Source organism: Salmo salar, chromosome 04, assembly GCF_965601325.2.
Source record: "Salmo salar chromosome 04, fSalSal1, whole genome shotgun sequence".
Taxonomy (NCBI): domain Eukaryota; kingdom Metazoa; phylum Chordata; class Actinopteri; order Salmoniformes; family Salmonidae; genus Salmo; species Salmo salar.
The window spans coordinates 42,241,228-42,313,316 of NC_138294.1; the positions used below are offsets into that span (position 1 = coordinate 42,241,228).

General features: G+C 44.0%; 1 protein-coding gene across 1 annotated transcript; it reads right to left on the reverse strand.

Moving 5' to 3' along the window:
• Positions 1 to 19,004: 19,004 nt before the first annotated feature.
• LOC106602910 (calcium-binding protein 8) lies at positions 19,005 to 58,337 on the reverse strand. The gene is made up of 7 exons (XM_082973800.1): positions 58,294 to 58,337; positions 57,909 to 58,066; positions 47,623 to 47,766; positions 39,161 to 39,273; positions 23,946 to 25,303; positions 21,208 to 21,270; positions 19,005 to 21,098 (listed from the first exon to the last, which is right to left on the reverse strand). Exons 1-5 carry the CDS (start codon positions 58,335 to 58,337, stop codon positions 25,088 to 25,090), a joined length of 675 nt encoding a protein of 224 aa, XP_082829926.1. The 3' UTR covers positions 19,005 to 21,098; positions 21,208 to 21,270; positions 23,946 to 25,087.
• Between the last annotated feature and the right edge of the window lie 13,752 nt (positions 58,338 to 72,089).

Here is a 72,089-nt window from a genome sequence, read left to right on the forward strand (position 1 = left end):
ATTGTATCTATTGATCAGAAATGTATTGATCATTTACAATGGGTAGCATAGCTGAAATAATAATCAACATGAGAAAAGGTGAGAAATCATTTGACTTAAACAAAAAATATTAAAGCCATAAGCCTAATAGGCACCCGGCCGCACAACTTGGGGCAGGGGACTCATTGATTCGCACAATTAATAACTCATCTCACGTCCGTATGCTTGAAAAAAACTATGCCATCTATCATGCACACCTGCCTTCCCTCGTCACTCGCATCAGCGTGATTGGACTCACCTGGACTCACTTATCTCCTTTTTATTTCCTCCCCTATATTTGTCAGTTCCCCAGCTCTGTTCCCCGTTGCTGCGTTGATTGTTTTTTTACTTAGTTTCTGTTTGCTGACGTTGTGCTTGTCTCGTCTCTGTCCGTTATAATTAAATGTTTTACTCCCCGTACCTGCTTCGTCTCTCCAGCGTCATTCCGCGTGACAGAATGCAGCAGCCAACATACAAAGCATCGGGGAGTACTGGCCTTCCGGTTGGAATGGTGGCAGCGGCTCTGGGTCACCACCGATGGAACCGAGGATGCCTAGCCAGCTCGTCGGGCTTCCATGCCCTAGCTGGTTCGAGGGGTTTCCTTGCGCCGGTTGGCTTGGATGGTGCCCATCCCATGTCGGGCCTCAGCCGGATCGTCAGTTTTTGTGCGCCAAACTGGTCCAGGAAAGTTTTGTTGGTTGTTTTGTTCGTGACGTTGGGGTGGATTCCGCCGCCGATGGAATCGGGGGTACCTCAGCCAGCCCGTCGTGCTTTCACGCCCTGGCTGGCTCGAGAGGTTTCGTTGCCTCGGTTGGCTCGGCAGGTTTCCATTCCACGTCACGCTCCGCTGGATCTTCGGGCTTCCTCAGCGGGACCGACAGGCGTCTTGAAACAGCCGGATCGTCAGGCTCCCATGCTTCGGCCGGCTCGCCAGGCTCGCACGCTCCTGCCGGTTCGCCGGGCTTTCACGCCCCAACTGGCTTGCCTAGTGCCCATGTCTCGGCCGGTTCGCTGGGTGGCGTCCCAAGAGGGAGGGGTACTCTCACGTCTGCTCCTGCTCTTCCCTTCCCCTGGCGCCTGAGTGCGCCAGATTACCCTGCATCACACACTCCTGCCATCTATCATGCACACCTGCCTTCCCTCATCACTCGCATCAGCGTTATTGGACTCACCTGATCTCCTGTTTATTTCCTCCCCTATATTTGTCAGTTCCCCAGCTCTGTTCCCCGCTGCTGCGTTGATTGTTTTTTGTCTTAGTTTCTGTTTGCTGACGCTGTGCTTGTCTCGTCTCTGTCCATTATAATTAAATGTTTTACTCCCCGTACCTTCTTTGTCTCTCCAGCGTCATTCCGCGTGACACCTTCACTCAAAATCAAAACTACAAACCTACAACCTGATTTTGGATGGAATTACCTGGAATGTGTGGTAAACCGTGGGGTGTTGGGTTGAGCGTGCAGAGATTAATACAGAGACCGGGAGGTTTTAGTCAGCAAACACGACTTTACTAGGCCATAAAATAAACATAAAAGAAAATCACGTAGGTTTGGCTTGGTCCTTCTTCTCAGCTTTGGCTCTGTGTCGGTCTCTCCCGATCCTCTCCCGCGGTGTGCCACAGTGCTCCTTTTATGTGGCCTCCACGGCTGGTTGGCACTTTCCCCTAATTACCATCCATGTCGGGGTGCCCTGCTCGTGTACTCCCAGCAGAGGGAGCCAATGTTGCAGCATGTACCTCCCCTCTATTACCGCCCCCCGGGGTAGACATCCCGGGATACCCCCCCCCTTAGCCCTGACCGGGAGGGAGGTATGCTCAGGGCTAGGTTTGCATCCCTCTGGAGACGGCATCCACATTGCCGTGCTGGGACCCTGACCTGTGGATGACAGAAAGAGAATCGTTGTAAGGACAGGAACCAGCGGGTGACACGGTCATTTGTGTCCTTACCTCTTGCCATCTACACAAGGGGGGCATGGTCAGGTGAACTTCCTCCCGAGGAGGTAATACTTGAGGGTGTCCAGTGCCCACTTTACGGCGAGGCACTCCTTCTCGACAATCGAGTACTTCTCCCTCGGGAGGAGCTTCCTGCGGACATACTTGATTGGGTGCTCCTCGCCTTCCTGCTCTTGGGACAAGACGGCCCCTACCCGTGTCAGACGTGTCTGTCTGGACCAGGAGGTTTTTTGAGAAGTCCGGGGTGACGAGTACCGGGTGCGAACATTTTGCATCCTTCAGGGCCTGGAATGCCGCCTCTGTGTCCTCTGTCCATCGCACCGTCTGGGGTAGTCATGCCTTCATTAGGTCTGTGAGGGGAGAAGCTATTGCGGCAAAGTTAGATACAAATCAACTGTAGTAGCCTGCTAACCCCAGGAATGACTTCACCTGCCTCCTGGTTCGGGGGACCAGCCATTCCCTAATGGCAAAGATTTTTTTCTCTTGGGGCTTCACATTTCCCCGCCTGATCTGATACTCCACCTGGTGGAGTATCCGATCAGGTACTCCACCTCGGCGTAGCCCAGCTTACACTTGTGGGGGTTCGCGGTCAGACCAGCATCCATTAGCGCATCCACCACTGCCTGTAACCTACAGAGATGGGACTCCCAACTGTCACTGTGCACAATTATGTCATTCAAGTAAGCAGCCGCGTACTCACTGTGTGGCCGCTGGACGCGGTCCATGATTCGTTGAAAGCTCGCTGGTGCCCCATGGAGCCCGAAAGGAAGAACCCGGTAGTGGTATAGTCCCCCTGGGGTGGAGAAGGCCGTCTTCTCCCGGGAGGCCGCTGCCAGAGGCACCTGCCAGTACCCCTTCGTCAGGTCCAAAGGTGCTGACATATCTCGCCATCCCCAAGCAGTCGATCAGTTCGTCCACCCAGGGAATGGGGTAGGCGTCAGACTTACTGACCTCGCTCAGGCCCCGGAAGTCATTGCAGAAGCGGACGGTTCCGTCAGGTTTCTGCACCAGCACTATAGGGCAAGACCACTCACTGTGGGACTCCTCTAGTACCCCCATCTCTAGCATTGTCATTACCTCCTGCTGGACCGCCACACTCCGGGCTTCTGATATCCGGTATGGCCATTTACACACTTTCTCCCGGACGTGTGGATATGATGTTCCACGAGATCCATGTGCCCCGGCACGGCCATATTCTGCTGGTCCAACTCTGAGCTCTTGTCATTGGGTTGGGCTGTGGTCTTTCCCCATTGCAACTTCGACATGGCCAGGTCCACGTTGCGCACAGCGCCTCTCGTGTGTGCCATTTCTTCAGCAAGTTCACATGGTAAAGCTGGAGGGGTTTTCTCCGCCCCGGTTGGAGGACCTTGTAATTGACGTTGCTTACCCTCTACGATGTCGTAGGGCCCATGCCACGTAGTCGGGAATTTACTCTCCGTTGTCGGGATCAACACCAAGACCTTCTCACCTGGGTGGAACTATCGTGATTGGGTCCCCCGGTTGTAGACACGCTCCTGGGCGTGTTGCGCCTGGGCCATGTACTCTCTCACCACCGGCAAAATCGCCGTCATCCTCTCCCTCATCTCCTACTCATGTTCTACTATGCTGTGATGGGGGGGTGGTCGGCTGCTCCTCCCAGACCTCCTTGGCTAGATCCAGCAGTCCGTGGGGCCGACGGCCATACAGGACCTCAAAGGGGGAGAACCCAGTGGACGCTTGGGGTACCTCGCGCACTGAGAACATCAGGTGGGCTAGCAGCTGGTCCCAGTTCCTCCCGTCTCTCTCGATGGCCTTCTTCAGCATCTGCTTTAGGGTCTTATTGAAGCGTTTGACTAGCCCGTCCGTTTGTGGATGGTACACACTGGTTTGATTTGTAGTAGATTGCAGACATCTTTCATCACACGAGACATGAATGCGGTGCCCTGGTCCATCAGGATTTCCCGTGGAATACCCACCCGGCAGAATAAATGGAAGAGCTCCCGTGCGATACCTTTCACTGCCGCCATGCGTAACGGGATTGCGTCAGGATACCGGGTGGCGTAATCCATGATTACCAGGTTGTATTTGGGGTGTCCCCTCGTGGTCTTCACCAATAGCCCCACCAGATCCATCACCACCTGCTCAAAGGGCACACCTATAACTGGCAAGGGAATCAAAGGGTTTCTATAATGTACCCTCGGAGCTGTGATCTGGCACTCCGGGAAACTACGGCGGTAGTCCACCACGGTGCACTTGACTCCGGGCCAGTGGAACCGGTTCCTGATCCGCTCCCTGGTTTTCTTCATCCCCAGGTGTGTCCCAAGCAGGTGGGTGTGGGCAAGCTGCAAGACAGTCCTAACATACTGGCTGGGTATGAGTAACAAGTCCTTCGTCTCCCCATTGTGCTTTACTACCTGATACAATAAATTATTGTTGATGGCGAAGTGAGGGTAGCGCCACTCACTTACCCCAGGTAACAGCACGCCATCAACCGTAATCACCTGGCCCCTCGCATTCTGGAGATTGGGGTCTTCTAACTGGGCCATCCCGAACTGACCCATGAGGATTCCCGTGTTGGGAAGTCCGTCTGGTGCCTCCACCTCCATAAAGGGGAGCCTGAGGTCTTCCTCGCATGGTGGCTCGCTTTCCGGAGTGGGGTCGTCTCCCTCCTCCGGGTCCAACTCGGGCCCAGTGGACACCTCTCGCAGTGGGGGGTGGGTTGCACAGACCCCCGTCCTTTTCCTCTCCTTCCTACCTTGCGTGCATGCCTCCCCAGGTCCCTCCTCCACAGTGCCTGGAAGAGAGGGCAATCTCGACCGAGGAGAACGGACACGGGCAGGTTAAGAACAGCCCCCACTCGCATCTGGGGTGGTTATCCTCACCGACACAGTTGGGTACCTCTTTGTGTCCCCGTGAACACAGGACACTGTCACCTCCTTGTCCCCCGGTTCATCTTTGCCCTCTTGTGTGAGCCACTGTGGGTGGACCAGGGTCACCATGCTGCCAGAGTCCAGCAGAGCGCTGGTGCCTATGCCATCGATTCATACAGGAAACGTCAGAGGGGCTGTCTCGGTGTGCGCCCAACAGGAGGTGACATAATTCGCCATCTGGGTAATCCCAGAGCTGGGGTTGTGGATGGCATGGCCTCCTCCCGGCCGGGACAGCTCCACGCGAGGTGTCCGGGCTCACCGTACTCATAGCAGCACCTCTGATCTAGGGCCAGCAGTGGCCGATGTCATCGGTTTGGATCACCCTCCTGCTTCACGGCCTTGGCTGGTTCCGTCCGGGCCCCCTTCAGCCCCTCGCTTCTCTCTGTGCAGTTCTTCCCCTCGCCGGGTCCCCTTTCTCCGCCCGGGCCCCTCTCAGCAGGTCCTGGGTGTTCTGGTGAGTTTGCACAGTGGTCAGCAATTCCTCCAGGCTCTAGGGGTTCTGCATGCTCACCGTCTTCTTCATCTTGTATGGCAGGGCCCGAAGGTAGCGATCCAGGATGACCTTGTCAAACATCGGGAGGACGGTACATCAGTCAGTAGCCAGCCCCTGGTCAGGTGCACCAGGTCACTCATCTGACAGGGTGGAGTCAAAGGCCCAGTTGTGGACCAGTTGTGCATGGCGTGTGAGGCTGAACCCATAACGGCTCAGGATTTCATGTTTGAGTCCCTCATAATTCACGGCCTGGTCGGCATTCAAGTCAAAGTAGGCCTTCCCAGAGAGGTAGGGTGCCAACAGGCTGGCCCACTTTGGCTTGGGCCATCCTTCCCTCTGCACCGTCCTCTTGAAGGTGCACAAATATGTCTCCACGTCACCTTCCTCCTTTAACTTAACCAGGAACTGATTCGTGCCAGACTCCTGAGCCATCCCAGCCATCAACTGGGCTACCTCCGCTACCAGTCTGAGGTTTTGTTGGCGCTGATCTTTCAGTGCTTGCTCCTGGAGAGCCTGTTGCTTCTGCTGGCTGTGGATAAACTGAGCCACAAGCTCCTCCATGGTAATCTCCATACGCTCGACCCCACGGCACCCAAAGCTACTGAGTTGTCTGCATTCTCCACCATATGTGGTAAACCGTGGGGTGTTGGGTTGAGCGTGCAGAGATTAACACAGAGACTGGGAGGTTTTAGTCAGCAAACACGACTTTACTAGGCCATAAAATAAACATAACAAAGAAAATCACGTAGGTTTGGCTTGGTCCTTTTTTTCAGCTTTGGCTCTGTGTCGGTCTCTCCCTGTCCATGCCACAGCGCTCCTTTTATGTGATCTCCATGGCTGGTTGGCACATTCCCCTAATTACCTCCACTTGGAGCCATCTGTGTTGGGGTGCCCAGCTCGTGTATTCCCAGCAGAGGGAGCCAACATCGCAACACGTACCTCCCCTCTATTATCGCCCCCTGGAGGTGAAGAGAGACATATCTGCACTCTGGACTGTAGTGAGACAACATCAACAGGAGAAAGAGCAGGAGCAGGAGAAGAACAGAGCACTAGAGGAGAGGATCAGAGTGCTGGAGGAGAGGGTGAGGGGGATGGTGTGTAACAGAGAACAACCTACTAGAGAGGTGGCCACTCCCACAGAAAAGCCAGCAGATCAGCCCACCTCAGCTCCCGAAAAAAGTCTCAGACCCTGACCATAGCGTCGAAATCACAGCGGGAGAGACAAATTAAGAATCCCAAGCCCAGGGGATCTCACCCCCTCTGAACACCCCCCCTGTCAGCTACCCTGATAGCCCTCCTGACAACCCCCCCCCCCCCCACACCCACTGAGGATATACACAGACACAGATATATAAAAGGGAAATATATAAAAGGAAAAAACACTTTTTCCCAAACACGGACTCTGGTGTCCAAACGCCCAGCGCTCCCTAGACCTTCTGTCTGAGGACCAACTAGGGTCACCCAGCCATATAATAATACACACAGGAACAAACGACCTGAGAGCACAGCAGGAAAGGGTGGCCACAGCACTCAAGGGATTGATTGAAAAAGCTTCTTCTACTTTCCCCAACGCATAAGTGGTTATCTCCACCCAGCTATCACAAAAAGACTTCCACCAAGCAGTGGGTAAATGCAAGTATTTCCCATGACTGTGCCTTAAAACCAAATATGTTCCTGGCCCACCACTCCACCCTGGACTTGAACAGCCTCTACGACCGGGTCCACCTATTTTTTTATTTCACCTTTATTTCACCAGGTAGGCCAGTTGAGAACAAGTTCTCATTTACAAGTGCGACCTGGCCAAGATAAAGCAAGCAGTTTGACACATACAACAACACAGAGTTACACATGGAGTAAAACAAACATACAGTCAATAGTATAGTAGAAAATACAGTCTATGTACAAAGTGAGCAAATGAGGTGAGATAAGGGAGGTAAAGGCAAAAAAGGCCATGGTGGCGAAGTAAATGCAATATAGCAAGTAAAACACTGGAATGGTAGATTTTCAGTGGAAGAAAGTGCAAAGTAGAAATAGAAATAATGGGGTGCAAAGGAGCAAAATAAATAAATAAATACAGTAGGGGAAGAGGTAGTTGTTTGGGCTAAATTATAGATGGGCTATGTACAGGTGCAGTAATCTGTGAGCTGCTCTGACAGCTGGTGCTTAAAGCTAGTGAGAGAGATAAGTGTTTCCAGTTTTAAAGATTTTTGTAGTTCGTTCCAGTCATTGGCAGCAGAGAACTGGAAGGAGAGGCAGCCGAAGGAGGAATTGGCTTTGGGGGTGACCAGAGAGATATACCTGCTGGAGCGCGTGCTACAGGTGGGTGCTGCTATGGTGACCAGTGAGCTGAGATAAGGGGGAACTTTACCTAGCAGGGTCTTGTAGATGACCTGGAGCCAGTGGGTTTGGCGACGAGTATGAAGTGAGGGCCAGCCAACGAGAGGGTACAGGTCGCAGTGGTGGGTAGTATATGGGGATTTGGTGACAAAACGGATGACACTGTGATAGACTGCATCCAATTTATTGAGTAGGGTATTGGAGGCTATTATGTAAATTACATCGCCAAAGTCGAGGATCGGTAGGATGGTCAGTTTTACGAGGGTATGTTTGGCAGCATGAGTGAAAGATCCCTTGTTGCGAAATAGGAAGCCAATTCTAGATTTAACTTTGGATTGGAGATGTTTGATGTGAGTCTGGAAGGAGAGTTTACAGTCTAACCAGACACCTAGGTATTTGTAGTTATCCACATTTTCTAAGTCAGAACCGTCCAGAGTAGTGATGCTGGATGGGCGGGCAGGTGCAGGCAGCGATCGGTTGAAGAGCATGCATTTAGTTTTACTTGTATTTAAGAGCAGTTGGAGGCCACGGAAGGAGAGTTGTATGGCATTGAAGCTCCTCTGGAGGGTAGTCAACCTGTTAGGGATAGGGGGCAGTATTTTCACAGCCAGATAAAAAACGTACCCGATTTAATCTGGTTATTACTACTGCCCAGAAACTAGAATATGCATATAATTAGTAGATTTGGATAGAAAACACCCTAAGGTTTCTAAAACTGTTTGAATGGTGTCTGTGAGTATAACAGAACTCATATGGCAGGCCAAAACCTGAGAAGATTCTATATGGGAAGTGCCCTGTCTGACCATTTCTTGTGCTTCTATAGCCTCTTTATCGAAAATACAGGATCTCTGCTGTAACGTGACATTTTCTAAGGCTTTCATTGGCTCTAGGAAGGCGCCAGAACGTTGAATGATAGCGCTGCAGTCTCTGGGCGAAAAACAGCAGAGGTTTTGGAGAGTGGTCCTTCTGAGAACAATGGCACTGGCGTGCGCGTGCATGTGATGACTCCATGTTTTACTTTCAGTGTTTGAACGGATACAACGTCTCCCGGTTGGAATATTATCGCTATTCTACGAAAAAATCGCATAAAAATGGATTTTAAACAGCGTTTGACATGCTTTGAAGTACGGTAATGGAATATTTTGAATATTTTTGTCACGAAATGCGCCGGCGCGTCACCCTTCGGATAGTGTCTTGAACGCACGAACAAAACGGAGCTATTTGGATATAACTATGGATTATTTGGAACCAAAACAACAACATTGGTTGTTGAAGTAGAAGTCCTGGGAGTGCATTCTGACGATGAACAGCAAAGGTAATCCAATTTTTCTTATAGTAAATCTGAGTTTGGTGAGTGCCAAACTTGGTGGGTGTCAAAACAGCTAGCCATGATGGCCGGGCTATCTACTCAGAATATTGCAAAATGTGCTTTCACCGAAAAGCTATTTTAAAATCGGACACCGCGATTGCATAAAGGAGTTCTGTATCTATAATTATGTTTTTTGTCAACGTTTATCGTGAGTAATTTAGTAAATTCACCGGAGGTTTTCGGTGGGTATGCTAGTTCTGAACGTCACATGCTAATGTAAAAAGCTGGTTTTTGATAGAAATATGAACTTGATTGAACAAAACATGCATGTATTGTATAACATAATGTCCTAGGAGTGTCATCTGATGAAGATCATCAAAGATTAGTGCTGCATTTAGCTGTGGTTTTGGTTTTTGTGACATATATGCTTGCTTTGAAAATGGCGGTGTGATTATTTTTGGGAGGGTACTCTCCTGACATAATCTAATGTTTTGCTTTCGTTGTAAAGCCTTTTTGAAATCGGACAATGTGGTTAGATAAAGGAGAGCCTTGTCTTTAAAATGGTGTAAAATAGTCATATGTTTGAAAAATTGAAGTTTTTGCATTTTTGAGGTATTTGTAATTTGCGCCACTATATACCATTGGATATTGGTGAGGCGTTCCGCTAGCGGAACGTCCAAAGAAGGGCCAGAAGTATACAGAATGGTGTCGCCTGCATAGAGGTGGATCAGAGACTCACAAGCAGCAAGAGCGACATCATTGATGTATACAGAGAAAAGAGACGGCCCAAGAATTGAACCCTGGGGCACCCCCATAGAGACTGCCAGAGGCCCGGACTACAGGCCCTCCGATTTGACACACTGAACTCTATCAGAGAAGTAGTTGGTGATCCAGGTGAGGCAATCATTTGAGAAACCAAGGCTGTTGAGTCCGCCGATGAGGATGTGGTGATTGACAGAGTCGAAAGCCTTGGCCATGTCAATGAATACGGCTGCACAGTATTCTTTCTTATCAATGGCGGTTAAGATATCGTTTAGGACCTTGAGCGTGGCTGAGGTGCACCCATGACCAGCTCTGAAACCAGATTGCATAGTGGAGAAGTTGCAGTGGGATTCGAAATGGTCGGTAATCTGTTTGTTGACTTGGCTTTGAAGACTTTAGAGAGGCAGGGTAGGATAGATATAGGTCTGTAGCAGTTTGGGTCAAGAGTGTCCCCCCCTTTGAAGAGGGGGTGGACCGCAGCTGCTTTCCAATCATTGGGAATCTCAGACGACACGAAAGAGAGGTTGAACAGGCTAGCAATACGGGTTGCAACAATTTCGGCAGATCATTTTAGAAAGAAAGGGTCCAGATTGTCTAGCCCGGCTGATTTGTAGGGGTCCAGATTCTATACAAGGCAGCAGTGCCCACCTTCGCCCCGGACCCTAAACGACATCGCTCTCAAACGCAGCCCCAACACTTCAAACAGGAAGCAACAGATCAATAGACACCCTGCCCAGACTAGTGAGACACTCTCCCAGACCTGCCTGACCCCCCCACCCCAGACCTACACATATAGGAGGGCCTAGAGGGCCTACATCCAGACCACAACACCAGCCACATCCACACCCCCACCCCAACCAATCAACACCCCCCCAGGTCAACCATGCCCACACCCTATTTAGGCCCCCTCAGATCAGACCTATGCCACTCCTGCCCACCCCATGCCCCACACCCCCACAAAGAGAGCCTCAACATGGAAGTCACACATACGCCCAGGCCGTGAGCGGGCAAACAGGCCCAACCCCCACTCTTACACTAGCCCAAGCCAATGGAATGTACAAGATGCTCAGCAGGCACTGCTCACACTTACTGGCCTGAGGCCAAACCACACGACCAACAACATTGGACACTTTATGGAACACAAAGCCTTCACTATCGAAGGAAGATGGCGGACTGAACGAAGTTATGTAGAGCACCTCAAGATAAAAACATAATATTCAATATCGGTAAGTTAGACTAAAATATTAGCACTTCACAATCTGGTGGGTGATAACCTTCAATCTGGATAATAACACAAAACAAATCTTAAGACTAGAGACATTTATCGACAAATATTACAAAAACAAGCAACACCCAAACATGACGGAGTGTAAGACAGGAGAGCCGATTTCAAAACGAAAACGTGACTCTTCTACACACACAGACAATTTAATATTTTCACCGCCGGGAATGGTAAAGGTCGAAACCGATCTGTTAAAATCAATAAATGACAAACTGGGTATACCTGAATTAGTTAGTAAGGATATAAAAGAGTTGAAGGCAAGCCTTGAGATGAGTGATGAAAAAGCTGTGACATTGGAGAAGGAAACACACAAGCTAAGAGGGACAGTCAACAAGATTGAAACCGAAGTGAATGAAATTAAAAAGGAGAACACCGTTCTGAGAGAAGCCTTACTGGACATACAAACTAGAACCATGAGAGAGAATCTGGTACTTACAGGTATCCAGCAGAAAGAAGGGGAAGTTCCTGAATCTGTAGTTAGAGAGTTCCTCCTTACAGCGCTTCAAATCCCACGCGAAGCTATCGACAAAATCCAACTTGACCGTGTACACCGCTTCAGACAGAGAGGCCAAAGGTATGAACGCCCAATCATTGCCAAATTTGCTTTATTTAAAGATAAAATAATGGTTAAAAGCCTGGGTAAAAGACTTGCTGGGAGCAAAATTGTCATGAATGATCAGTTTCCAAAGGAAATTGCAGAACGGCGTAAAGTTCTGTATCCAATTTTCAAAGAAAATAGATTAAAGGGGAAACGAGTAGCTCTCGTCGTTGATAAACTATATATTGATAACCAGTTGTTCAGAAACACAAAGTCTACTCCGTGGTTATTTAAAAAAATTACAACGTTCTCATAGATGAGGAAAATAATGAAACACAATTCTAGCCTGGTTATGGATTGTAACAATACAATAAAAAAATAGCTTTAGTATATATTTTCACATATAACTAATTGGAACACACAAGCACTAATTCAACATGGTGAAGATAAAAACTAAGTAAACAGAAGGCACAGTATGTGTGGATGGTCGGTGTGTGTTTATCTTTTTATTTTATTTGTTATGATTGGGAAAGTTGAGTGAGTGAGTAATGAAATGGTTGCATATCCCAGAACCAATGTATTGCTGTGAGCCAGGGTATGAGAGGGCTTTCAATGTTGCTCAGATGATGGATAAACTTTTATAATGAATTATGTCCTATTTATTTACTTATTGTCCTATCATGGTGGAACAGTTTTAAAATAAATTAGACATTTTAATTTATTTATTGTCCTATCATGGGGATCTAAATTTTTTAAATAAATTATATCTATTTATTTATGATCCTAATTTAATGGTACGGTCAACAACCCTATACCCTGGACACCCACCTGAATGACCCAGATACTAAGGAGAAGTCCCTAACTGTTTTATGTGCCTGCTGTAAGCGGTCTCTATGCAGCCAAAATGCGGTCAGAGACCAAGAGCAGCACTGCCCCCTCAAGATTCTGAGCCCGCTTGGCAGGGTTGGTCCTGCAAAGCCAAAGCCCCCTAAAGGGAGAGCATACTACACAAGGAATTCTCAAAGCTGCTAATGAGAACCTTGACGACCTTGTACCTAGCCGGTGGGGATTCCGGTGGGGTGCCCCCACCCAGGCAGTGGCAGTGCTGGCAACACTAGCAGCAGTAACCCATGGGGAGGGGGTCACACTCAGACATTCAGAGAGGGGGTATATTATTGTGACCCTGGTGGCAAGTCTGACTGCATGGAGATGCTTGGGAATATGGTCAATACGGGGGACCGTATTGTGGGGTTTCAGGGAAGAGGTGTACATTTGACCTCCATCATCTAGGATGTGACAATGGTTAATAAAATCTCTCAATTTCTGCCCATTTTTTGCACGGTCTTGCAGGCCTTCTAATGCAGCTGCAACTGTAAATGCATTTGTAAATCAAGATCTTTCTTGAGTTGGGCTCTGGGTGGTGCAACTGTTGAGAATGTGAGCTTATGGTTGTGTGGGGGAAAGGGTTGAGTGTGTGTGTGTGGGTGTATGTGTGTATCCCACAACTGTTGCGAAGGAGTAAAATATGTTATATACAATAGAGGATGATCCACAACCAAATATAATACAAATCGAGGTGAGGGCGATGGAAATGCATTTGGCAATTGATTTACTTAAATTCGGTAAATGGCACAGTGTGCTCTTTTTGAAGGATGGATCCCAGTCTGTTCAGGGCTATGGGATACGGGGGATCAGGGGTGGTCTGCCGGGCATTGGGATGACAACCCAACTAGGGATGAGGAAGGCTTTTTGAATAGTAGGGACCAATTGGAGGTTTACTTAGTAGCAATGCAAATATCATGGAACAGCTATATAGACACTCGGTCGGATCATCACATAATTGGCATATATATTACTCTTACAGAATTTCCACGTGGGCGAGGATATTGGAAATTTAATCAAAGCCTACTAGATGATAAATTGTTTAGAACTAGAACAGAAGAATTTATAACTGACTTTTTCAGACATAACATAAGGTACAGCAGATCCCCTTATTGTATAGGACACTTTTAAGTGTGCCTTTAGAGGCCATGCAATTCAGTACTCATCTATAAAACAAAAGCAATTTAGATCAAAAGAGTCCATATTAACAAAGGAAATTGAAGGACTAACAGTACAGTTAGATAGCAATAAAAATGGTAACATAGAGGCACAGAATAAGTTAGAGGAAAAACAACAAGAAATGGAGGAACTTATTCAAGAAAGATCCAGTGTAATATATTATAAAAATAAAGCGAACTGGATGGAATATGGGGAAAAATGCACCAAATTCTTTTTCAATCTTCAATATAGAAATGCTACCAAAACAAAATATTAAAACTTGTTACAAATAATGGAGTCACGCATGATTCACAAAATGATATTTTGAAAGAGGAAGTAAAGTACTTTAAGAATATGTTTTCGTTTCAGGTTCCTCCATCTCCACTATCTGAAACTAATTGAATGGATTGTCAGATATTATTCATCCTAATCAGACAGGTTTTTTACATGGACGATACATTGGAGATAATATAAGACAAGTACTGGAAACAATAAAATACTATGAAATATCGGGGACATCAGGCCTGGTTTTCATAGCTGATTTTGAAAAGGCTTTTGATAAAGTACGACTGGAGTTTATATATAAATGCCTAGAATATTTCAATTTTGGGGAATCTCTTATAAAATGGGTTAAAGTTATGTATAGTAACCCTAGGTGTAAAATAGTAAATAATGGCTACATCTCAGAAAGTTTTAAACTATCTAGAGGAGTAAAACAAGGTTGTCCACTATCGGCATATTTATTTATTATTGCCATTGAAATGTTAGCTGTTAAGATTAGATCAAACAATATTAAGGGATTAGAAATCCGTGGCTTAAAAACCAAGGTGTCATTATACGCCGATGATTCATGTTTTCCTTTAAAACCACAATTAGAGTCTCTCCACGGTCTCATAGAGGATCTAGATACTTTTGCTATCCTCGCTGGATTAAAACCAAATTATGATAAGTGTACTATATTACGTATTGGATCACAAAAAAATGCAAATTTTACATTACCATGTAGTTTACCAATTAAAGTATCTGACGGAGATGTGGACATACTCGGTATACAAATCCCAAAACAAAGAAATGATCTCAATACAATACATTTTTATAGAAAGTTAGCAAAAATAGATAAGATCTTGCTACCATGGAAAGGAAAATACCTGTCTATTTGTGGAAAAATCACCCTCATTAACTCTTTAATCATATAACAGTTCACCTATTTGCTTATGGCTTTGCCTACACCTAGTGACCTGCTTTTTAAATATGAACAAAAAATATTGAATTTTATTTGGAACGGCAAGCCAGATAAAATTAAAAGGGCCTATTTATATAACAAATATGAATTCGGAGGGCAGAAATGATTAAATATTAAAGCATTAGACCTCTCACTAAAGGCATCAGTCATACCAAAGTTATATTTAAATCCAAACTGGTTTTCTAGTAAATTGGTACAAATGTCTCATCCTATGTTCAAGAAGGGCTGTTTTCCCTTTAGTCAGATTACACCTGCCCACTTCCAGTTGTTTGAAAAGGAAATAATCTCCAAAATACCTTTATTTTTTAAACAAGCCTTAGAAAGTTGGTTGCAATTTCAGAAAAGACAGAACAAATATTGTGGTTAAATTCAAATATACTAATTGATAAAAATAACATTTTTTCGAAGAAATGTTTAAAAAAGGTATAATTTTAGTGAATTATATTATAAATAGGACTGGTGGAGTGATGTCACACATGCAGCTAACACAGACATATGGAAATGTCTGCTCTACCCAAAATTACAACCAATTAATTGCAGCATTACCACAAAAATGGAAGAGGCAAGTAGAAGGGGAAAAAAGTAAGGAACTTGTATCTCGGCCCTGTATTAAAGAACATAAATGGTTAAAGAAAAGTGTGATAAATAAAAACATATACCAATTTCATTTAAGGACCAAAAAACTGATAGCTGTGATATATAAATAGCAAAATAGTTGGGAAGAGATTTGCGATGTGCCCATTCCATGGCACATGGTTTATGAATTGATACGCAAAACAACGCCGGATTCAAAACTTAGAATTTTTCAATTTAAATTACTATACAAAATTCTTGCAACTAATAGAATGTTATATATATGGGGGATACAATCTTCCCAGCTCTGCAGATTCTGCTGTGAGGAGGCAGTCATTAGATCATTTATTTTGGGTACTGTCCATATGTAGCTCGTTTTTGGTCACAGGTCCAGGAATGGCTGAAGAATTGCAACATTTGCCTAGAAATAACGCTGCAGATAGCAATACTGGGTGATTTGAAAAGCCATAGTCAATCAATCAATAATATAATAATTATTTTAGCAAAAATGTTTATTTTTAATTTACAATCTGTAGAAGCTATGAGAATAGAAAGGTTCAATTGTTTTGTACGCAAAATTTTTGACCCAAGTTAAACAATTTAAACAACTTCTGACCCACTGGGAATGTGATGAAAGAAATAAAAGCTGAAATAAATCATTCTCTCTACTATTATTCTGACATTTCACAGCCTTAAAATAAATTGGTGATCCTAACTGACCTAAGATAGGGAATTGTTATTAGGATTAAATGTCAGGAATTGCCAAAAACTGAGTTAAAATGTATTTGGCTAAGGTGTATGTAAATTTCCTACTTCAACTCTATTTCACCTCTCAGCTTCACTATCAAATCTAAAAATGTCAAACAGAAAACCAAAGACAATGAACAACAATGACAAATGGTTTGATGAAGAATGCAAAACCTAAGAAAGAAACTGAGAAACCTGTCCAACCAAAAACATAGAGACACAGAAAACCTACGCCTTCACTATGGTGAGTCACTAAAACAATACGGAAATACACCACGGAAAAAGAAGGACCAGCACGTCAGAAATCAGCTCAATGTAATTGAAAAATCCATAGACTCTAACCACCTCTGGGAAAATTGAAAAACACTAAACAAACAACAACACGAAGAATTATCTATCCAAAATGGAGATGTGTGGGTAAACCCCTTCTCCAATCTTTTTGGCTCTATAACGAAGAACAAACAGCAAAAACATATACATGATGAAATACAAATCTTAGAAAAAACGATTAAAGACAACCAGAACCCACTGGATTATCTAATTACCTTGAATGAACTACAGGACAAAATAAACCCTCCAACCCAAAAAAGGTCTGTGGTGTTGACGGTATCCTCAATGAAATGATAAAATATACAGACAACAAATTCCAATTGGCAATACTTAAACTCTTTAACATCATCCTTAGCTCTGGCATCTTCCTCAATATTTGGAACCAAGGACTGATCACCCCAATCCACAAAAGTGGAGACAAATTTGACCCCAATAACTACTGTGGGATATGCATCAACAGTAACCATGGGAAAATCCTCTGCATTATCATTAACAGCAGACTCGTACATTTCCTCAGTGAAAAAAATGTACTAAGCAAATGTCAAATTGGCTTTTTACCAAATTATTGTACGACAGACCAGATTTGCTATACATATTAATGGAAAGTGGTGTTGAGGGAAAAGCATATGACATTATAAAATCCATGTACACAAATAAGTCTGTGGTTACAATTGGCAAAAAAACACACATTTCTTTCCACAGGGCCGTGGGGTGAGACAGCGATGCAGCTTAAGCCCCACCCTCTTCAACATATATATCAACGAATTGGCAAGGGCACTAGAACAGTCTGCAACACCCGGCCTCACCCTACAAGAATCTGAAGTCAAATGTCTACTCTTTGCTGAAGATCTGGTGCTTCTGCCACCAAACAAGGAGGGACTACTGCAGCACCTAGATCTTCTGCACAGATTCTGCCAGACCTGTGACCTGACAGTAAATCTCAGTAAGACCGAAATAATGTTGTTCCAAAAAAGGTCCAGTCACCAGGACCACAAATACAAGTTTCATCTAGACACCGCCATAGAGTACACAAAAAATTATACATGCCTTGGCCTAAACATCAGCGCCACAGGTAACTTCCACAAAGCTGTGAACGATCTGAGAGACAAGGCAAGAAAGGCCTTCTATGCCATCAAAAGGAACATAAAATTCAACATACCAATTAGGATCTGGCTAAAAATATTTTAATCAGTTGTAGAACCCATTGCCCTTTTATGGTTGTGAGGTCTGGGGTCCGCTCACCAACCAAGAATTCACAAAATGGGACCAACACCAAATTGAGACTCTGCATGCAGAATTCTGCAAAAATATCCTCCGTATACAATGTAAAACACCAAATAATGCATGCAGAGCAGAATTTGGCCGATACCCGCTAATTATCAAAATCCAGAAAAGAGCTGTTAAATTCTACAACCACCTAAAAGGAAGCGATTCCCAAACCTTCCATAAAAAAGTAGTCACCTACAGAGAGATGAACTTGGAGAAGAGTCTCCTAAGGAAGCTGGTCCTGGGGCTCTGTTCACAAACACAAACAGACCCCACAGAGCCCCAGGACAGCAACACAATTAGACCTAACCAAAAAATAGTTACTTGACAAATTGGAAAGAATTAACAAAAAAACACAGCAAACTAGAATGCTATTTGACCCTAAACAGAGAGTACACAGTGGCAGAATACCTCACCACTGTGACTGACCCAAACTTAAGGAAAGCTTTGACTATGTACAGACTCAGTGAGCATAGCCTTGCTATTGAGAAAGGCCGCTGTAGACAGACATGGCTCTCAAGAGAAGACAGGCTATGTGCACACTGCCCACAAAATTAAGTGGAAACCGAGCTACACTTCCTAACCTCCTGCCAAATGTATGTCCATATTAGAGGCACGTATTTCCCTCAGATTACACAGATTCACAAAGAATTCGAAAACAAACCCGATTTTAATAAACTCCCATATCTACTGGGTGAAATACCACAATGTGCCATCACAGCAGCAAGATTTGTGACCTGTTGCCACAAGAAAAGGGCAACAAGTGAAGAACAAACACCATTGTAAATACAACCCATATTTATGTTTATTTATTTTCCCTTTTGTACTTTAACCATTTGCACATCGTTACAACACTATATTTAATGTATACATAATATGACACTTGAAATGTCTCTATTCTTTTAGAACTTCTGTGAGCGTAATGTTTACTGTTCATCTTTTACAGTTTAAAAAAAAAAAAACATTTTTAGCAGACGCTCTTATCCAGAGCGACTTACAGTAGTGAATGCATACATTTTTTTTTTGTACTGGCCCCCCTGTGGGAATCGAACCCACAACCCTGGCGTTGCACACACCATGCTGGCGTTGCAAACACCATGCTCTACCAACTGAGCCACAAGGAAGATGTTGTTTATTTCTCTTTTGTTTATTATCTATTTCACATGCTTTGGCAATGTTAACATATGTTTCTCATGCCAGTAAAGCCCCTTGAATTGAATTGTATTGAGAAGGGGGAACCATGTAGCCCGCTTCAATCAAGCAGGCTTCAGTCCCCCACTTGGCTTCAGTCATCCCCAAGATTGAAGCAGGAGACAAATCCAGCTATGGCCTCCTTGTCAGGCATCTTACAATGGGCAGACAGGGGTCCTGGGATGGACAGGTTGCACAGCTTCCCCACATAAGGCTCTGGATCAAGTTGAAAAGGAGATCCAGGAGCCTGTCTACGTAGCCTGTAATGTTTTTGAAAAGGGAAATGTTTATTAAATGGGTAATGAATTTAATTTCCTTTTATTTACTTATGATGCTATCAATTTGTTGATGTAGCCATCTACTCATTCTACAATGTGTTTTCAGGTGTTTTTGAAGTACTCAATTTGAAATATGCTATATTTGGTTGTGCACTTTTTTGAGAAACTTTTAAATGTTTTTATTTGGAAATGTTTGTGTGCCTGAAATGCCATACCCCCTCCCCCTCGGTCTGTCTTCACAGCATATCCACCCTACATTGTCTTTGGGGAAGCTGATTTTGTAACATTGCATTCATGATGTGGGGGTTGCCTGAGAAGATGAGCAGAGAGTAGATGTTGAATCTTCTAAAATGTCTATCATTACTGCTAGATGATAGTGGAAAGACAAAAGGAGATGGAAAGTGAAATAACAATAATACCAGCCCCAATGACACAAGCTACATCAACTGTAAGACAACAACCCACACACTGTAATGGCAAGCAGATGAGTACTCCTCATCTGGTTAAGACAAGCCGGATATGTTCAGTAAATCCAGAATTTATTAAACTATCTTTCTGGAATACCCCTCTAGTCTGTAGAGTTTCTGTGTTTTTGATTTGACAGTTACCTCAGGTTTTTCCTGGCGGTGTTACATTCCCTGTTAACCCATTTGTGACCCACCATCTCATTTCAGTCTTTTGTTCCAAAATGTACAATTTTGTTTTTTACATTGGATAAAAGTACAGACAGAGCTTCAAAATGGCATATCATACACTGTAGTTGCAGGAAACATGGGGAAGTAATACTGCTTTAAAAGGTGATACATCTATAATCCCATTTAGGAGAAAAGGCCTTCAAACATTTTGCAGCGATTTTCACACTTGCTCTACATTAATACTTGTGTTGGGTTCTGAGAATATGAAAATATACTTAGTCCTGTCACTGATGGAGTGCTAAGGTTGAGGGTCTAAAACAGAAGTTAGGGGTTATAGGAGGAAGGCATATAGTGTGTGTAACTAAGCTTGGAATGTGTTGAGTGCAGGGAAGCGATTAGATGTGGCAGGCATTGATAAGGGGAGACGGGTGGAGATCTTGGAAACTAACAATGTCACAGAGGGAGAAAGGGTAATGTAGAGAAGAATTAAACTTGGTTAAGCTTCTCTAGTGTCCGTGAGTTATTTACTCAAAATTAGAACCTAACACTTGGGAAACATATATTTAGAAGAGGAATACTTTTACCAAATGACCTAAATGGATTCTCTGAACGTTATCTCACTAAGTTCCCCCATTAGGCAAATCACTAACAGTATTAAATTGCCTATTGCTGTATAATAAAGATAACCTTTAACATTGAACAGCTACGATGCTGCTCTTCGTTTCCGGCCATTTAGCATCGTTTAAACCCTCTAAAGCATTAGACCCACCCATCTCTTAAAGTATTCATATTGAAATGTGAATGTGGCCATGTGCTGAAGCAGTGAAGTCGTTCTTAAATAAATATTTCAACATTAAAATACTTTATTAACTTCAAGAGCTAAAGGTAGTAGCCTACAGTACAATTAGGAAAAAGACTATCTAGACATAGGCCTATATCATAAGATCCTTTCAGTGATATGATATGAACAAAGGAATCTAGCCTGAGAGCATATTTCTGTCCTGCCCTTTGGAGCAGGACATGTAATATCCATGGCCTTCTCATTGCAAAAGTCCTGATCTTCTCAAAAATATATGTTTGCCGGGTTGTGTCCAGTCCTGGGAATGCTTTCACATCTCTGGCAGGAAGAATGTCAACACTGCAGGTTCCATCTGAGTGAAAGCTCCTTGGCCACAACAACACCAGGCTCCAGACAATTGAAGCTGTAAAGGAGGAAAGCAGACAAAAATAGACAAGACATTAAACTTTTGCATACCAGCAATAACATTTATTGACCCCCAAGTTCAAGAAATAAGTACAAAGACAAAATACCTGAAGCATTGCTTGTTCCCCCTCGATCATCTCCTTGTACTAGTGGCAGAGAGCAGGTTTATGCTGAAAGACAAGTTCCAGAAAAATATGTTAAAACATGAATTCAATAATATCCTATTCATAGATTGCATGTTTTGTCACAATATTGTTTTGAATGTTTGTTTTGAACTGATCTCCAACTGAGCATTCTACTCAATACGTCATCAATGAGCACTGTTGAAGATTTAATCAAAAGTGCATTACAGTGGCTTGGAAATACAATGACATTCAAAAGGAGGTAAATCATTAGTAAGAACCTTTTGTCATCATTTTGATGGGAGGCCACCAGATTTTAGCTAGCTAATGTTAGCATTGCTAACTATTTTTGACGAATGACAACATTGCCATCTTTCTAAAGTCAATTTGATGATAATGCTGGCAAAGTTGTTTCCTACTAAATATTTGACTACTTTAGCAATGTCATCGTATCTCCAGGCACTATAGTGTAATTCAGACAAAACAGTAGTTAGCCTCCGTCCAGAATGACTTATCACCACTTCAGGGCACCACTATGGTGCCGCCGATAGAGGGGGGCGTGAGAACATTCATAACAATGGCATGACTCGACCAAGTGACAGAGGTGCAAGCTATGAATAGGTTGTTATTGCCCGTTGACTGTACTAAAATACCCTGTACACATTCAACCTGCTTCCAGCCCAACAATGGTAATGCAAAAACTACAAGATTGAAGATAACTAGCTAGATTTAGAAAACATTTAGCATCATAATTACCAGCTGGCTACATGTAAATGATATGCAAAAACATGCAAAAAAACTACCTCAAAATCTATAACCCAATATCTAGCTATCACTTCATTGTCCCAATCATATTTTTCAAATTTTATTTAACTAGGCAAGTCAGTTAAGAACAAATTCTTATTTACAATGAAGGCCTACACCAGCCGAACCCAGACAACATTGTGCCAGTTGTGCGCCACCCTATGGGACTCGCCTGGATTCGAACCAGAGTGTCTGTAGTGACGCCTCAAGCACTGAGATGCAGTGCCTTAGACCGCTGCGCCACTTGGGAGCTCCACTTAACATGGAGTTTGATTAGCTTGCTAATGGATACAGTAGCTATTTCCATGGCATGGATTAGCACATCAGCAATCAACATTAAGAGCAGTATGCAACTGTCTAGCTAGCTAGCTAGCTAGCTACAGTGCATTCAGAAAGTATTCAGACCAAGACTTTTCCCAAATTTTGTTATGTTACAGCCTTATTCTAATATTGATAAAATTGTTTTTTCCCTCATCAATCTACACACAATACCCCATAATGACCAATCAAAAACAGGTTTCTAGAAATTGCTGAAAATGTATAAATAAAGATAATACGTAAATACCACATTTACATAACTATTCAGAGACTTTACTCAGTACTTTGTTGAAGCACCTTTGTCTTCTTGGGTATGACACTACAAGCTTGGCACACCTGTATTTAGGGAGTTTCTCCCATTCTTCTCTGCAGGTCCTCTCAAGCTCTGTCAGGTGGGATGGGGAGTGTCGTTGCCATGAAGGACATTCAGAGAGTTCTCCCAAAGCCACTCCTGCGTTTTCCCTGGCTGTGTGCTTAGAGTCGTTGTCCTGTTGGAAGTTTAACCTTTGCCCCAGTCTGAGGTCCTGAGCGCTCTGGAGCAGGTTTTCATCAAGGTTCTCTCTGTACTTTGCTCTGTTCATCTTTCCTTCGAACATCCCCCACAGCATGATGCTGACACCAAAATGCTTCACCGTAGGGATGGTGCCAGGTTTCCTCCAGACGTTACGTTTGGCATTCAGGCTAAAGAGATCAATCTTGGTTTCATCAGACCAGAGAATCTTGTTTCTCATGGTCTGAGAGTCCTTTAGGTGCTTTCTGGCAAACTCCAAGCGGGCTGCCATGTGCTTTTTACTAAGTAGTGGCCTCCGTTTGGCCACTCTACCATAAAGGCCTGATTGGTGGAGTGCTGCAGATTGTTGTCCTCTTCAAGGTTCTCCCATCTCCACAGAGGAACTCTGGAGCTCTGTCAGAGTGACCATCGGGTTCTTGGTCACCACCCTGACCAAGGCCCTTCTCCCCAGATTGTTCAGTTTGGCTGGGCGGCCAGCTCTAGGAAGAGTCTTGGTGGTTCCAAACTTCTTCCATTTAAGAATGATGGAGGCCACTGTGTTCTTGGGGACCTTCAATGCTGCAGAAGTGTTTTTGTACCCTTCCCCAGATCTGTGTCTCGGAGCTCTACAGACAGTTTCTTCGACCTCATGGCTTGGTTTTTGCTCTGACATTCACTGTCAACTGTGGGACATTATATAGACGTGTGTATCTTACCAAATCATGTCCAATCAAATACATTTACTACAGGTGAACTCCAATCAAATTGTAGAAACATCTCAGGGATGATCAATGGAAACAGTGTCATACTTATGTAAATTATATATTTTATTTTTTATTTTTAAATGAGCAAAGAAAATCCCAAAACCTGTTTTCACTTTGTCATTATGGGGTATTATGTGTAGATTGACGAGGAAAAAAATGAATGTAATCCATTTTAAAACAAGGCTGTAACATAACAAAATGTAGAAAAAGGGAAGGGGTTTGAATACTTTCCGAATGCACTGTATATAGCTAACAATAGCCAGCAATGAAAACCACTTTTTGATATAGTTGTGACAAAACGTATATACACATGTAGCTATCTCGGCGTTTTAACTATAGACTCTTACCTGTGTATGGATTACGATGATTCACAGCTGAATGAAACACTCCCAAAATAATCCTTCCCACTCGGCTTCAACCAGTCCAGACTGCTTTTGCCACAGATGACAGAGCTGTGTCGATACCAGCCGCTGTATTCAGGACGACACTGCTATTGAAAGCTGTAGCTACACTTATTTATATTTACAGATTAAATACAAGTTTGTAATTACGGCACATAAAAGTTCACATGTTCAAAAAGGCATTTCTTCAAACAAATGCATTTTAGATGATTTAAAAAATGTTTTTACATTCAAATGCCTTTCCTGTGAAGTAGTGACGCTGTGTGCATGTTTTCCCCACATTAGTCTTTTTAAGACATAATTGTGTTGCAAGTTTGTCAAATATTTCGTTTTATTCATATGTTGCCAAATGAATGTCTTCTTTACTATAACTCAATTTGATGTACTGAAAGCGGTTCAGCAAGTTATCAATTACATCATCGTTGTTTAATGTGGTCTCAAATGCTCTGTCACTGGTCTTTTTCCATTTGTAAATGGGAGGGAGACTGAATAGATATGGTTTCTGATTTGGGATTTTGGTTGACTCCATAGATCTTTAAGGTTAAATGTGATCTGGAAGTGATCCGACAGGGCAAGTTGTGGCATGACTGTAAATGCATTATTATGTTGAGGTGGAATATATGTTATGGAGTAGTCCACCACACTGTCTTCCTAGCACAGAGCTGTATGTGAATCGGCCCAATGAGTCACCCCTTGTCCTACCATTAACAATATACAGTACATACTGAGACCTTTGCAGAGCTGAAATATCTCTCGCCTACTTTTGTTAACCACACTATCATAACTTTTTCTGTGAATGGGGATTTGTTTAATTGTAGAAAGATGCCTTTCCAAATAGATAGGTGTTTCCTTCTGATTCTATGTAGTCCACCTCACCTCAGTCCTGGCGTTGAGATCACCACATAGAAGCACCGAGCCCAGAGACTGAAAATGTAGTATCTCTAACTGGATATCTTGAAATCCTTCTATGTGGTAGGGGAAATCTCTCTCTCTCTCTATTTTATTCCCCTCCACTCTCTCCTACTTCAGACTGTCTGGCTGTTCCCTGAGGTTTCATTTTAGATTTCTGCCCCTCTTTCACTCTATCTCTACCATCTATCTCTCTCCCCTCCCTCTCTCAGCTCTCGCCCTCTCTGTCCCCCCTCCCCCTCACCTCCCTCGTACTCGGGGCAGTTCCCTGTCTCATTGAGGCTCTCCTCTTCGTTGATGATAATGTTCTCGATATCCTTCATTGTCAGGTGGTCTTGGAACGCATGGAACAGAATCTGCTTCAGCTCGTCAAGAGACATCTGCTGCATGTCAAACTGCAGGGGACACACACACGCACGCACGCACACACACACACACACACACACACACAAACACACACTTACTGTAAGACTTGAAGATATATGAACACAAAATGACAGTACTATGCAGATACATTCCAAGGTCATATTATAGAACATTTAACTCTTGTGTGTGTGTGTGTGTGTGTGTGCGTGAGTGAAGTCTCATTCCAATCAATAGAGAGTCTGAGTCTCAGACGTTTTCATTTTTTCATTCATTTCACTTTTGGGCGCTTTAAACTCCCCTCCTGTCCTTGCCTCCCTGTCCCCAATTCACAATCGCATGCCTATTTACCTTGTGAAACACAATCTATTCACTCAGTTTGACACAGCAAATACAGCGAGAGAGAGAGAAAAAGGTGATAGTGAGAGAGAAAAAGAAAGAGAGGGAGTGAGAGAGAGAGAGAGGAAGAGAGACTAAGGACAGAGAGAGAGAGATAACTCTTTTGTTCCCCTGCCAGTGTGGTCAGAATGACCTGAAGTAGAAGAGAGAAGAAAATATGCCTGTGGAGTGACGGATGGCCTAGAGGTATACCTGTACTGCAGTGGCAGACGCTGCCGTTTAAGATGAGGGAGGACGATTATTTTTTTGATGACCATGGCCTTATTTCTATTACAGTATATTGGATGACTGTCATTCATATTCCATTCACCCAGCTCAATGTAACATCGATAAGTTTAGGCTACTACATGATACTCCCTGCTACAACCTAGCCTATGAATGAAAGTTTACAACTTAGGTGCACAGGTTGAAAGCATTTTTTGTAATCAAGTTGAGAGACAGTTACACATTCAATACCGCATTGCACACTCTTGCCTGCATCTAGCTGATATAGGGTTTAATCATTAGTTCAACAGTTGCAAACAAGAGTTCCTATTGGACAAATTCAGGTATGTTTATCAACATAGCATAGCATCTATCATAGCATCAACTAACATAGCATCCCTCTCTGTTTGAGCTGGGTGTTTGAGTAGGCCAAACTAGTGAGCTGATCCCAATCCAAGATGGCGTAGCAGTCAGACGTCTTTGTCTTTGTCCTGTCGTGTCCCTTGTATATATCTTTTTATATTTTTTCTTCACATATCTTTTAAAAATATTTCCCTAAACCTCAACCTCTAAATACTCTCCTGCAACCCGCCTCACCCAATGTGGCGTGGATCTGTTTTTTTTTTTCTAAAGTATTTCTATTTACTTCGGATCTGGAATCCCTCAACTGAAGCTGGCCAGCTAACTACCTACCAGCTATCAGTCAGCAAACCACTGCTAGCGGTCATCAGCTAACCTTTAGCTCAGAAAGCTCTCGCCAGTTCGTACAACATGACTCCAACCAGAGCATAACGGACCTATTTTTTTCTCTCCATATCCCCGGATTCTTACCGCAAACTCTGAACGTTTTCATCTGGATCTTCGCAACTAGCTAACCGCAATCCCGGGTGACTACTCCTGGCTAGCGTTTCCATCCCGGAGCAAGCACCAATTAGCCTGAAGCTAGCCCGGCTAGGGCTCCTGGACAACCACCGAAGCCCACTCCTGGGCTACAATATCCGGACCCCTTCTACTGCCGGTACGGGGCACGGAACCCCGCCGATCCTCTACGACTGGAATACTGACATAATCTGCCATTCCAACAGGCCCCTCAGGCGCGATGTCCGCTGAAGGTCCATTCTGCTAACCGCGGCCTGCTAGCTACCTAGAGCTACCTGGAACCCTACTAATCCACGACTGGTCTATCGACGTCACCGCAAGAAGAGGCAAAAACAGACTTACCTCCATCGCGACGTCCCCCAAAGGCCCATCTGCTAACTTGCTAGCCCCGGTCTGCTAACTGCTAGCTTGCGAGCCCCGGTCTGCTAACTGCTAGCTTGCTAGCCCCGGTCTGCTAACTGCTAGCTTGCTTGCCCCGGTCTGCTAACTGCTAGCTTGCTTGCCCCGGTCTGCTAACTGCTAGCTTGCTTGCCCCGGTCTGCTAACTGCTTGATTGCTAACCCGGTCTGCTAACTGCTAGCTTGCTAGCCCTGGTCTGCTAACTGCTAGCTTGTTAGCCCCGGCCTACTAACTGCTAGCTTGTTAGCACCGGCCTGCTAACTGTCTGAATCGCCATGACCCCAGCCAGCCCAACCACTCACTGGACCCATATGTTCACTTGGCTACGCATGCCTTTCTCTAATATCAATATGCCTCGTCCATTACTGTCCTGGTTAGTGATTACTGTCTTATTTCACTGTAGAGCCTCTAGCCCTGCTCAATATTCCTTAACTAACCATGTTGTTCCACCTCCTACACATGCGATGATATCACCTGGTTTAAACGTCTCTAGAGACTATATTTCTCTCATCATTACTCAATGCCTAGGTTTACCTCCAATGTACTCACATCCTACCTTACCTTTGTCTGTACACTATGCCTTGAATCTATGATATCATACCCAGAAACCTGCTCCTTTTACTCTCTGTTCCGAACGTGCTAGACGGTCAGTTCGTATAGCCTTTAGCTGTATCCTTATCCCACTTCTCCTCTGTTCCTCTGGTGATGTAGAGGTTAATCCAGGTCCTGCAGTGCCTAGCTCCACTCCCACTCCCCAGGTGCTCTCATTTGTTGACTTCTGTAACCGTAAAAGCCTTGGTTTCATGAATGTTAACATTAGAAGCCTATTCCCTAAGTTTGTTTTACTCACTGCTTTAGCACACTCTGCCAACCCGTATGTCTTAGCCGTGTCTGAATCCTGGCTTAGGAAAACCACCAAAAACCCTGAAATCTCCATCCCTAACTATAACATTTTCCACCAAAATAAAACTGCCAAAGGGGGCGGAGTTGCAATCTACTGCAAAGATAGCCTGCAGAGTTCTGTAGTACTATCCAAGTCTGTACCCAAACAATTCGAGCTTCTACTTCTAAAAATTCACCTTTCCAGAAACAAGTCTCTCACTTTTGCCGCTTGCTATAGACCACCCTCTGCCCCCAGCTGTGCCCTCGACACCATATGTGAATTGATTGCCCCCTGAGCTCGTACGACTAGGTGACCTAAACTGGGACATGCTTAACACCCCGGCCCTCCTACAATCTAAGCTTGATGCCCTTAATCTCACACAATTATCAATGAACCTACCAGGTACAACCCCAAATCCGTAAACACAGGCAAACCCATAGATATCATCCTAACTAACTCACCCTCCAAATACACCTCTGCTGTTTTCAATCAAGATCTCAGCGATCACTGCCTCATTGCCAGCATCCATAATGGGTCTGCGACCAAACGACCACCCCTCATCACTGTCAAACGCTCCCTAAAACACTTCTGCGAGCAGGCCTTTCTAATCGGCCTGGCCGGGGTATCCTGGAATGACATTGACCTCATCCCGTCAGTAGACGATGCCTGTTATTCTTTAAAAGTGCCTTCCTCACCATCTTAAATAAGCATGCCCCATTCAAAAAATGTAGAACTAGGAATAGGTATAGTCCTTGGTTCACTCAAGACCTGTCTGCCCTTGACCAGCACAAAAACATCCTGTGGCGTTCTGCATTAGCATCGAAAAGTCCCCGTGATATGCAACTTTTCAGGGAAGTTAGGAAGAAATATACACAGGCAGTTAGGAAAGCCAAGGCTAGCTTTTTCAAACAAAAATTTGCATCCTGTAGTACAAACTCAAAAAATTTCTGGGACACTGTAAAGTCCATGGAGAATAAAAGCACCTCCTACCAGCTGCCCACTGCACTGAGGCTAGGAAACACTGTTACCACCGATAAATCCACTATAATTGAGAATTTCAATAAGAATTTCTCTACGGCTGGCCATGCTTTCCACCTGGCTACCCCTATCCGGGTCAACTGCCCTGCACCCTCCACAGCAACCCGCCAAAGCCCCCACCATTTCTCCTTCACCCAAATCCAGATAGCTGATGTTCTGAAAGAGCTGCAAAATCTGGACCCCTACAAATCAGCTGGGCTAGACAATCTGGACCCTCTCTTTCTAAAATGATCTGCCGAAATTGTTGCAACCCCTATTACTAGCCTGTTCAACCTCTCTTTCGTATCGTCTGAGATTCCCAAAGATTGGAAAGCTGCTGCGGTCATCCCCCTCTTCAAAGGGGGTGACATTCTAGACCCAAACTGCTACAAACCTACATCTATCTTACCCTGTCTTTCTAAGGTCTACGAAAGCCAAGTTAACAAACAGATTACCGACCATTTCGAATCCCACCGTACCTTTTCCGCTATGCAATCTGGTTTCAGAGCTGTTCATGGGTGCACCTCAGCCACGCTCAAGGTCCTAAACAACATCATAACTGCCATCGATAAGAGACATTACTGTGCAGCCGTATTCATTGACCTGGCCAAGGCTTTCGACTCTGTCAATCACCACATTCTTATTGGCAGACTCGACAGCCTTGGTTTCTCAAATGATTGCCCGGTTTACCAACTACTTCTCTGATAGATATCTACTTCTAAAAATAGAGTTCAGTGTGGGAAATCGGAGGGCCTGTTGTCCGGACCTCTGGCAGTCTCTATGAGGGTGCCACAGGGTTCAATTCCCGGGCCGACTCTCTTCTCTGTATACATCAATGATGTCACTCTTGCTGCTGGTGAGTCTCTGATCCACCTCTACGTAGACGACACAATTCTGTATACTTCTGGTCCCTCTTTGGACACTGTGTTAACTAACCTCCAGACGAGCTTCAATACCATACAACTCTCCTTCCGTGGCCTCCAACTGCTCTTAAATGCAAGTAACACTAAATGCATGCTATTCAATCGATCACTGCCCGCACCTGCCCGCCCGTCCAGCATCACTACTCTGGACGGCTCTGACTTAGAATACGTGGACAACTACAAATACCTAGGTGTCTGGCTAGACTGTAAACTCTCTTTCCAGACTCACATTAAGCATCTCCTATCCAAAATTAAATCTAGAATCGGCTTCCTATATCGCAACAAAGGATCCTTCACTCATGCTGCCAAACATACCCTCGTAAAACTGACCATCCTACCGATCCTCGACTTCGGCAATGTCATCAATAAAATAGCCTCCAACACTCTACTAAACAAATTGGATGCAGTCTATCACAGTGCCATCCGTTTTGTCACCAAAGCCCCATACACTACCCACCACTGCGACCTGTACACTCTCGTTGGTTGGCCCTCGCTTTATACTCGTCGCCAAACCCACTGGCTCCAGGTTATCTACAAGTCTCTGCTAGGTAAAGCCCCGCCTTATCTCAGCTAACTGGTCACCATAGCAGCACCCACTCGTAGCACGCGCTCCAGCAGGTATATCTCACTGGTCACCCCCAAAGCCAATTCCTCGTTTGGTCGCCTTTCCTTCCAGTTCTCTGCTGCCAATGACTGGAACAAACTGCAAAAATCACTGAACCTGGAGACTCATATCTCCCTCACTAGCTTTAAGCACCAGCTGTCAGAGCAGCTCACAGATCACTGCACCTGTACATAGCCCATCTGTAAACAGCCCATCTATCTACCTCATCCCCATACTGTATTTATTTATTTATCTTGCTTCTTTGCACCCCAGTATCTCTACTTGCACATTCATCTTCTGCACATCTACCATTCCAGTGTTTAATTGCTACATTGTAATTACTTCGCCACCATGGCCTATTTATTGCCTTAACTCTCTTATCTTACCTAATTTGTACTCACTGTATATAGACTCTTTTTCCCTTTTTTTTCTACTGTATTATTGACTGTATGTTTTGTTTATTCCATTTGTAACTCTGTGTTGTTGTACGTGTCGAATTGCTATGCTTTATCTTGGCTAGGTCGCAGTAGCAAATGAGAACTTGTTCTCAACTAGCCTACCTGTTTAAATAAAGGTGAAATAAAATAAATAAATAGAATTCGATACTAAGTGAAAGTGAAAGAGAAAAAAATATATACTACGAAATATAGCTAGGGAAATATAGCCCTCTCTCACACGCTCTCTTGCTTCTCCTTAATTGTCTTTCTTTCTCTTTGAATCAACTACTCACCACATTTTATGCACTGCAGTGCTAGCTAGCTGTAGCTTATGCTTTCGGTACTAGATTCATTCTCTGATCCTTTGATTTGGTGGGCAACACGTCAGTTCATGCTGCAAGAGCTCTGATAGGTTGGAGGACATCTTCTGGAAGTTGTCATAATTCTATGGAGTCTATGGAAGGGGGTGAGAACCATGATCCTCCTAGGTTTTGTATTGAAGTCAATGTACCTAGAAGAGGGCAGAAGCTAGCTGTCCTCCGGCTACACCATGGTGCTACCCTACAGAGCGCTGCTGAGGCTACTGTAGACTTTCATTGCAAAATAGTGTGTTTAAATCAATTATTTGGTGACAAGTATTTAGTATAGTTTTATCTAAAAATGATACCTTTAATGTTCATTAACTTTAATGCTCCCATTCTGAAGTCGGCCTCTCTCTCCTTCTAGGTGTCTCTCTATCTAGGTGGGTTTTCCTTGTCACTGTTGCCCTAGGTTTGCTTTTTGGAGCGGCTTAAGTCCAGGTCAGTTTTCAGTTGTTGCAATGTAAAATGTGACTGATTGATTGATCAATTAATTAATGGGTTGTGTCTATTCTATTCTGCTGACCGATTAAAAATAAACTATGTGATAAAGAAAAATAAATAGATAAATAGTTACTAATGGAATTGTGTGACATTGTTGTGGGCCATTAGACAGTACAATAGGAAAATAAGGGCCAGTAATACTGTAATAACACTCTAATCACACTATTCAATATCCTGTCCGTCTCTCTGCTATCATCACTGTAATCACAACACACACAGGCTTGCAGCCCAAATGGCATACTATTCCTTATATAATGCAGAGCTCTGGTCAAAAGTAGTGCAGTAGTGAATAGGGTGCCATTTGGGACGCAGACACAATCCATTAGATATCTCCTCCACTTACAATATCACAGCCCTGCCAGTGGTATAATAGCAGAATGGAGACGCCATTGCAGAGCGTTCTGCAATAATGCAGCAAGACTGTTTGATGTTATCACGCTCACTCACTCACACACACACACACACACACACACACACACACACACACACACACACACACACACACACACACACACACACACACACACACACACACACACACACACACACACACACACACACACACACACACACACACGTTTGTGATTCTAAAAGCTTGTCTCATTAGGTCTGATTTACAATTTTAGTGTGTTGTTTCAAATCATATTTTAGTTGTCACAAGCGCCAAATACAACTGGTGTAGACCTTAACGTGAAATGCTTTCTTACAAGCCCTTAACCAACAATGCAGAGATTTTAAAAAGTAAGTAAGAAAAATGTGTTTAATAAAATAAAGAACAAATAGTAAAACAATAAAATAACAATAATGATGGTATATACAATTGGTACCGGTACCGAGTCAATGTGCAGGGGTATGGGTTAGTCAAGGTAACTGAGGTAATATGTAGGTAGGGGTAAAGTGACTATGCATAGATGATAAACAGAGAGTAGCAGCAGCGTATGTGAAGAGTGTGAAGGAATGTGAATGTATGTGTGTGTGTGTGTGTTTTTGTGTGTGCATGCGTGCGTGCGTGCTTGTCAACAGAGCTAGATGACAGACTGAGGGTGTATAGACACATCAATCATAGTCAGATAGGCGTTTGACTGGCTGTCGTTCTCAACTACTCCTGCCTGCATTCTCACAAGTGATAACTCGGGCTGCTGATGTCATGCAAAGGCTGTCGTTTTGTGTTTATACTTTTTCATAACGACAACACTAAGTTTGACGTTGGACGACAAAGAAAGTTAATGATGTCGCTACAACAATTGTCTACAGACATGTCGATAGATGGACTGTAACCAGCTTTAGTCTGTCAGCTGGCTTCTAAAAGACAGAACAAAGAGAGGGAGATGGAGCATTTAGACACAGACAGTGTTGTGAAGAAGGCGCAACAGCACCTCTTCAACCTCAGGAGCCTGAAGAAATTTGGCTTGGCACCTAAAAACCTCACGCACTTTTACAGATGCACAATTGAGAGTATCCTGTCGGGCAGTATCACCGCCTGGTACGGCAACTGCACCGCCCGCAACCGCAGTGCTCTCCAGAGGGTGGCGCTGTCTACCTGCCCTCCAGAACACCTACAGCACCCGATGTCACAGGAAGGTCAAAAAGATAATCAAGGACAACAACCACCCGAGCCACTACCTGTTCACCCCGCTAACATCCAGAAGGCAAGGTCAGTACAGGTGCATCAAAGCTGGGACCGAGAGACTGAGAATCAGCTTCTATCTCAAGGCCATCAAACTGTTAAATAGCCATCACTAGACGGCTTCCACCTGATTATGTAACCCTGCACCTTAGAGGCTGCTGCCCCATATACATAGACTTGAAACCACTGGTCACTTTAATAATGGAACACTAGGCACTTTAATAATGTTAACATATTTTTGCTTTACTCATCTCAAATGTATATACACTGCTCAAAAAAATAAAGGGAACACTTAAACAACACAATGTAACTCCAAGTCAATCACACTTCTGTGAAATCAAACTGTCCACTTAGGAAGCAACACTGATTCACAATAAATGTCACATGCTGTTGTGCAAATGGAATAGACAACAGGTGGAAATTATAGGCAATTAGCAAGACACCCCCAATAAAGGAGTGGTTCTGCAGGTGGTGACCACAGACAACTTCTCAGTTCCTATGCTTCCTGGCTGATGTTTTGGTAACTTTTGAATGGCGGTGCTTTCACTCTAGTGGTAGCATGAGACGGAGTCTACAACCCACACAAGTGGCTCAGGTAGTGCAGCTCATCCAGGATGGCACATCAATGCGAGCTGTGGCAAGAAGGTTTGCTGTGTCTGTCAGCGTAGTGTCCAGAGCATGGAGGCGCTACCAGGAGACAGGCCAGTACATCAGGAGACGTGGAGGAGGCCGTAGGAGGGCAACAACCCAGCAGCAGGACCGCTACTTCCGCCTTTGTGCAAGGAGGAGCAGGAGGAGCACTGCCAGAGCCCTGCAAAATGACCTCCAGCAGGCCACAAATGTGCATGTGTCTGCTCAAACGGTCAGAAACAGACTCCATGAGGGTGGTATGAGGGCCCGACGTCCACAGGTGGGGGTTGTGCTTACAGCCCAACACCATGCAGGACGTTTGGCATTTGCCAGAGAACACCAAGATTGGCAGACGCTGTGGAGACTGGAGACGCTGTGGAGAACGTTCTGCTGCCTGCAACATCCTCCAGCATGACCGGTTTGGCGGTGGGTCAGTCATGGTGTGGGGTGGCATTTCTTTGGGGGGCCGCACAGCCCTCCATGTGCTCGCCAGAGGTAGCCTGACTGCCATTAGGTACCGAGATGAGATCCTCAGACCCCTTGTGAGACCATATGCTGGTGCGGTTGGCCCTGGGTTCCTCCTAATGCAAGACAATGCTAGACCTCATGTGGCTGGAGTGTGTCAGCAGTTCCTGCAAGAGGATGGTATTGATGCTATGGACTGGCCCACCCGTTCCCCAGACCTGAATCCAATTGAGCACATCTGGGACATCATGTCTCGCTCCATCCACCAACGCCACGTTGCACCACAGACTGTCCAGGAGTTGGCGGATGCTTTAGTCCAGGTCTGGGAGGAGATCCCTCAGGAGACCATCCGCCACCTCATCAGGAGCATGCCCAGGCGTTGTAGGGAGGTCATACAGGCACGTGGAGGCCACACATACTGAGCCTCATTTTGACTTGTTTTAAGGACATTACATCAAAGTTGGATCAGCCTGTAGTGTGGTTTTCCACTTTAATTTTGAGTGTGACTCCAAATCCAGACCTCCATGGGTTGATAAATTGGATTTCCATTGATTATTTTTGTGTGATTTTGTTGTCAGCACATTCAACTATGTAAAGAAAAAAGTATTTAATAAGATTATTTCATTCATTCAGATCTAGGATGTGTTATTTCAGTGTTCCCTTTATTTTTTTGAGCAGTGTATATATTGCTTGATTATTAGATTTGATTATCCAACGTCAAGTCCTAAGTGATGGAGCTCAGATACACCTCCCTACCCTGAACCACACACACACACTGGTCCCCCGTTGTGACCATTTCTCAAAGCATCTCAGTGCAGTCAGACCATTTGATTATTTTGTGTCACCAGGGCCACAATAATTTGCCCCCTCTCTGATTGTCCGAGTGTGACCCCCTCCCCATCGGTTACTGCAGCTAGTGTTGCCAGAACTGTCACTACCTGGGTGGGGGCACCCACCGGAATTCCCACCAGCTAGGTCCAAGGTCATCAAGGTTTTCATTAGCAGATTTGATAAATTCCTTGTACATTATGCTCACCCAATCCGGGGGCTTTGGCTTTGTTGGACCAACCCTGCCAGGCAGGCTCAAACTCTTGAGGGGGCAGTGCTGTATTAGTGGGTCTCTGAATGCGTTTATCTTTCTTGGCTGCTTATTATATAGGCTACTTGCAGTAAGCCTATTAAACAGATAAGGACTTCTAAGTGTGTGGGTCGCTCAGGTGGGTGTCTAGGGTATAGGGTTGGGGACTGTTCCATCATGATAGGACAATAAATAAATAAACGTATTTTAAAATATATCATATATCTGCACAGAATTGAAAGCTCTCTCTGTCACAACTACTGCTCGCAGGCACACACAGGCTCTGTCATTTGCAACTATTTTCCTTTTTCACTCACTTAACTGCACACTTTTCCAAACACAAAATCACACACCCCACCTTCCATCACAATACAGCTGCACATACCCACATTCTGTGCCTTCTATGTACTCTGTTTGCTGTGTTTTTATCCCTACCATGTTGATGCTGATTCCTACCTAATTTCAGACTTTGAGTACTTTCGTGTTCCAGTTCCTTATATTTAAAGATGTATTATTTCAATAATTATCCTTTCTTCTAACGCTGTCTTATCTATTTATTAATACTATAAATAGAAAGTTGAATACAAAATATTTTACAACATTCCCTATTTTGAGTGGTATAGTGTATTTGTAGTTTATTTCTTTATCAATTGTTGTATTTTATTGTTTTACAATTTTTTTCTATTACAATACAGTCTTTGTGTCTCGGAACAGTTGGTTATCAATGTACAGTTTATCGACTACGAGAGCTACACGAAGAGTGGGTACAGAACTTTAAGCCGGTCTACAATTTTCTTCAGGAACTGATCATTCATTCCTATTTTCCTGCCAGCGAGTCTCTTGTCAAACATTATTTTATTATTTTACATGTTAGAGTTTGATTTTGTAGACAGTATCGCCTGGGATCTGTAGCGCTTAAAGAAGGAATTATTTCACCCCACTTTCAGGATCTTCTCCCTCATTTTCTTTAACACTAGTAAGTACCAGATTTTCTCGCATAGATCTAGTCTGTATTCCAAGTAAGGCTTATCTCAGAAACATATTCTCCTTTTTAAGTTCTTTAGCGTCCGTTTCAATAGTATTGACTGTACCTTTTAGCTTGTTTGTTTCTTTCTCCATTGTCGCAGCTTTTCATCACACATTTAGAGGCTCGCCTTCATCGTCTTAATTTCTTTACTAACAAGTTCTAGTATGCCCAATTGATCATTTATTGATTTTAGAAGGTCGGTCTACACTATTATTGTACCTGATTGCGAAAAGCATAAATAATCGGTGTAACGCTCATTCCTTCGACGTAAACGCGAATCCGACCATCACCCTCGAGAGAGAAAACCACGACTCGTCAGTGAAGAGCACTTTTTGCCAGTCATGTCTGGTCCAGCGACGGTGGATTTGTTCCCATAGGCGACGTTGTTGCCGGTGATGTCTGATGAGGACCTGCTTTACAACAGGTCTACAAGACCTCAGTCCAGCCTCTCTCAGCCTATTGCGGACAGTCTGAACAGTGATGGAGGGATTGTGCTTTCCTGGTGTAACTCTGGCAGTTGTTGTTGGCATCCTGTACCTGTCCAGCAAGTGTGATGTTCGGATGTACTGATCCTGTGCAGGTGTTATTAGATGTGGTCTGCCACTGCGAGGACGATCAGCTGTCCGTCCTGTCTAATAATGCACTAACTCAGCAGCTAACACAGGCAGCTGTTTCATGGAAACTAGCCAATCCATTGTGCTTTAATTATGTCAATACTAGCTAGCTACAGTGGTTAGCTAGCTTGGAGGAAGTATTTAGGGTTACATGCATTGCGTCTGAGCATTTAGCTAGCTACCGTCCCCTAGCCTACATTGCATAAAAGTGTGATGAGCTCATCCGTGGATGCACAGAGAAAATGCCTTATTTTTCCCCAATTTCTGGTTGTTGTCTCCTCACGTGGGGGTTCGTGCTCTCTGATTGGCTCAAAGTCAAGTTGTTGGCCACTGACGAGCATTGCGATTTTACAAGTACAAATCGCTAGGTTCGTCACTACCGGGTCGGCAATCGTCAGGTACCGCTTTTGTTCTAGGCAGAGAAGGAACGATCTCCCACTGTGATAAGTACCTACCGGCAGTCTATCGGCAGTAAGATTGTCAGTGTGTTTCATGCTTCATTTCCTTTCTCTCTTATTCCCTTGCTGTTTCTTATTCCCTTTCTGTCTTTTGTAAAACATTTCTCTCCATGCCCCCTTCTCTCCGTGTGTCTACTCTCTGCCTGTCACTCAGTTGTTGTTCTGTCTTCCCTTTTCCCTTGTTTTCTCTCTCTATCTCAACCCTTTTTATAATGCAGCAAAAACCACTGAACTAAAAGTAGTTTAGTTTCACTTTCCTCCGAAAACACTTATTTTCTCTGAACAGAAGAGTCTTAGACCCCTGTGTCACTCGGGAGCCCGAAAGCTCTCCTTTCTCTCTCCTTTCTCTGAAGCAGAGACCCCCCTTGAATTACTTTGAAGCCTGTACACATGCACGCATGGATGTACGCACACACACATGCACACACACACCCTGGCATGTCTTTTTCCTTTGAAGACATGGGCCCAAATATCCCTTTCCCCATCATCATGGGACAAAAAGCAAAGGTATGGGGTCTCTATCTGTGTGTGTGTGTTAATATCTACCAAAAACAGGTTTTTGAGCAAGCATCTCCATGTGCCTTGACTGCAGAAGCCATCACAGAGGGAGGGAGAAGAGGAGAATAGGGGCAGAAGGAGGAGAGGGGAACAGAAGAGAAGGATATGGGGATTTGGGGAAATGAGATAAAGGAGAGATCAAAAAAGAGAAGAAACAGAAATACAAAAAGCGAGAAAAGGGGTAGAGATGATGGAGAAAAAAGAAGAGAGGAGAAGAGAGGAGAGGACCGGAAAATAAGAAAGGAAGAGAAGAGGATGAAAGGAAAGGGGGTAGAGCAAATGAGGACAGGAAAAGAGAAGAGAAAGGAATTGAAAGGAACAGAAGAGTAGAAAGGAGATAGACTGTTCTCTCTGCAACCGCACGGCAAGCGGTACCGGACCGCCAAGTCTAGGTCCAAGAGGCTTCTAAACAGCTTCTACCCCCAAGCCATAAGACTCCTGAACAGCTAATCAAATGGCAACCCAGACTATCCCCCCACCCCCCACCCCGCTGCTACTCTCTGTTATCATCTATGCACAGCCACTTTAATAACCCTACCTAGGAGAAAAGAGAACAGAAGAGAAAAGAGCAGAAAAATAGAAGAGAAGAGAGGAGAGAACCCACTGGGCAAAGACATCTTTACATTGATGACTTTTAAAAAATCCAATCAGTTTTCAACATTGATTCAACATCATCACATTGAATTGTTTGGTTGAAATTGCGTGGAAACAATGTTGATTCAACCAGTTTTTTCCCAAGAGACCAGAACTGAAAAGAAGAGGATTTGACAGAAGAAAATAGAAGATAAGTGAAGTCAAGAGAAGAGAGGACTATGTGGTCCTACCTGCCAGAAGATGTTATCGATGGTGCTTCCTCGGAAACCTTCTCTGGTCTCAGCCGACAGAAGTTTGGGTCCCAGTATCGTCACAAACTCTTCAAAGTCCACCTGGCCATCACCTACACACACACACACACACACACACACACACACACACACACACACACACACACAGTCTTGTAGACCACCGGTCCCCAACCCCCGGGCACATTCTCTACCGGGCCGCACGGAAAGGATACATTCATTTTAAATTGTTTTAATCGGTTAAATAAAATAATAATTATATACAATTATAGACTATTTGTGCAGTAATTACATTGAACTTGGTGCAGTCTGTTGGTTCTTTTCTCACCACTCTAATATCTATGTCACGCCAACAACAGTTTACAGATTTTGAACTTGAGTAATGAGTTCATCACGGTCTGTGTGAGCTGTGTTGCCCGCCAACTTTGGACTAGCTAGCTACGTTAGCTGACATGAATAAAAACAAACAAACGTTGCTGGAGAGATTCATCGGAAGGGGTAAGAGAGTTCAAAGGCCCAACGACGATGTCGATAATACAGAGACAACATACCGAGACTGCAAAAAAAGAAAGCCTCATTCAATAGAAAATATGATGAGTCCTACCTAAAATATGGCTTTATTGCGACATGTGACGCATGCTCCTAGCCCCCTGTGCGTAGTATGTGGAGATAGGCCATCTAACGAGGCAATGAAGCCCTCAAAATTGCTTTGGCACATCGAATCCAAGCACCCTGCACTTAAAGACAAACCTGTTGAATTCTTTGAACAAAGAAAACATGAACAAGAAGGACAGAAGCAAGTCTTGAAAGCCACCGCATTAACAAACGTGGCTGCACTAAGGGCGTCATACTTAGTGGCTAGCCGTATTGCTAAGACCAAGAAGCCTTTCACTATTGGCGAGGAGTTGATTCTACCTGCTGCTAAGGAAATTTGCTGTGAACTCTTAGGATAGGCTGCAGCTAAAAAGATAGCACAGGTTCCTCTTTCGGCTACCACCGTCACTAGGCGAATTGATGAAATAGCGGAGGACGTTGAGGCACAATTGTTAGAGGCTTAAAACCTCTTAAGGATCGGCCCCCTTTTTTCAATTTTTTCCTTAAATGACATGCCCAAATCTAACTGCTTGTAGCTCAGGCCCTGAAGCAAGCACATGCATAAAATCAAGGCTGAATATCCTGATAGCCACAAAAGCACTGAACACGTTGCTTCCATTTCCAACATCCTATCTCTGGGTTTTCCACAATGACGACAAGAAAAACGAAATCACGGAGTAGACTGGACATAAGGAACACCTGAAGTGTGTCACTGTCCCATCACCCCTAGATGGGACCGTCTTGTTGCTGGGAAACAAGGTCAAGGCTCCCTCTGATTCAGCGACATGGTGAGTTGCAATGTTTTTATTACATGGTCATTAGAGAAAAATATGAACTTGATGTTTTTATAATATCATCAAGTTAGACCTACAAAAAGCGTCTATACTAAACTTAAAGGCCTAATCGATATTCCGGTTGAGTCGTGACCCACCGATGGCCGGTCCGGGAAAATATTGTTTATATGAGACCGGTCCGTGGTGCAAAAAAGGTTGGGGACCACTGTTGTAGAGCTAACCTTGTGGGGACACACACATAGAATTGTCTGGATTGATAAAACGATACTGGCACTAAGACCGCAATTGTAAAAACATCAACACTATGAAATAACACATATGGAATCATGTAGTAACCAGAAAAGTGTAAAAAAAAATCTAAATACATTTTAGATTCTTCAAAAAGCCACCCTTTGCCTTGATGACTGCTTTGCACACTCTTGAATTTCTCTCAACCAGCTTCACCTGGAATGCTTTTCAAACAGTCTTGAAGGAGTTTCCACATATGTGACCCGTTTCAGGAAGCTAGGCATATGTCGGGGGTCACTACTTCACAGGAGACTCTTTTGAACGTAAACTTTTTTTAATCAAAATGCGTTTGTTGACAGAAATGCCTTCTCAAACATATGAATAACAAACTTGTATGTCATCTGTAAATATGAATACAATTATTAAATTACGAGCCTAGTTGATTTAGCCACAGAAAAATACAGCAAAATTCCAGCTAGCCATGATTGGCTAAGATAATGAGTGGGCTGGACATGCTGAGATATGAGTTTGGATTGGTCTGCCATATAGCACGCTTCTGACTATTTGAGCTGGTCAGTATGTGTTGGTAATCCTGTCTAATGCAGCTTTAAATAAATGTATTGTGTAGTAAAAATGCATAAGTGTTGCTCACCACTTTCAGGAGGGCCGAGTTCAGTGGAATTAGAGTATGATAGCTAAGGAGTCTCCGGATTACATCTTCAAACTAAGGGCAACCATGGCATCTGTGACAGGAGACGCGTCCATCTATGATGTATACGGGTAAGAAAGTGGTTTCATTTCAAGTTAAAGTTAATTGTTAGCTAGCTAATGTTTGCTGGCTGGCTCGCTAGCTAACGTTATGTGTATGATAACGTTACATGCTTGGCTAGCTAACATTGATCCTGGTTGGTTAGCTACCTGCAGATTCATGCAGGGTAGTAACGTCAGGAGTTGGGATTATGGTTCATTGTTTAGCTAGCTAGCTACATGTCTTAAGAAAAGACTCCACTATGTAAGTAACCATTTTGGGTGCATTCGTAAATTCAGTCTGTCCAACACTCCAATTTCAGAGCACTCGTCTGAGTGTGCCAGAGTGCAGAATAACTGATTCATTTACGAGCACTCAACACCAGTTGAACATGGCCGGTGTCAGTAAATGTTGGCAAAAAAGCGTAATTAAATTGTTGCCAGCAAAACAGTTACAGTGACCAACGCTCTGGATAACTTGAAAACAGCCTAACCAGCTCTGCTAGGGTGAGTAAAATGGTCAGAGTGGGGTGTTCTCTCATTATGTGTCTGGAAGTAGCTAGAAAACTAGCCAATGTTAGCCAGTTAGCTTGGGTGCTTGACTGCCGTTGTGAGGTCAGAATGTTTGGATCTACCCTACTCATCGGCCAGAGCGTCCAGTATGCACTCTGAATTTACGAACGGACAATCTGACAGCACAGTTGCAGTCACCAACGCTCTGGATAACATAACAGCCTAACCAGCTCTGCTAGGGCGAGTAATGTTCAGTGAGCTGTTCTCTCATTTGTGTCTGGAAGTAGCTAACAAGTTAGCTTCAGTGCTTGACTGCTATTTTATTATTATTATTATGAACCAATAAAATACAAAAACAGAAATATACAAACAATAGTACATAAACCAAATGGACAGGGACATTACATATCGAGATACGTTTTCAATTCGTTAAAAAGTTTTATGGTACGTATTGCTTTTTTGTTTTTACTCTTACTGATCATTTCAAAATATTTTTTAAATTCTATCTTAAACAGTGTAAAGAGGGGTTTGTTCTCCGCCCACTTAATTTTATGGATAAATAATCTGCCATGAAAAATAAACAAGTTAACAATTACAGTTAAATTGTGGTCCATATAATATGGATAAAACAAATGGTCAAGAGTCTCTGAGTCACAACCACAAAATACACATTTGTTATCAATAGCTATTTTGAATCAAATCTCATCAAATTTTATTTGTCACATGCACCAAATACAACAGGGGTAGACCTTACAATGCTTACTTACAATGCTTACTTAGACCTTGAAATGCTTACTTACAAGCCCTTAACCAACAATGCAGTTTTAAGAAAATATCTAAAAAAAAGTAAGAAATAAAAGTAACAAATAATTAAAGAGCAGCAGTAAAATAACAATAGCGAGGCAATATACAGGGGGTACCGGTACAGAGTCAATGTGCAGGGGCGCATTGTTATTTTTTACTGCTGCTCTATAATTATTTGTTACTTTTATTTCTTACTTTTTTTAGGTATTTTCTTAAAACTGCATTGTTGGTTAAGGGCTTGTAAGTAGACAAGTCTGGTTCATCCTTGGGAGCAATTTTCAAATGCCTGAAGGTACCACGTTCATTTGTACAAACAATAGTACGCAGGTATAAACACCATGGGACCACACAGCCATCATACCGTTCAGGAAGGAGACACGTTCTGTCTCCTAGAGATGCACGTACTATGGTGCGAAAAGTGCAAATCAATCCCAGAACAACAGCAAAGGACCTTGTGAAGATGCTGGAGGAAACAGGTACAAAATTATCTATATCCACAGTAAAACGAGTCCTATATCGACATAACCTGAAAGGCCGCTCAGCAAGGAACAAGCCACTGCTCCAAAACCGCCATCAAAAAGCCAGACTACGGTTTGCAACTGCACATGGGGACAAAGATCGTACTTTTTGCAGAAATGTCCTCTGGTCTGATGAAACAAAAAATAGAACTGTTTGGCCATAATGACCATCGTTATGTTTGGAGGAAAAAAGGCGGAGGCTTGCAAGCCGAAGAACACCATCCCAACCATGAAGCACAGGGTGGCAGCATCATGTTTTAGGTGTGCTTTGCTGCAGGAGGGACTGATGCACTTAACAAAATAGATGGCATCATGAGATAGGAAAATTATGTGGATATATTGAAGCAACATCTCAAGACATCAGTCAGGAAGTTAAAACTTACTCACAAATGGGTCTTCCAAATGGACAATGACCCCAAGCATACTTCTAAAGTTGTGGCAAAATGGCTTAAGGACAAGTTTTGGAGTGGCCATCACAAAGCCCTGACCTCATTCCTCTAGAAAATTTGTGGGCAGAACTGAAAAGCGTGTGCAAGCAAGGAGGCCTACAAACCTGACTTATTTACTCCAGCTCTGTCAGGAGGAATGGACCATAATTCACCCAACTTTTTGTGGGAAATGTGTAGAAGGCTACCTGAAACATTTGACCGAAGTTAAACAATTTAAAGGCAATGCTACCAAATACTAATTGAATGTATGTAAACTACTGACCCACTGGGAATGTGATGAAATAAATAAAAGCTGAAATAAATCACTCTTTCTACTATTATTCTGACATTTCACAATCTTAAAATAAAGTGGTGATCCTAACTGACCTAAGACAGGGACATTTTTACTAGAATTAAATGTCAGGAATTGTGAAAACTGAGTTTAAATGTATTTGGCTATTGTGTATGTAAACTTCTGACTTCAACTGCAGGTGGAGTTATTAAAGTGACTATGCATAGATAAAAACAGAAAGTAGCAGCAGCGAAGAAGGGGGGGGGGGGGGCAATGCAAATAGTCTGGGTAGCCATTTGATTAGATGTTCAGGAGTCTTATGGCTTGGGGTAGAAAGCTGTTTAGAAGCCTCTTGGACCTAGACTTGGCGCTCTTGTACTGCTTGCCGTGCGGTAGCAGATAGAACAGTCTATGACTAGGGTGGCTTGACTCTTTGACAATTTTTAGGACCTTCCTCTGACACTGCCTTGTATAGAGGTCCTGGATGGCAGGAAGCTTGGCCCCGGTGATGTACTGGGCTGTATGAACTACCCTCTGTCATGCCTTGAGGTCGGAGGCCGAGCAGTTGCTATACCAGGCAGTGATGCAACCCGTCAGGATGCTCTCGATGGTGCAGCTGTAGAACCTTTTGAGGATCTGAGGACCCATTCCAAATCTTTTCAGTCTCTGTGTATAATAAACGTCTTTACAGCGATGCTTGACTGCTGTTAGCACAGAACGCTCGTATCAACCCTTAAAGAGATGGGTGGGGCTAAAGCCAAAACTAAAACATTCAAAGGCCATTTTCTCAAAAGTGAGTTTACAAGTTTCTGAACTTTAAAAGCAAAATGACTTTCCCCATTGTTCCTCAAATGCAGTGCATGATATACCATTTTGTAGCTCTGAGTCTCTACTTCTATCCAATGAAAAAAAAAAAACACAATTTCAAATTTTGCTGCATAAGATTGATTTGAACCGGTCGGTCACATATGCTGAGCACTTGTTGGCTGCTTTTCCTTCACTCTTCGGTCCAACTCATCCGAAACCATCTCAATTGGATTGAGGTCGGGGTTATTGTGGATGCCAGGTCATCTGATGCAGCACTCCATCACTCTCCTTCTTGGGCAAATAGTCCTTACACATCCTGGACGTGTGTTTTGGGTCATTATCCTGTTGAAAAACAAATGATAGTCCTACTAAGCGCAAACCAGATGGGATGGCTCATCGCTGCAGAATGCTGTGGTAGCCATGCTGGTTAAGCTTGCCTTGAATTCTAAATAAATCACTGACAGTGTCAACAGCAAAGCACCCCCACACCATCATACCTCCTCCTCCATGCTTCATGGTGGGAACCACACATAAGGAGAGATCATCCGTTCACCTACTCTGCGTCTCACAAAGACACAGCGGTTGGAACAAAAAAATCTCACATTTAGACTCATCAGACGAAAGGACAGATTTCCACCGTTCTAATGTCCATTGCTCGTGTTTCTTGGCCCAAGCAAGTCTCTTCTTCTTATTTGTGTCCTTTATTAGGGGTTTCTTTTGCAGCAGTTCGACCATGAAGGCCTGATTCACACAGTCTACTCTGAACAGTTGATGTTGAGATGTGTCTGTTACTTGAACTCCTTGAAGCATTTATTTGGGCTGCAATCTGAGGCTGGTAACTCTAAAGAACTTATCCTCTGCATCAGAGTTAACTCTGGGTCTTCCTTTCCTTTGAAGGTCCTCATGAGAGCCAGTTTCATCATAGCGCTTGATGGTTTTTACGACTGCACTTGAAGAAACATTCAAAGTTCTTGAAATTTTCCGGATTGACTGACCTTCATGTCTTAAAGTAATGATGTACTGTCGTTTCTCTTTGCTTATTTGAGCTGTTCTTGCCATAATATGGACTTCGTCTTTTACCAAATAGGGCTATCTTCTGTATACCACCCCTACCTTGTCACAACTGATTGGCTCAAATGCATTAAGAAGGAAAGAAATTCCACAAATTAACTTTTAACAAGGCACACTTGTTAATTGAAAGGCATTACAGGTGACAACCTCATGAAGCTGGTTGTGAGAGTGCCAAGAGTGTACAAAGCTGTCATCAAGTCAAAGGGTGGCTACTTTGAAGAATCTCAAGTATAAAATATATTTTAATTTGTTTAACACTTTTTTGGTTATGACATGATTCCATATGTGTTATTTCATAGTTTTGATTTCTTCACTATTATTCTACAATGTAGAAAATAGTAAAAATAAAGAAAAACTCTGGAATGAGTAGGTGTGTCCAAACGTTTGACTGGTACTGTAATCAAATGACTATTTGCATTGACCCCCTGTTTTATTACGCTGCTGCTACTCGCTGTTCATTATCTATGCATAGACACTTTACCCCTACCTACATGTACATATTACCTCAATTACCTCGACTAACTTGTACCCCCGCATATTTACTTGGTACCGGTGCCCCCTGTATATAGCCTTGTTGTTGTTATTTATTGTGCTACTTTTTTTTAAATTCAGTTTATTTAGTAAATATTTTCTTAACTGTTTTACATTTTTTTAAACTGCATTGTTGGTTAAGGGCATGTAAAGTAAGCATTTCACAGTAAGGTCTACACTTGTTGTATTTGGCGCATGTGACAAATAAAATGTAATTTGACTCACACACACACATACACACACACACACACACACATAGATTTGCCTTTCAGAGAGCAACCTGTGTGTGTGTGTGTGTGTGTGTGTGTTTGTGTGTGTGTGTGTGTGTGTTCAGGGTCGGCCTTAGCTTTTTGGGGTCCCGTTTTTTTTACCATAGGGCAGAGAGAAGAATTTGCAGTTTTACAGCTAATTTCCTGCAATTCTACACATTTTGCCAATACTTTTTCCATGTTAATTATATCTGAGTGAGAGTGACTAACAAAATCAATGAGGAACCCCTGGATGTCAGGACCCCTGGGCACCTGCTCTGAGTGCCCGGTCGGTATTTGACCATGATAGCTGGCTATATTAACTTACCAATCAAAAAATTGTTAGCTGACATGCTAATTGAGTGACTATCGGTGACTGACATAACAAGAGAAAAACTGCAGATGGTCAACCAAATTTCTAAATTGCACCTTGTGCATTCTACTATTATAACTCTCAACAGTAAGTTGAGACCACGACTGTGTTCCTAAACTCCCCCTAGCAGTCGGGGGCCCTAAGCAAATGCTGATGTTGCTTATGCCTGGAGCCGTCCCTATGTGTGTGTGTGTGTGTGTGTGCGTGCATGCGAGTGCGTGCGTGCGCACACAGTCACCCGCAAAGCATTTTGTCAAAGCTGTTTAATGCAGAGTGGTTTACACAGAGAACCTGGTATATAGGGTGAATGCAAACACAGACACAGTGTACATACAGCATGAACCCACTCTCCCACACTGCTGAGACTTGGAGGTGTAATTGATTCATTAACCTTGGAAAAATCAGTTTAGGAAATCACAGACTAAGACTTTCAGTGTGTGTGCCTATGAAAAGTATAGGCCAATGTGTGTGTGTGTCTTTCATTCTTATGTCTCACCGTCCATGTCCAGTCTCTGCATGATGATGGCCAGCTCCACCTCGCTAGGCATGTATCCCAGGGACCTCATAGCCATGCCCAGTTCCTGCTTAGAGATGAACCCGTTCCCATCCCGGTCCAGCACCCGGAACGCCTGCCGGATCTCTGCACAGGGACACACATACACTGGGTGTACAAAAAAATGTATGACACCTGTCCTTTCCATGACATAGACTGACCAGGTGAATCCAGGTGAAAGCTATGATCCCTTATTGATGTCACTTGTTAAATCCACTTCAATCAGTGTGAAATGGAAGAGACAGATTAAAAAGGTATTTTTAAGCCTTGAGACAATTGAGACATGGATTGTGTATGTGTGCCGTTCAGAGGGTGAATGGGAAAAATGTAAGTGCCTTTGAACGGGGTATGGTAGGAGGTGCCAGGCGCACCGGTTTGTGTCAAGAACCAGGGGCACAACTTTCACTGGGGACGGGGGGGACATGTCCTCCCCACATTCTAAAATTGCATTTCCCCCCCAGTTTTATAATTGGATTGTGATAATAAACGAGGCAACAGTGTGCTTTAGGACCATGCGGATGCCTCTGAACATTGGGTAGGCTGTTTGGAGTGTTTATGGACTGGATAAAAAAAATATTTAAATAATATAATAATTATGTCTCTTCCACCTCTAAAACCAAAGTTGCGCCACTTCAAGAACTGCAACGCTGCTAGGTTTTTCACACTCAACATTTTCCTGTGTGTATAAAGAATGGTCCACCACCCAAAGGACATCCAGCCAACTTGACACAACTGTGGGAAGCATTGGAGTCAACATGGGCCAGTATCCTTATGGAAAGCTTTCAACACCTTGTAGGGTCCATGCCCCAACGAATTGAGGCTGTTCTAAACGCAAAAGGGGAAGGGTGCAACTCAATATTAGGAAGGTGTCCTTAATGTTTTGTACACTCAGTGTCCCCATGCATGAACACAGGAAAACACCTATGCATGTACGCACGTATGTACATAAACACTCACACGCACACACACATATGCAATCAAACATTAATTCAAGTCATTATGTGATTACTGGCTCTGTTCATTTTGTCTTCTTGCCTTCCAATTTCATTACCTGCTTCTCGCTCTCTCTCTCAGTCTATCTTCCGTTTGCTGCTTCTCATTACTCCTCATTACGGTGCGATAGGTAGCCTAGCGGTCAGAGAGTTGGGCCAGTAACTGAAGGGTTGCTATATCGAATCCCCGAGTTGACAAGGTAAACATCTGTCGTTCTGCTCCTGAACAAGGCAGTGAACCCACTGTTCCTAGGCCATCATTGTAAATAAGAATTTGTTCCTAACCTGTTATGGCTAGGGGGCAGTATTTTCACGGCTGGATAAAAAACATACCCGATTTAATCTGGTTACTACTCCTGCCCAGTAACTAGAATATGCATATAATTATTGGCTTTGGATAGAAAACACTCCAAAGTTTCTAAAACTGTTTGAATGGTGTCTGTGAATATAACAGAACTCAAATGGCAGGTCAAAACCTGAGAGATTCCTTTACAGGAAGTGGCCTGTCTGACCATTTATTGTCTTTCTTTGACATCTCATTCCATTACAAAGGATCTCTGCGGTAACGTGACACTTCCCACGGCTCCAATAGGCTCTCAGAGCCCGGGAAAAATCTCAATGTCGTCATTCCAGCCCCAGGCTGAAACACATTATCGCCTTTCTCAAGTGGCCGATCAAGGGACTGTGGGCTTAGGCGCGTGCACTGGCCGCCCCCGTCTTTGTGATTTTTCCTCTGTTTACCGAAAAGGAGATTCCCGGTTGGAATATTATCGCTTTTTTACGAGATAAATTGCATAAAAATTGATTTTAAACAGCGGTTGACATGCTTCGAAGTACGGTAATGGAATATTTAGAATTTTTTTGTCACGAATTGCGCCATGCGTGCGACCGTGATTTACCATTTCGGATAGTTTCTGGAACGCACGTACAAAACGCTGCTATTTGGATATAACGATGGATTATTTTGGACCAAACCAACATTTGTTATTGAAGTAGCAGTCCTGGGAGTGCATTCTGACGAAGACAACAAAAGGTAATCAAACTTTTGTAATAGTAAATCTGATTTTGGTGAAGGCTAAACTTGCCGGGTGTCTAAATAGCTAGCCCGTGATGGCTGGGCTATGTACTTAGAATATTGCAAAATGTGCTTTCACCAAAAAGCTATTTTAAAATCGGACATATCGAGTGCATAGAGGAGTTCTGTATCTATAATTCTTAAAATAATTGTTATGCTTTTTGTGAACGTTTATCGTGAGTAATTTAGTAAATTGTTAGTAAATTCCCCGGAAGTTTGCGGGGGGTATGCTAGTTCTGAACGTCACATGCTAATGTAAAAAAGGTGTTTTTTGATATAAATATGAACTTGATTGAACAAAACATGCATGTATTGTATAACAATGTCCTAGGTGTGTCATCTGATGAAGATCATCAAAGGTTAGTGCTGCATTTAGCTGTCTTCTGGGTTTTTGTGACATTATATGCTAGCTTGAAAAATGGGTGTCTGATTATTTCTGTCTGGGTACTCTGCTGACATAATCTAATGTTTTGCTTTCGCTGTAAAGCCTTTTTGAAATCGGACAGTGTGGTTAGATAAAGGAGAGTCTTGTCTTTAAAATGCTGTGAAATAGTCATATGTTTGAAAAATTGAAGTTTTTGTATTTTTGAGGAATTTGTAATTCGCGCCACGCCTATCATTGGATATTGGAGCAGGTGTTCCGTTAGCGGAACATCTAGATGTAAGAGGTTAACTGACTTGCCTAGTTAAATAAAGGGGAAAAAAGACAGGAGGAATGGAGGAAAATAACTTTAACAGCCATATTTGCCCTACAGCTTCATTCCTGCATTCACCACACAATCAACATGAACCAATCAGACATGATACAATGATAAGTCTCAACAACAGACAATCAGACATGAGACAGCGATAAGCCTAATATTGACAGGAAGTATTTTTTACTACCGAAGCATTTGTGTTTAACTCCCTTTGCTGAGATGCTCCTTTTCTTCGTTCTCTGTATCCATCTCTCTCTCTCTCTCTCTCTCTCTCTCTCTCTCTCTCTCTCTCTCTCTCTCTCTCTCCCATTCTCTCCATTTCCGTCTCTCCTTCTCCTCTCCTGCCCCCCCCCCCTTCTCAGTCTTTCTGTCGCTTCCTCCTCTTCCCACCTCTCTCTGTTGTGGTTTATTTCAGTAACTTACTGTATTTAGCTAACCCATGGGGGAGACAAACTCCTTTCAGAGGGAACACTTCTACATGCAACACTTACAGCTTTTCCACAGACTCCTCTCAGTTAAACCACTTCATGTAGAGCCACCTATGGCTCTGGTCGAAAGTACTGCACTATGTAGGGAAGTCAACTCTACCCAGCAAACAGGGGACATCCTAAGGACTTTAGGCGACTTTCCCATTAGTTCCTTTTTTAGGGTTTTGGTGAGACGTTATCCCACTGATGTTCTGAGAACATTTTAGGAACATTAAAACACCTTGGGACCACGAGGACATTTAGTACAGGTCCTAGTTTGGTCGCAGAATAAGGCTATAATAAGATACACTACATGGCAAAAAGTATGTGGACACTTGCTCATCAAACATCTCATTCCAAAATCATGGGCAATAATATGGAATTGGTCCCCCTTTTAATGCTATAACAGCCTCCACTCTTCCGGGAAGGCTTCCAGCCTCCACTCTTCTGTCCGTTGGAATGCCAGATGGAGAAGCGTGATTCATCACTTCAGAGAACGCATTTCCACTGCTCCAGAGTCTAATGGCGACAAGTTTTACACCACTCCAGCCGACGCTTGGTATTGCGCATGGTGATTTTAGGCTTTTGTGCGGCTGCCCGGCCATGGAAATCCATTTCATGACGCTCCTGACTAACAGTTCTTGTGCTGACGTTGCTTCCAGAGGCAGTTTGGAACTCGGTAGTGAGTGTTGCAACCAAGGACAGATGATTTTTACACATTATGCGCATCAGCTCTTGTGTTCTGTGAGCTTATGTGGCCTACCACTTCGCTATTGTTGTTTCTAGAGTTTCTACTTCACAATAACAGCACTTACAGTTGACCCGGGCAGCTCTACCAGGACACGTTGAAAGTCACCGAGCTCTTCAGTACAGGCCATTCTACTGCCAGTGTTTGTCTATGGAGATTGCATGGCTGTGTGCCCGCATATATACACCTGTCAGCAACGGATGTGGCTGAAAAACCTGAATCCACTAATTTGGACATGTAGTGGATCATATATTAAGCATTAATCTTTTAAAACAGACATTGAACTTGAACCCTGTAGGAATCCTTGAACTAGCTGTCGGACAGGTTTTTGTATAGAGACCTCAGTGTAACTACATAACATTTCCTGTCTCCTTATGTTACGGGGTGAAAACGGGCATGGGCACACAAATCCCCAAAAATGTATAAGATTGTAAAATCTAATGCTTCTTATTCAAAGAGTCACCTTACCTTCATACTTAAAACTTATATCGATACTGTCATTAATGTGGTTCTTCAATGATTATACATAATACTTGTTGGATGTGCACGGCGCTGAGCTGTTTAGGGACAGACGTTCCGCTAGCAGAACGCCTCACCAATATCCAATGGTATAGAGTGGCGCGAATTACAAATACCTCAAAAATGCAAAAACTTCAATTTTTCAAACATATGACTATTTTACACCATTTTAAAGACAAGACTCTCCTTTATCTAACCACATTGTCCGATTTCAAAAAGGCTTTACAACGAAAGCAAAACATTAGATTATGTCAGGAGAGTACCCAGCCAGAAATAATCACACACATTTTTCAAGCTAGCATATATGTCACAAAAACCAAAACCACAGCTAAATGCAGCACTAACCTTTGATGATCTTCATCAGATGACACTCCTAGGACATTATGTTATACAATACATGCATGTTTTGTTCAATCAAGTTCATATTTATATAAAAAAACAGCTTTTTACATTAGCATGTTTTGTTCAGAACTAGCATACCCACCAAAAACTTGCGGTGAATGTACTAAATTACTCACGATAAACGTTGACAAAAAACAAAACAATTATTTTAAGAATTATAGATACAGAACTCCTTTATGCAATCGCGGTGTCCGATTTTAAAATAGCTTTTCGGTGAAAGCACTTTTGCAATATTCTGAGTAGATAGCCCGGCCATCATGGCTAGCTATTCTGACACCCACCAAGTTTGGCACTCACCAAACTCAGATTTACTATAAGAAAAATTGGATTACCTTTGCTGTTCTTCGTCAGAATGCACTCCCAGGACTTCTACTTCAACAACCAATGTTGTTTTGGTTCCAAATAATCCATAGTTATATCCAAATAGCTCCGTTTTGTTTGTGCGTTCAAGTCACTATCCGAAGGGTGACGCCCCGGCGCGTTTTGTGACAAAAAAATTCAAAATATTCCATTACCGTACTTCGAAGCATGTCAAACGCTGTTTAAAATCAATTTTTATGTGATTTTTCTCGTAAAATAGCGATAATATTCCAACCGTGAGACGTTGTATCCGTTCAAACACTGAAAGTAAAACATGGAGTCGTCACACGCACGCGCACGCCAGTGCCATTGTTCTCAGAAGTACCACTCTCCAAAACCCCTGCTGTTTTTCACCCAGAGACTGCAGAGTTATCATTCAACGTTCTGGCGCCTTCTGAGAGCCAATGAAAGCCTTAGAAAATGTCACGTTACAGCAGAGATCCTGTATTTTCGATAAAGAGGCTATAGAAGGACAAGAAATGGTCAGACAGGGCACTTCCCATATAGAATCTTCTCAGGTTTTGGCCTGCCATATGAGTTCTGTTATACTCACAGACACCATTCAAACAGTTTTAGAAACTTTAGGGTGTTTTCTATCCAAATCTACTAATTATATGCAAATTCTAGGTTCTGGGCAGGAGTAATAACCAGATTAAATCGGGTACGTTTTTTTATCCGGCCGTGAAAATACTGCCCCCTATCCCTAACAGGTTTTAATGACACCATGATATTTTCACATATCATCATCTGATCCAGGAAGGCATTTTCTGAATGACAGTCAAGTGACTAACAGCTGTTGTGATAGCGCATGCAATTCAACAACAGCCCAGTGCTGGAAAAGGTTTTCATGAGGAATGTCCAGAATATTTGGGGGTCTCATTCATTATGCTGGTGAAGACAGTTGTGCCTGGAACCACCTTGGATCTAATATCTAGTGAATTAGTGTTGATCATCTGCTGTTGTCTGCTTGATTTACAGCAGGGTCTCGTTAGATTTAACACAGAAAAGCATCAAGGTAATGAGTTCATGTTTTCGCATGTCTTTGTGCCTCGGATTAGACACCGAGTCTACCGTTTGCAATTCCGTAGGATAGATTATCAATGCATTAGCAAGGCCCAAAAAATGCATTATTCTTAAACTGTTAATGGGTGGGTCCTATATTAGTACCTACAGTTGAAGTCGGAAGTTTACATACACCTTAGCCAAATACATTTAAACTTAGTTTTTCACAATTCCTGACATTTAATCCTAGTAAAAATTCCGTCTTTGGTCAGTTAGGATCACCACTTTATTTTAAGAAAGTGAAATGTCAGAATAATAGTAGAGAGAATCATTTATTTCAGCTTTTATTGCTTTCATCACATTCCCAGTGAGTCAGAAGTTCACATACAATCAATTTGTATTTGGTAGCATTGCCTTGAAATTGCCATTGCCTCCCCGTTTTTCCTCCAAACATAATGATGGTTATTATGGCCAAACAGTTCTATTTTTGTTTCATCAGACCAGAGGACAATTTTTCTCAAAAAAATACAATCTTCGCCCCCATGTGCAGTTGCAAACTGTAGTCTGGCTATTTTATGGAGATTTTGTAGCAGTGCTGAGCGGCCTTTCAGGTTATGATGATATAGGACTCGTTTTACTGTGGATATAGATACTTTTATACCTGTTTCCTCCAGCATCTTCACAAGGTCCTTTGCTGTTGTTCTGGGATTGATTTGGGATTGATGTGCACTTTTCGCACCACAGTACGTTCACCTCTAGGAGACAGAACGCGTCTCCTTCCTGAGCGGTATGACGGCTGCGTGGTCCAATGGTGTTAATACTTGCGTACTATTGTTTGTACAGATGAACGTGGTATCTTCAGGCGTTTGGAAATTGCTCCCAAGGATGAACCAGACTTGTGGAGGTATATATAAAAAAAAAAATCTGAGGTCTTGGCTGATTTCTTTTGATTTTCCCATGATGTCAAGCAAAGAGGCACTGAATTTGAAGGTCGGCCTTGAAATACATCCACAGGTACACCTCCAATTGACTCAAATGATGTCAATTAGCCTATCAGAACTTCTAAAGCCGGGACATAGTTTTCTGGAATTTTCCAAGCTGTTTAAAGGCACAGTCAACTTAGTCTATGTAAACTTCTGACCCACTGGAATTGTGACACAGTGAATTATAAGTGAAATAATCTGCCTGTAAACAATTGTTGGAAAAATTACTTGTGTCATGCACAAAGTAGATGTCCTAACCGACTTGCCAAAACTATTGCTTGTTAATTAACAACAAATTTGTGGAGTGGTTGAAAAACAAGTTTCAATGACTCCAACCTAAGTGTATGTAAACTTCCGACTTCAACTGTATATGTACAATTACATAAATTACACAATTGTATACCTTTCAGGTCCTTGAAAATTACAAATAAGTGCTTGAAAAAGTCCCTGAAAGTCCTTGAATTTGACTTGCCAATGTCTGTATGAACCCTGCTTAACCTATTAAGGATCCAACCTTTTTTTTATTTTAAAATGTTTGCCTAAAATAACATACCCAAATCTAACTGCCTGTAGCTCAGGACCTGAAGCAAGGATATGCATATTCTTGATACCATTTGAAAGAAAACACTTTTAAGTTTGTGTAAATGTGAAATTAAAGCAGGAGAATATAACACATTAGATCTGGTAAAATATAATACAAAGAAAAAAATATGCATTTTTCAACATTATTATTTTTTCACTATCATCTTTGTAATGAAATAGAAAGGCCAGCCCAGGCACAATTTAGATTTTGGCCACTAGATGGCAGCAGTGAATGTGCAAAGTTTTAGACTGATCCAATGAACCATTGCATTTCTGTTCAAAATGTTGTATCAAGACTGCCCAAATGTGCCTAATTGGTTTATTAATACATTTTCAATTTCATAATTGTGCACTCTCTTCAAACAATAGCATGGTTTTCGTTCACTGTAATTGCTACCGTAATTTGGACAGTGCAGTTAGATTAACAAGAATTTAAGCTTTCTGCTCATATCAGATATGTCTATGTCCTGGGATTTTTTTGTTTGTTACTTACAACCTCATGCTAATCACATTAGCCTACATTAGCTCAACTGTCCTGCGGGGGGGACATCAATCCCGTAGAGGTTAAAGGATGTATAGTTCTAGGCCTTTGTTGTTGTATAGGTGGAGTTACGGGCCAATTTGCATATATTCCTCTAAATACACATGTGGAACTGCATAACAATTATTTTTAATGACATTTTAATTGCACATTGATTTATAGAAAGACCCACATGATTTATAGAAAGACCCACAAGTATTTTTGGAATTGTGGTTCAAAGTACCAATAGCAGAACAACAATGATCAAATGATAAATACATTTGCAGAATGTCTGGTCATTTGTTTTGCCTTTGTACCTGGATTGCATATCTTAGATCCACTTTTGCAAAACTTTAAATACAATTGTCATCAATAAATATCCTTTTTCACAACATTGTGGACATGCAGAGAATGAAGTTGGGTTACTTCTACTGAAGTAACTTTCTGGGTTAGTCATAAGTTATCATCTCCAACATTGTGACTTTCCATTACAGAGCTTTGCTTTGATGTGGGTTGAGACCTATACATTCATATTAGTTGTGTTCCTCCACTGTAGTGACCTTTCCTTATTTTTCAACAATTCAAATGTTTCTGTCAATGACGTATGGGATTTGATAGGAATGACGCAAAATCCAAGCTAGCTTCCGTTGACACTTTTTTTGGTGCACCGGGACCATTCACAGTCTAGCTCAACGCGGATTAGCAAATTTATCAATACTTTTTTGTCAAGGGAGGCCAGATACTCACTGGCTTCCCTTGCCTTCAATGCTATGGGCGGCAACAATGTCGTACTCGTTTCGACAAGACATCATCAAATAGATGGCCTATTGGTAGAGACACAGAGGGGCGCTGTTTCGCTCATTCGGATATTTTCTCCTTTTCTCCACATTCAGTCTCTTGCGAATTGGAGGAAAATGATGAAACAGAGACAAAATATATACTTTATGTTTTTGTATTTTTTATTAGTACATTTTTTGGGGAAGCCTGGCTTCCCTTGGCATCCATGAAAACACGCCACTGTCTGATTGTTGAGTGCTGGAAACTGTTCTGGGTTTTCATGAAGGTAAGCTTAAAGACTCCCTCTTTATCTCTCCCTTCCATATTTCCCATCTGTATCAATTCATCTTCAGAGCCATGGTATAGACAGAGCCCCACTTCTGTTTATTTCTCTGTTTGATATTCTCTGATTGAAACCCTTTTCCCCCCTCTCTCCCCTGTGTCTTTGTACTAATCCAGTCTCAGATGTCTCTTCCGCCTGTCTGCGGTGTCAGTTTTCAGAACGTTTGAGTTAAGTCACAACACCCATCTAAGCCTGTAAACCTCCCCATTTCAACAGATAACCACAGAGCTCCTCTCATTCTCTCTCCAAACAAAATGAGTGGGATTGACAGAGAGGCTTTCTCTCCTCTGTAGCAAAGTGATTTATCCGTATGCAGCACAAGAGAGAAGAAACATTATCTGCTGTTTCTGAAAGAGCTGCCTCACATTTAATGTAGTAACGAAAGTTCAATCAGTAAGTCTGGTCTGAATGGATAGTCATTTCATTAATCTAGTAAACTCTACAATTCTGTAATGCAGATGCAGGAATTCAGGAAACAAGTGCAGTTAGTGAGTTTAATGCCTAATGAGGCGCAGGTGTGCGTAATGAAGGTTGCCAGGTGTGCGTAATGATGGGTTTCCAGGACCAGTGGTTAGCAGACCGGCGATGTTGAGCACCAGAGAGGGGGAATGAGTGGTTGTGACAGAACCCTCTCCCTTGATGCGCGGCTCCAACCACAGGACAACGAGTAGCGGGCCAGTCCAGACGGCGAATGTATAAATCTCAGATGATGTTAGGATCTAGAATGTTGTCCACCGGAACCCAACACCGCTCCTCTGGACCATACCCCTCCCAGTCCACCAGGTACTGGAGCCGACTCCCACAACGTCTGGAGTTCAGGAGGAACCTGACGGCATGGACGGGACTACCCTCAATGTCAAGGGGAGGTGGAGGGGTGTCGTGGGGTACAGCATCAGCCAGGGGACCAGGAACCACCGGCCTGAGGAGGAAAATGTTAAAGAGGGTGAGATCCGGTAGTCATTGGAAAGCTGTAGTTGATAAGTTACCTCATTGACCCTCCAGAGGACTTTGAATGGCACCACAAACCGGGGGCCCAGCTTCTGGCAGGGCAGGAGGAGCGGGGATCACCAGGATGGAAAATGGGTGCCTCACTGCGGTGGTGGTCCACCTTCTCCCTCTGGCACTGGACGCGTGTTGGTGCCTCACGTGGGCAGCGTCCAAAACCTCTCCTGCATGCGGGAACCACTCATCCACCGCAGGGGCTTCGGTCTGGCTCAGGGTCCATGGAGCAAGGGCCGGCTGGTACCCCAGGACGCACTGGAAGCGAGACAACCCGGGCGTACTCCGCCCAGGGAAGAAATCGGGACCACTCCCTCTGCTGGTCCTGACAGTGACTCCAGGAGCTGGGGAGATTCCTGTGGATGATCCTCTCCATCTGCCCGTTGGACTGAGGACGGTACCCGAATGTGAGGCTGACCATGAGCCCCAGCTTCTCCATGAAGGCTCTCCATACAAGTCACGTGAAATGAGGACCACTGTCGGAGAGGATATCCTCCGGAAGGCCATAGTGCAGGAAGACCTGTTGAAACAGTGCCTCAGCAACCTGGAGAGTGGTATAGAGACCAGAGAGAGGGATAAAATAGCAGGCTTTGGAGAACCTGTCCACAACAACCATAAGAGTGGTGAAAGTATCAGACAGGGGAAGATCAGAAGAAAACAAAAATAAAATCTATCAATAGATGGGTCCAAGGCCGCTGAGACATGGGGAGGGTAAGGGGTTTCCCTTCTGGTACATTCCGGGGAGACTTGGTTTGGGCACATACGGAGCAGGAGTTGACGTTGGAGACGTCCTGTGTCAAGGCGGGCCACCAGTACTTAATGGAGTTGGATTGAGTGGTGCGGGTGATAGCTGGGTGTCCAGCGGCAAGGGATGTGTGCACCCAGGCCAAAAGCTGATCCCTTACCTCCACGGGAACGAAGGTGCGCTCCGGAGAATAGGTAGCCAGTGCGGGTTCCCTCTCCAGAGCCTGTCGGATGTCCAGATCTATGTCCCAGAACACGGGGGCAACGATTCGGGAGGGTAGCTAATGGGACCACTCAGGACAGGAACCTCTCCCGAATCATTGAGTTCGGACAGGGCATGGGTTTTGATGTTCATGAACCTGGGCGGTATGACAAGGTGAAGTTGATTCTAGTAAAGAAAAGTGCCCACCTTGCTTGCACAGGTTCAGCCACCTCCAAATTCCAATGGTCAGTGAGGATGAGAAACGGGCCCGTGGCGCCCCCCAACCAGTGTCTCCACTCTAATGCCAACTTCACCGCCAGGAGATCCCGATCACCATCATAGTTCCTCTCTACAGGGGACAGTTTTTTAGCGTAGTATGCAATTGGATACAGTTTTTGTGGACTACCTTGACATTGTGACAAGATGGCCCCCACGCCCACTTCTGAGGTGTCCACCTCCACCACAAAGGGCAGCGTAGGGTCTAGGTGTTTCAGCAACGGGGCGGAGGTGAAATGCCTCTTCAGCAGGCGGAAGGCCTCATCAGCTGCAGGATTCCACACCAACTGACGGGGACCACCTTTGAGGAGAGAGGTGAGAGGAGAGACGAAGGAGCTGAAGTTCCCGATGAAGCGTCTGTAAAAGTTGGCAAACCCCAAAAACCGTTGTAGTCCTTTTTTGGTGGTGGGACTGGCCATGACCTGACCGCATCTACCTTCCTTTCTTCCATAACCACTCGCTGTGGGCTGATCTGATATCCCAAGGAGACGACGACCTGATGGATCTGGCACTTCTCTGCTTTCACATACAGATGGGTCTCCAGCAGGCGCCCCAGGACTTCCCGGACATGGGCGATATGATCCTCCAAGATGGCCAAGTAGATCAGGATGTCGTCAATATACACAACCACCTGGCGCCAAAGCATGTCCCGAAAAACCTCATTCACGAATGCCTGGAACACCGACGTAGCATTGGCTAAACCATAAGGCATCATCAAGTACTCGTAGTGCCCAGATACCGGGCTGAAGGCCGTATTCCATTCATCCCCTTCCCGGATGCAGATCAGGCACTCTGCAGGTCCAGCTTGGTAAAAAAACTAGGCCCCGTGGAGCTGTTCAATGGTGGCTGGCACCAACGGAAAGGGGTAGCAGTACTTGGTGGTGATGGCATTGAGATCTCTAGTCAATACACGGACAAAGACCCTCCTCCTTCTTGGCCAGGATGAAGAAACCAGCCAACGCAGGGGAGGTGGATGGGCAGATGAAACCCAGTTGGAGAGCCTCCTGGATATACTCCTCCATAGCCTTGGTTTCAGCCACCAACGGGGTAGATGCGGCTGCACGGAGGCACAGAGTCTGTTAGCAGGTTGATGGCACAGTCCCAGGTGCGGGAGACAGGTGTCGCGAGTCTTGGAGAACCTCCCGGAGATCCTGATAAACCTCTGGGATGTCGGCCTGGAGGTCAACCTCAGGACTCTCAACCGACGTGGAACCACAAGGTAAGGGAAAGGAGTGTCTTCCTGCATCTCCTTGGCCAGGAGATGGCGTCATGGCATTGGAGCCACGGGAGGCCAAGGACGACTGTGTACAGGTGCATGGATGATGAGGAAGGGGAGGCTTTCTTGGTGTAGGGGTCCCACAGGGATGGTGAGTGGTGTTGTGGGGGACTGTGCCAGATCCCAGTGGTCGGTTATCCAGTGCTTGAACTGAAAACGGAGAGGAGAGCGGTATGATGTTAAGGGAGGAGGCAAGGGCCTGGTCAATAAAATTCCCAGCGGCTCTACAGTCTACTAGAGCTGTGGGAACGCACGAGGGACAGCCAGCTAGTGAAATCGGTACTAAGAAAGGTTTGTTGGAGAGTGAAGATGATGGAATACTCACACCTACCCCCGGAGATGATGGACTGTCCCTCTGCTCAAGTGACTCTCGGGTTAGAACGTAATGGACACCATTGAAGCTGGTGTCCTTCCTGACCACAATAGGGAAAGAGCCCCAGTTGTCTCCGATGGCATCGCTCAGCCGCGGGAGGCGTGTGACCCCTACCTTCATGGTTTCAGGCTCTGACTCAGATTGGTCAACGAAGGAGGGAGAGAGGCAATGCTTGTGCTGACGCTCCCGAAGCAGGTTATCCAGACAGATGGCCATCGCGATGAGTGAGTCCAATGAAGGATGTCATCTCGGCATGCCAGCTCCATCTGGACCTCCTCATGCAATCCTCTTCTCAATAAGGTTTGGAGCGCCGGTTCATTCCATCCGCTGGATGCTGCCACTGTAGGAAAGGTGAGGTCGTACTACGCAGCGGTCTGGTCCTCTTGCCATAGTTGGAGTAGGCGCTCACCCCCTTCTCTGCCCTCCGGTGGATGATCAAAGACTCCTCTGAACAGAGCCATGAACCTCCCATAGGCACCCATAGAAGCTCTTCTTTGTCCCAGACGGCCGTAGCCCATTCCAACGCCCGCCCAGTCAACAGAGAAATAACCATGACAACCTTGGACCTATCGGTGGTGGGGGCTCCCTTTTGATGAGCAAAATAGAGAGAGCACTGGAGGAGGAAGCCACGGCATTTGAATGAAGTCCGGCCATATTTATCTGGAAGGGACATACGGGCATTGCTGACCTGGGCAGACTGGTGAATGGGATGGAGTGCTGGTTTGCTAGGTCGACTCATGGTAGAGGATCCTCTGCTCATTGGGGGTGACTCCCCTTGGGGAAGATCTAGACGTTGAAGATCGCAGAGGACCTTATCTATCAACGTCCCCAGTTGCACCAGCTGATCGTGGTGCAGGGAGTCAGGAAGCAAGTACAGTTAGTGAGTTTAATGACAAATACCACTGAACGATACAAACCAAGAAAAGCATCTGAACATGGAAACATAAACAATATTGCCTGGTGGGTGATAACAACGGAGCGCTATATAAAGGGAAAGTAATCAGGGAGGTGATGAAGTCCAGGTGTGCCTAATGAGGTGCAGGTGTGCGTAATGAAGGTTGCCAGGTGTGCATAAGGATATGTTTCCAGGACCGGTGGTTAGTAGACCAGCGACGTTGAGCACCGGAGACAGAGAGAGGGCGTGACAAATTCACATCGCTTACTATCTCCCTCATCAGCATAGCAGGTATTTTTAAGGTAGTGTCTATAATGTTATCTCATCATTATAGCTGGTATTTATAGTTTAGTATTTAAGTTACAGCATCAGCATAGCAGGTATTAATAGTAGTGTTTATAATGGTACCTCATAAACATAGCAGGTATTGATATGGGAGTGTCCATGTTAACATCAGCAAAGCAGGTAGTATGGTAGTGTTAATAATGTTACCTCGTCAGGATATTGTCACATCTCTCCTCCTCTTTATTATTAACTTCAGCAAATGAGCATGGCAGATTATTGCATTTCCGCCACGCTTGCTGATTAACCTATGGTCTCACTCGTGCAATAAATCAAATCAAATGTTATTTGTAACATGCGCCGAAAAAAACAAATGTAGACCTTACAGTGAAATTCTTACTTACAAGCCCTTAACCAACAATGCAGTTTTAAGAAAACTAAGTGTTAAAGTACTTATTAAAACTGAGGTAAAAAAAAGAGAAAAATAATTAAGGAGCAACAATAAAATAACAGTAGCTGTCACGCCCTGATCTGTTTCACCTGTGTTTGTGATTGTCTCCACCCACCTCCAGGTGTCACCCGTTTTCCCCATTAGTCCCTGGGTATTTATTCCAGTGTTCCCTGTTTGTCTGTTGTCAGTTCATCTCGTCTTGTCAAGTCAACCAGCTTGGTTTTCCCGTGCGCCTGCTCTTTCTTATCTCTCTTTTGCTAGTCCTCCCGGTTTTGACCCTTGACTCTGAACCCACCTGTCTGACCATACTGCCTGCCTTGACCTCGAGCTTGCCTGCCACTCTGTACCTCCTGGACTCTGACCTTATGATCTTTTGCCTGTCCACGACCATTCTCTTGCCTGCCCCATGGATTATAATAAATATCAGAGACTCTAACTATTTGCTTCCCATGTCTGCATCTGGGTCTCGCCCTGTGCCCTTATAATATGAACTGGCCATGACAGACCCAGCATTGGGAGGCATGAGGAGCTACTGCTGGACCTTTTTGGAAGGGCTTTGTTCCCTGACGGAACGCCACTACCAAGGGTTCAAGGCTATTATGTAGCAAATCAGTGTATTAACTCATAGGCAGCCCGCCATCTCTTGAGACCTCCCAATCACCCAGTAATCTTTTTACTATTAATGGTGGGTTTGTACAGCCTACCCCGGCTCCCCGAGAACCCCGCTTAACTCCTCTGGAACCATTTTCTGGGAATCCTGGAACCTGCCGGGGCTTTCTTTCTCAGTGCTCCCTCATTTTTGAGCTGCAGCCATCTTCATTCCCTTCAGATCGGTCGAAGATAGCGTATATTAATACGCTAATGATGGGAAGGGCACTCTCCTGGGCTACGGCAGTTTGGGAGTAACAATCTGCCATTCGTCGTGATCAGGAAGACTTCATTACAGAGGTAAGGAAGGTATTAGATTCTCCGGAATCCGGGAGCGAGGCGGCCCGAAAACTACTGGAATTACGTCAAGACTCCCATAGTGTGGCAGACTACGCTGTAGACTTGCGCACGTTGGCCGCCGAGAGTGCCTGGAATCCGGAGCCCCTATTCGATACTTTCCATCACGGATTATCAGAGGTGATAAAAGATGAGCTAGCTGCTCGGGAGTTACCGGTGGACCTCGATTCCCTCATCGCCCTCACCATTAGGATTGATGGACGTCTACGGGAATGCAGGAGTGACAGGAGGTCTGGCCTAGGCCACACTCGTCCATCCGCTGCGGCTCGCTCACTTCCAAAGGAATCCGGAAGTCCCCGAAGGCTGTTTTCCGAGAGGATCCGAGGCCATCCGAGTTCCCTTGAGAATCATCGACGACGGGTGAGTCGGATACACCGGAACCGGGAATTGCTAAATTATCGGATACACTGCAACTGGGAAGTGCTAGATTATCGCCTAGGGAATGTTCATGCAGGCTAAGCTCCAATAGTTTCTTTATTGTGGTGCTGTAGGGCATTACATAGCCACCTTCCCAGTGAAGAGACCTGAATCCTTAGTAGGTACAAATACACTGGTGAGCCTGACTGGGAACCCTCTAATTCTCATTACCCAAACTTATTTTTATGTGATATTGCAGTGGGGAGACCAGTCTAAGTCTCTCCGGGTGCTCATTGACTCTGGTATCGGAACTAAGTATCCCTACTCAAGTCCTCTCCATTCCCATGGATGCCAGGGCACTGGACGGCCGCTCCATTGGAAGTGTCACTCACAGCACAGTTCACGTTATAATAAGGGTGTCTGGAAACAACAGTGAGTCAATACAGCTCCTCATTGAGTCTCCCCACATCCATATTGTTTTGGGATTTTCTTGGCTCCAGAAGCACAACCCCGACATTGACTGGACCATGGGCTCAATCATGGGTTGGAGCCCGTTCTGCCATTTACATTGCCTGAAAGCGACGCAGCCTTCCCCGGAACGTCTGCCTCCAGGGTTGAGTACGGCCTCGGATCTCTCTGCCATTCCCGCAGAGTACCATGACCTCCTGGAGGTTTTCAGCAAGGCTCATGCTACCTCCCTTCCTCCACATCGTCCTTATGATTATGCTATTGACCTCCTCCCGGGCACCACACTGCCTTGAGGCCAGGTATATTCTCTGTCTGGTCCTGAGACCAAGGCCATGGAGGAGAAAATTGAGGACTCTGGTTGTTGGGAGCATTCGTCCTTGTGCGGATACGTGAAGAAGACGAGTGGAAGATGGCTTTCAACACTGCCAGTGGACACTATGATTACCTGGTCATGCTGTTTGGACTCACCAACGTGCCCACTGTCTTCCTGGTCAACGATGTGCTCCGGGACATGTTGAATCATTTTGTTTTTGTCTACCTCGATGACATGCTGGTTCTCTCGTTCTGCCCAGGAACACATTCTCCATGTTCGACAGGTCCTTCAGCACCTCCTGGAAAATCATTTGTTTATAAAAGCTAAGAAGTGCGAGTTCCCCCGCTCCACTATCTCCTTTCTGGGATACATCATTACTGAAGGGAATGTTCAGATGGATCCGGAAAAGGTGAGAGCGGTGGTGGATTGGCCCCAGCCCGCGTTCAGGGTGCATATTACTGATTTCTACCGCCGTTTCATTCGGGGCTACAGCAACCTGGCGGCTCCCCTCTCTGCACTCACCTGTCCCCTCCCAAGGTACCGTTCACATGGTCTCCAGCAGTGGACAAGGCTTTTGGGGATCTAAAGCAGCAATTCACTACTGCCCCCATCCTCATCCATCTGGACCTGACTCGACAGTTTGTGGTTGAGGTTGATGCATCCGACGTGGGAGTAGGGGCCGTCCTTTCCCAGCGATCCGTCCAGGACCAAAAGCTTCATCCCTGTGCCTTCATGTCCCATCGTCTCAACCCTTCGAACTATGACGTTGGGAATCGGGAACTCCTAGTGGTTAAGATGGCTCTGGAGGAGTGGAGGCACTGGCTGGAAGGAGCGGAACATCCATTTTTGGTATGCACTGCCAAGCGCCTCAACCCAAGGCAAGCTCATTGGGCCCTGTTATTTAACCTGTTGGGGGTAGGGGGCAGTATTGACACGGCCGGATAAAAAATGTACCCGATTTAATCTGGTTACTACTCCTGCCCAGTAACTAGAATATGCATATAATTATTGGCTTTGGATAGAAAACACCCTAAAGTGTCTAAAACTGTTTGAATGGTGTCTGTGAGTATAATAGAACTCATATGGCAGGCAAAAACCTGAGAGGATTCTGAACAGGGAGTGGCCTGTCTGACAAGTTGTTGTTCATCTTGGCTCTTTTTATTGAAGACTGAGGATCTTTGCTGTAACGTGACACTTCCTACGGCTCCCATAGGCTCTCAGAGCCCGGGAAAAAGCTGAATGATATCGAGGCAGCCCCAGGCTGAAACACATTATCGCTTTTGGCAAGTGGCCGATCAGAGGACAATAGGCTTAGGCGCGTGCCCGAGTCGACCCCATGCTTTATTTTCTTTCGTCTGTTTACCTAAATGCAGATTCCCGGTCGGAATATTATCGCTTTTTTACGAGAAAAATGGCATAAAAATGGATTTTAAACAGCGGTTGACATGCTTCGAAGTACGGTAATGGAATATTTAGAATTTTTTTGTCACGAAATGCGCCATGCTCGTCACCCTTCTTTACCCTTTCGGATAGTGTCTTGAACGCACGAACAAAACGCCGCTATTTGGATATAACAATGGATTATTTGGGACCAAACCAACATTTGTTATTGAAGTAGAAGTCCTGGGAGTGCATTCTGACGAAGAACACCAAAGGTAATAACATTTTTCTTATAGTAAATCTGACTTTGGTGAGTGCTAAACTTGCTGGGTGTCTAAATAGCTAGCCCTGTGATGCCGGGCTATCTACTTAGAATATTGCAAAATGTACTTTCACCAAAAAGCTATTTTAAAATCGGCCATATCGAGTGCATAGAGGAGTTCTGTATCTATAATTCTTAAAATAATTGTTATGCTTTTTGTTAACGTTTATCGTGAGTAATTTAGTAAATTCACCGGAAGTTTGCGGGGGGTATGCTAGTTCTGAACATCACATGCTAATGTAAAAAGCTGGTTTTTGATATAAATATGAACTTGATTGAACAAAACATGCATGTATTGTATAACATAATGTCCTAGGTGTGTCATCTGATGAAGATCATCAAAGGTTAGTGCTGCATTTAGCTGTCTTCTGGGTTCTTGTGACATTATATGCTAGCTTGAAAAATGGGTGTCTGATTATTTCTGGCTGAGTACTCTGCTGACATAATCTAATGTTTTGCTTTCGTTGTAAAACCTTTTTGAAATCGGACAGTGTGGTTAGATTAACGAGATCTTGTCTTTAAAATGGTGTAAAATAGTCATATGTTTGAGAAATTGAAGTAATAGCATTTCTAAGGTATTTGAATAACGCGCCACAGGATTCCACTGGCTGTTACGTAGGTGGGACGATTTCGTCCCGCCGGCCCTAGAGAAGTTAACAGGTTCAATTTTACCATCTCCTACTACTGCCCAGGGTGCAAGAACGTGAAGCCGGACACTCTCTCCCATCTGTACAGTTCCATTGCCACTCCCTCTGAATCTGAGCCCATCCTCCCTGCCTCATGTTTGGCGGCTTCGGTTGTTTTGGGTATTGAGGCTCTGGTCCGCAAGGCACAACACCCCGGCAAACCGGATGTTCATTAGGCCCGGCCTCAGGTCCTGGAATGGGCTCACTCCTCCAGGCTTACCTGTAATCCTGGTGCTCGTCGTACCCTGGCTTTCCTCCGACAACGCTTCTGGTGGCCCACCATGGCTCCTGATGTCTCAGCCTTCGTTGCCGCATACATGGTGTGCGCTCAAAGCAAGACTCCGCGACAAGCTCCATCTGGCCTCCTTCAGCCACTCCCTGTCCCTCGTCGCCCCTGGTCCCATATTTCCCTGCATAGGGCAACTTCTCATCAGCATTTGGCTCTGAGGAGCATTCCTCTCAAACTAGGCCTACCCCAAACTATTCAATAACATTCCATATGGTATTCTGCTTCTGTCATTCAGTTAAGCCTGTACTCTATTGAATTAATGCTGCTGCTGCCGCCGGAGTGTGTGTATACAGTGCATTCGGAAAGTACCCCTTGACTTTTTGTTACAACACATTTTGTTACAACCTTATTCTAAAATGGATGAACGTTTTTTTGCCATCATCAATAAACATACAACAGACCATGATGATAATGCAAGAACAGGTTTTTAGATATTTTTGCAACAAAACAAAATATTATTTTGCTCACATTTACAAGTATTCAGACCCTTTACTCTGTACTTTGTTGAAACACCTTTGGCAGTGATTACAGCCTCGAGTATTCTTAGGTAGGACGCTACAAGCTTGGCACACCTGTATTTCTCCCATTCTTCTCTGCAGATCCTCTCAAGGTTGGATGGGGAGCATCCCTGCACAGCAATTTTCAGGTCTCTCCAGAGATGTTCGATCGGGTTCAATCCCGGGTTCTGGCTGGGCCACTCAAGGACATTCAGAGACTTGTCCCAAAGCCACTCGTGCGTTGTCTTGGCTGTGTGCTTAGGGTTGTTGTCCTGTTGGAAGGTGAACCTTCGCCCCAGTCTGAGGTCCTGAGCGCTGTGGAGCAGGTTTTCATCAAGGATCTCTCTACTTTGCTTCGTTCATATTTCCCTCAATCCTGACTAGTCTCCCAGTCCCTGCCGCAAAAAAAACCATCCCCACAGCATGATGCTGCAACCACCATGCTTCACCGTACAGATGGTGGCAGATTTTCAGACGTGACGCTTAGCATTCAGGCCAAACAGTTCAATCGTGGTTTCATCAGATCAGAGTTTCTCATGATTTGAGAGTCCTTTATGTGCCTTTTCGCAAACTCCAAGTGGGCTGTCATGTGCCTTTTACTGAGGAATGGCTTCAACTATAAAAGGCCTAATTGGTGGAGTGCTGCAGAGATGGTTGTCCTTCTGGAAGGTTATCCCATCTCCACAGAGGAACTCTATCAGAGTGACCATTGGGTTCTTGGTCACCTCCCTGACCAAGTCTCTTCTCCATAGATTGCTCTAGGAAGAGTCTTGGTGGTTCCAAACTGCTTTCATTTAAGAATGATAGATGTCACTGTTCTCGGGGACCTTCAATGCTGTAGACATTTTTTTGGTACCCTTCCCCAGATCTGTGCCTCCTGTCTCAGAGCTCTACAGACAATTCCTTTTACCTCACATCTTGGTTTTTTCTCTGAAATGCACTGTCAACTGTGGGGCCTTATATAGACAGGTGTGTGCCTTTCCAAATCATGTCCAATCAATTGAATTTACCACAGGCGGACTCCAATCAAGTTATAGAAAAATCTCAAGGATGATCAATGGAAACAGGATGCAACTGAGCTCAATTTCGAGTCTCATAGCAAAGGGTCTGAATACTTATATAAAGAAAGTATCTGTTTTTTATTTGTAATAAATTTGATAACATTTCTAAACCTGTTTTCGCTTTGTCATTATGGGGTAGTGCATATAGATTGAGGATTTTTATTTATTTAATCCATTTTAGAATAAGCCTGTAACATAACAAAATTTGGAAAAAGTCCAAAGGAGCTGAATACTTTCTGAATGCCCTGTACATGTATGCACATGAGTGTGTGTGTGAGTTTTGTGTGGCTCCCGCTGTTATACACCCTTCAATCTGGACAGCCATCATCCCTCACTGAGAAACAACAAATCCAGACTAAAGTACAACCACTGTAATATAACTGATACTTTCAACAGTAAGGGCTCGATTCAATCCGTAGCTGTGTTGTAGCACGATTGACATTTAAAGTAGCAATATGCAGAAATTTCTCTGCCATTTCCTGGTTGCTATAATTCTAATAGTTTGCCTAATTTCAGTGTGTGACAAAATAAGCAATGTACTGTATAGTGTAGAGAATCAATGTACCATCTAATCCGCTGTGAAATATCTTTTCAATAACCAAAAATATTGTATTTTCAGCTGAAATTAAAAGATGCAAAAACAAAATTTAAGAACGGGAAGCAAAGAAATAGTGCACAGACAGATCTACCGCTTCTTATACTTGCTTTCAATGAGAATGACAGATCTATAACTCCCATTTCTATGTGAATTTGGTTGGGTCATCCCAAAAAGATTGATATTTCAGCTTTAAAGACAATGTTCCGGGAGACTGTATTCACGCTAAATGCTGCATTTATCGGCTCAATCAAAAATTACCTTTAAATTTCAACCATGCTACAATGCAGATCTTCAGCACTACATATTGAATCTAGCCTTGAAGTGATAAGGCAGGGGTTCCCAAACGTTTTTGGCCCACAACACCATTTTGATATCTGAAAGTTCTCGCGACCCCAAACATGCGAAAATTCTTTCCAACACTCCCCCTTGATAACCACCAAGCCTTGGTGTGAAATAGAAAATGTTCATGCTCTGATCCCAAATCTCCACATGGTTTTGCGAACAGGCGTGCGCACAGTGTGTGGTTTGATATATTTTATAATCAAAGTTACCTGCTGCAGTATGTCTGAGTTCTGAGCTCAGCTCTTTTGCCACCAGTTGCTATCAGTGTATCATACAATGTGTTCATATAGCAGAGGGAGACACATTCATAAGTATACTGCAGAGGCCTGCCCACCATCCCGCCATAGATGGAGCCCCATCTTTGCAAAAGCCCACCATTCATTCCCATGGAATCAGTTTTTTGTCAATATAGCCATGCAGCACACTGAACATCCCCTGTGCCATTTCAATCTTGGGAATCGTGAGACAGAACAATATGTCCTCGTGAATAGTATCCCCCGACATGTATAACGAACAAAAGTCAATGCATGGACATTGTGTCCCTTACAGTTCACGTCCATTTGGAAAGCATAAACTGGGGAGTTTTTCAGTTGTTCAGTCAGTTTCCTCTTTTTTTTGCTAGCAATAGCATAAATGATTTGTTTAACATTATCTAACAAAGGTAGGCCTATTGATGTGAGTTTCTGTGCCTCAGCCTGTGTGGTGACACACTGTTTTCACCATATCAGTTGCAGCTGGTAATATCAAAGTCTGTGCAATTGTGTTTCATAGTGTAGCAGGCCTAGCCATTCAATGTGGGAATGATTCAAGTGCAAAGGTTGTGTGGTCTTTTCTCATGATCTAAAGGCACTCTCTGGTTGAATTGTATCTTTTAGATTTGAATAATTTTCATTTAGATTTATAAGGTTAAGTATATTACAAATTATTTTTCTTTTTTATTTAATTCTTTTACCTTTATTTAACTAGGCAAGTCAGTTAAGAACAAATTCTTATTTTCAATGACGGCCTAGGAACAGTGGGTTAACTGCCTTGTTCATGGGCAGAATGACAGATTTGTACCTTGTCAGCTCGGGGATTCGAACTTGCAACCTTTCGATGATTTTGACATACAAAGACGATATAATTTTAAAAAATTCTCTGGATTTTGGAAATTGTCCCACGACCCCATTTTCAAATCAGCTGGACCCACATGAACCCCTAGTTTGGGAACCACTGTACTACCCTTCACAGGCAGGCGATGGAAAAATAGCCTTCTGAATCCCTTGATGGGTGGATTATCAACATCCATTAATCTCCAACACCCAATGGGATCACTTTGTTCTCCACATCAAAAGGTTCCCATGTGTGATTGACAGGACGTAGTGATAATCCAACACTAAGAGGTCAGAATTACACAAATTAGTTTCTAAACACTTAGCCCTTGACCGTCCACAGGACATGCTTCGAACAATCAGATTGCTCAGTGCAGGAAAAGTTTGTATCATTCACGGATCCCCCCTTTACTGCTGCTAATTCTGTTCACCAGCTTCTGAGGTCTACGTCACCGGCCTTCTAGGTGTCACTGAACTGGATCATCACCACCAACCCCGGACTGTCTTTGTCGATCAGTGTTCTATGTCCATTGGTCTTGTGAGTACCTGTGCTCATTTTTATTCCGTTTTTGGTGCTACGTGTATTTTTGTGCACTTGTTATTACGGGTCTCGTCTCATGAATTATTTTAGAGGTTTACACCTCACTCTTTTGTTTTGGGTAGAGAATTTCACGTATCCTCTGACTGTCTCCCATCCTTATGCAACGTGACAGTATCTGTTACGTTCATCGATTGATGAATTAGACCAAGGTGCAGCGTGGTAAGTGTACATCTTTCTTTATTAGATGAACACCAACAAAACAACAAAGTACAAAACCGAACATAATGTTCTGCAGGGCTAGACAGCACAAGGCAAAAACAAGATCCCACAATCTCAGGTGGGAAAAAGGGCTGCCTAAGTATGATCCCCAATCAGAGACAACGATAAACAGCTGCCTTTGATTGGGAACCATACAAGGCCAACAAAGAAATATAAACATAGATTTGCCCACCCAAGTCACACCCTGACCTAACCAAATAGAGAATAAAACAGAC

Coding starts and splice junctions, on each gene's coding strand:
- LOC106602910 (XM_082973800.1), bottom strand. CDS start 58,337: ATGAGTGGTTCCCGCATGCAGGAGAGGTTTTGGACGCTGCCCAC. Junction 58,067..58,293: donor AGGTTTTGGACGCTGCCCAC/GTGAGGCACCAA, acceptor TTTCCTCCTCAG/GCCGGTGGTTCCTGGTCCCC. Junction 47,767..57,908: donor GGTGGACTGGGAGGGGTATG/GTCCAGAGGAGC, acceptor GTCCCTGTGCAG/AGATCCGGCAGGCGTTCCGG.